Source organism: Ptychodera flava (assembly GCF_041260155.1).
Source record: "Ptychodera flava strain L36383 chromosome 23 unlocalized genomic scaffold, AS_Pfla_20210202 Scaffold_24__1_contigs__length_23054250_pilon, whole genome shotgun sequence".
Classification (NCBI taxonomy): domain Eukaryota; kingdom Metazoa; phylum Hemichordata; class Enteropneusta; family Ptychoderidae; genus Ptychodera; species Ptychodera flava.
Window position 1 is genome coordinate 8,608,109 of NW_027248278.1, and position 72,089 is coordinate 8,680,197.

The 72,089-nt window shown below is 37.9% G+C and overlaps 3 protein-coding genes across 3 annotated transcripts; all 3 read right to left on the minus strand.

Moving 5' to 3' along the window:
* Window positions 1–4,188: 4,188 nt before the first annotated feature.
* Window positions 4,189–13,954, minus strand: LOC139125032 (NLR family CARD domain-containing protein 4-like). The gene is made up of 3 exons (XM_070691145.1): window positions 13,727–13,954; window positions 9,483–9,700; window positions 4,189–8,171 (listed from the first exon to the last, which is right to left on the minus strand). The coding sequence occupies exon 3, from the start codon at window positions 7,811–7,813 to the stop codon at window positions 5,231–5,233; it is 2,583 nt and encodes an 860-aa protein (XP_070547246.1). The 5' UTR covers window positions 7,814–8,171; window positions 9,483–9,700; window positions 13,727–13,954; the 3' UTR covers window positions 4,189–5,230.
* Window positions 13,955–28,470: 14,516 nt separating this feature from the next.
* LOC139124658 (NACHT, LRR and PYD domains-containing protein 6-like) lies at window positions 28,471–45,243 on the minus strand. The gene is made up of 3 exons (XM_070690781.1): window positions 45,122–45,243; window positions 37,375–37,593; window positions 28,471–33,429 (listed from the first exon to the last, which is right to left on the minus strand). Exons 1-3 carry the CDS (start codon window positions 45,189–45,191, stop codon window positions 32,447–32,449), a joined length of 1,272 nt encoding a protein of 423 aa, XP_070546882.1. The 5' UTR covers window positions 45,192–45,243; the 3' UTR covers window positions 28,471–32,446.
* Window positions 45,244–50,684: 5,441 nt separating this feature from the next.
* On the minus strand, window positions 50,685–63,409 carry LOC139124659 (tripartite motif-containing protein 2-like). Its single transcript, XM_070690782.1, has 3 exons — window positions 63,287–63,409; window positions 56,166–56,281; window positions 50,685–55,705 (listed from the first exon to the last, which is right to left on the minus strand). The coding sequence occupies exon 3, from the start codon at window positions 55,631–55,633 to the stop codon at window positions 53,396–53,398; it is 2,238 nt and encodes a 745-aa protein (XP_070546883.1). The 5' UTR covers window positions 55,634–55,705; window positions 56,166–56,281; window positions 63,287–63,409; the 3' UTR covers window positions 50,685–53,395.
* Between the last annotated feature and the right edge of the window lie 8,680 nt (window positions 63,410–72,089).

The window sequence follows — 72,089 nt, forward strand, 5'->3', positions numbered from 1 at the left end:
TGTTTAATCCAGGTATGTATCGTTATCCTCTCAAGTCCCAGTGTTTTTGATACTTTTTCTTGTATAGCTCTGTATAGAAATGTCTTTATCAGGTACAAGTATCTAACATTTTTATATGTTTCATTCATCAATGTTCCTGACTGTTGCAAATCATGGAGCTACCTTTGGTAGCTCCATGTGCAAATGAACACCAAATTCCTAGCTTCCTGTTCCCAAGCCCTTTATGCTAATGTGACCTTTTCATGTCATGCCTTACATCAGACCCAGGGAAGAGAGTAAATGCCTTGCAGGCAAATATACATGCATAGACCCTAAAAGACAAAATAACATGAATGGTTTACGTTCTACCGTTTGTTAAAGCCCGACTTGAAAAGGTCAGGGGATTGTGAAACTGAAGTCTTGAGAAAACTCTGCGTTTCTGTCTTTTGTTTTCCTCTCAAATTGCAGTCATTGTATAAACACAGTCCCTTTGTGAAGGGACCGTGGTATAAATATGTTGCGATCATTTTGATAAGCTGACCAGACTCTTAATTCTTATATCTCAAATTTATGTACTATGTATTATGGTTCCATGATGGGAAGAGCCCCATTCAATTTTGGGGGTCTTTTTGGTAGCATTCTGAGAGGCATATGCATCACCATTATGTTGCCATTCAGCGATGGCCACTACTATAATTGTTAAGCAAATTAGCCACTTTGCTATCAGAAATTCCTGGAGAGAACGCTTTTCACACCTGACCGGACCTTTCAAAAACTTCTAAAAAATTGGGTTCCTTTTATGTAACACCAACATTAATCTGACGCTTTAGCGCTGATACATTAACACAATTCCTTTAGCCAATTTCAATGCAGTATTGTGTTATAGCAAATAATATCATCTTTTTCAGCAATGTTAAGAAGCTGAAAATGAAGAATCAAGAGATAGAAATATCACACAATTTTCATAGATAATTGCAAAGACAAATTTAAATAACACTGTTATTCAGCGACGCGATGACCCTTATCTCTTATTTATTCATTTACTGCCTCTGTGATTAGTTACCCTTTTTACTAATCTGTTTTCAATTTATTTGTCTTGCAGGCCATGAAGACGATTCGTCGTGTGCTTCTGAATGATGACAACATGACTCTTTTGACGGGTTTACTCCTGAACTGATTTAAGATGAAGAAGAGGAGGGTGGATTTGTCATCTTGAGGTCTCCTGCTTGAAGAGCAAACCCGTTGAATGAACTTTTATGTACATTAGATGCCTGTCTAACAGAAAAAGTGTATTTTAAAATTTTAAGAGGAAGGCAGTCATTCTACTCATTGCACCTGAAAACAGTGAGGAAATGCGCAGCAGATCTCATCTCATCAACGCATTATGATTGCCCAGTTTTCACCACCACAGTTGACTCAAAGTTTTCAAATAGCTGATTATCTCTTAGCCGTCCACCTGTCCCTCCACAGTTGACTTCCCTTAAAACCACTTGTCAATTAACTTGTTGTGAACTTTGGTATACAGGAAATTTTCTCTCAGACCACTTGTCAATTTGCTTTGAGATTTATTAGGCAGGTTCCTGAAGCAAAACAACCGAGTAAGATTTTAATCAAATTATGGTGAAGTTTGTATGTAGTTGAAGTATGAAGTTGTTTGTATGAAGTTGGTGAAAGTTTTGCCTTTTGATGGAAAAAATATCTTCTGAGAAACTGCCACTCGACTGATTGCTTTCAAATTTTGCACGCAGGTTGCCACGTGTGATCTGAGTAAGTTGTCTTCTGATATATGTTTATCCCCACAGATGTGTTGTATGCATGCCAATATCACGAAGGGGATCTCTCAGCTGCAACATTGCTTGTTTTCTTTCCAAACAAAAGAACATTTACTTTACCAGATTAGAAAAAAATTCTAAAAGGTCAGTGCAGTAATTTCAAAATCTGTGCAACATACAACTATTTTGAAGTATTGTTTACAGTTTTAGTGGCTCAGACCTTTTTATTCCACTGTGCATTTATTTTAAAACTTTGATTAAAATCAAGTTTGGAAATAATATTTTTAATTTTCTTGGTAAATATTTGTTGTTGTAAAATATATGTTTAATGTGTGTGATAAGTGACACTGCGTCTGGCTATTTAGTGAATAGAAGAGACAATATCATGTCATTATGTTGATTAAAGGTCTATAGAAATATAGGCAACTTGTAACCAAGATGAGTTCGTCTTGCTCTAACATCATTTATATATATCAAATCATAACGGCGATCCTCCAGTTTAAAATCGGATGCTATGTTTTTATTTGTAGCAGTAACTCAGTTACTGTCCTAAGCTGGTGAAATGAAATCATGTGCCTAGTAGATTGGTACTCGCCTCTCAGTGGGCTTTCATTGATTCAGTGGCTAAAATTATTCCGTGAAAATCCAGTATTGTTCACTGCCAGCATTCTAACTTTTGAGAAGCTCAAATATGAATAATTACAGATGCCATATATGGTAACGTTGGTATATAAATACAGAACTGTATTAACCGGAATTTATGTAAATCCTGAAAAATAAGCAGGAAGCGCTGCCAGCACATTGGCTGGAAATACACGTAAATACAGGCAAATGTAGCCCTTTATTTACAGTAAATATAGGCAAATACAGGAGATGTATTTACCATGTATAAATAGTGTATATACAGGTAAATACAGGCTGAATTTCCCTTATTTACCATAAATACATGGCTGTATTTACCTGTATCTGTCTGAATTTGCAGCAAATACAGCCAAAATACAGGGTCAATACACTCTGTATTTTAGCCTTTTCACGCAGTGTTAGCCCACGTGTTCACACACGTGAGCTAAAAAGAACAACACTTCTTTGAATCCTTTTCCCTTAGTGCTAAATCAATTCTATGAAGTCTATCTATCTTAAACTTGGATTTCTTGTCTTTTATTTCATTGCGATAGTCGTTTTTCTTTTGTTTGTACTTCTCCAATCTTTCCTGTACATATTCAAAAACTTGTAAACTGAATTACGAGCGTTCTGGCACTCTTCATCGAACCAAGTGTTTGTATTCCATGCACAACGCTTTGAAACAGTCATTTGAGGCTTGGAAGCCTTGTAAAAAACCCGATTAAACTTAGTTGCAAAGCAATTGACATCTACTTCAGAAGTAAGAAGATCTGTAATGATTCTGCAACAAGAACTTTGTAAGAACTTTCAGAAAAATTATTAACAAAGTCAGCTGTATCAATACGGTACTTTATGAATGGTTTTGAAGGTGGTACTAGTTGGGGGACACTGACTCTTCGTCCATCACTTGTACAATTTTGTATGGGCATTGAAAATGAAAAGAGCAATGGATAATGGTCAGACTCAAATCTATTACCAACTCTAAAATACAAAATGCTGGATAGTAATTTTCTACTGGTAGGGTCAAAACTAACAATATCGAAGCACATGATTTTACTGAACAACACCTCATAGGCATGGCTTCAATTATACAATAAATCTGCATGAAAAGTAAAAGATTCTTCACGTCATCGATATCATAAACAACGACAGAAGTGCAAATAAAGGCTATATACATATCGTAATTAATATTCATTATGGATAAGTAAACCATACAATGTTTGAATATATAATTCAAAGGATAGTCGCTAAACAATGAAAGTGGTATCATGACAAATTCCACACCTCACAAGCTCTCATTAATCCCAACTGTTTGTTTGATGTTGTTTCCTCCAATGGTTTATTGAAAATGTTGTGTGTTGTGTTAATAGACAATGCCACATACGGTGTTTAGCCAATATTGAGTTCGTGTACTAATCGTTATGCCAGGTCATTGAGAAAGCCTTTGAGGAGTCCGCTAATAACTTCGCTACAGGCACATTAATGGTTAGACCCAGACTAATTGTTATCTAAGGTGAATGTGGACGTTTTCACAGGGAATAGGGGTGAACAGTTCAATCTGCAGGGTCAGAATATCTCCTGCACAATCACACTACGTCTTGCCCATTTTTATTAGTACAAATGTTTAAATTATAAATACATGTAAAGTGGCAACCCACATAGCTCTGTTTTGAATTTTCACAGCAAAATGATTAAATATGCTTAAGGTATCCTCTTTTAAAATTACAAAAAACTATTTTAAACAATATTACACTACGGTATAACTTAATCCATAAATGGCACCGATAGCTATGATAATAACGATAAAATGTCTTGATTTTGTCGAACATGAACTTCGTTTATTGCATAAGCGATATAAATAAAGCAAACAATATGAATCAAAGAATAAATGTAGAATTTATCTTAAAAATTGAGGAAATTTACCACAAAATGCACCTAAAAATTGTATTGTTCTAAATATTTACAAAAATAGAGTCATCCCTCATTGAAAGCTAATTTAAGAACCACTTCTGACCAACATACTTTGTGCGTTTCCAGCATTTTACATTAGGCCCTAAGCCAACGTCGCCATCATGTGGACAATTCTAAACACAGTTTTCAAGACGTAACCACGCGACCAAAATCAATGATGGCCTTTAAAATTAATGAAAATGCAAAAACGCAAATTCATCGTCATATGACAAAAATTAAAGAAATTTTCTTTCGGAAAAAATACAGAAGCGATAAATCTCTAAAATATGAACAAGTAAATTTTATATTTCTTATGACAAATTGAAAACTCATTTTGTGAAAGTGCAAGCTCTATTATGCGATATGTGAACACTGGTAAAGCTTCATATACGTATATAAATATATATGTATGTATATGTATTTATATGTACATAACTTTGGCTACAAATAATTGTCAGCGATTGCAATGTCACAAGCCAACGCGAAAACACGTGTGAACAAGAAGACAAAAATAACTTCAGCACCGTGTGCCATAGGTAGTGGGCGCGTCTTACTTTCGAGTTCTTTTCGACCCTCAAGAATCCTCAATTAGAGAGATAATTCACCTTCGGATGCTGTCGCGTGAAATCGGAAAGCGTCTCGTTATAAAATGTCTGATTCCGGAGGCCGCGTTCCGACGCCATTTTGTATTCTTTGTTTCGTACGATCTTATAATGGTTGCAGCGTCAAATGATAGTATAAAACTTTGAAAAAAGATGACATTACTCAAATATTCATCATGCCTGCACATGAAATAGACTTAGTTTGCAGTGAAAATCCTTTATACACAGTATAAAAGTACAAATTAAACAATTACACGAAGTATTAAAATCATTAAAATAGTTTTGGTACCAGTCAAGTAAATCAATTTAAAAATACTTCTTTAGAATGTTTTGCGGAATTTCGACCAATTTCTGGTCGTGATGCCCCTTGATGGCATGGAGGACTGAATTTCTCTCCCTTTCTGACATCGAATCCAAAACATCCTCGTTCGCACGCACATTTCCATCCTCTACAATAAATGCCGGCCCTTTCGATTTGTCGCTTCCAAAAACCTTGATTGTGTGTTTTTCATTGGATGGAAATGACTGTGCTCTTTTCTCAGGTGGGTTGAGAGAGAGTTTCAAATCTGACAGTTGTTGGTTCTTTGATTCTTTAATTTGGAGGACGAGGTTTGACAGCTCTGGATACTCAGTTTCCGTACATGCCATAGGTGGAATATGTAACTCTCGCAAAGTCTCGTTGACCTTGAGTGAATCACGCAATGTCTCGAGAGAACTAGCGTTGACATGTACAGACCTGGGATAGAGAGTGTCCCATCGTACAATCTGGAGGGAGCAATCGAAGTTGCAGCCGACAGCACAGGATAGGCAGTTTAAAACCTCACTGCACATTGACCCACCATATCGTATCCAGAGTTTGTGCAGTGTCTTATGGCCAATCAGCGCCCACAAAACATTCACTGCTAAATCACCGACATCATTCGAAAAGAAGAAAGTCAGATCGGTGAGGGTGCTGTTTCGCCTGAGAATGTCACATATTCCGTAACATGGCTCACTTATTGTAAAACTTAGCTCCCGAATCGTTGTATTTGAGTCAAGAGCTCTGAACAGTGGTGTTACATCCGGGCAACACGCCTTCAGGACTGGCGGTCCGTCAACACTACAAAACCAGAACTTGAAGCATCTTAATGTCGTGTTCTGCTCTAGTGCTTCTCTGACGGTAGTAAAATCGATGTTACGCTTCGGAGCGACGCTGTATATTAAGAAGGTGAACGTTGTTAAATTAGTATTGTTCCTTAAAAGTTCGCCAATACTGTCAATCAACGCCTGTTCCACAAAAACACACATTGACATAATTTGCATTTCTAACTCTGCAAGTTTTGAATCTTTCAGTGAAGCAAGAGGCAAGTTTGGGAAAGGCCATATCACCGATGAATCGTTTATGATTATACGAAACTTCTCACGGCTTTGATTGGACTTCAAACCTTCGAACAGCCTTGCTACTGTAGAGCACAGCAAATCAGCGAGTTGGTCGTCGGTCTCAGAATTCTGTTTACCAACGCTTAGGCTAACATCTTTAATGTTAGTGCATCTTTCGATCACCGTGGACAAGTCAGTAGTTTGGGGGCCAACGGAATAAATATCTACGTCTAACAGTTCAACTGACGTGTTTTCCGACAAGTTTGCCAGGACGTCCCGGATATGGCTTTTCTGCAACTCTCTGCTCAGAATCAGATGCTGAATGCCTGTGGGATTTGCGCTGTTGCAATGGCTGTTTTTCAGCACAGAACAGAGACCACTTACTGACTGATGGTCAAGGTAAACGCTAAATGGCTGGTTTTGATTGTACAAGGCTGGATTTGTTAAGGTGTAGTCTCCACCGATGGATTTTAGACTCAAATCCGTCGGCAACTCGGAGGCGACAATTGATGCCACAGCTTCATGGCCACCACTCTCATGAACATATAACAGACACCTTTGAAGCAGCAATTCAAATTTCTCCTTATCTGATTTGTTCTCGAGCTTTTTGGAAAATTCCTTGACAAGCAACTTAGCCTCTTTTCCCAGTAAACCACACACAAACAAACCGACTGTATACAATTCTTTCTCGACAATATCATGAAAATCAGACCCTACAGCCTCGGTATCATTAAGCTTTGAACTAATATAGAGGCCGGCGAAATATTCTTGGAATGTTTTGTGAAGGAAGTTGCATGTTTTGGAACGCTTGATTCTGGACACCCCAACGTTTTTGGCCAAGAATCCAGTCAGTAGTAATTCTTCGGGAGAAATTTCTGATTGCCGAAATATCAATCTGTTTTCCCTTAGACCCTGCCAGGCATACTCTCCGAGTTTGCAGAGTTTGCTGGAGATATCATCGGGGAGTTCATCGCCGTCGATGTCGACACCTTTGCGGGTAGTGCAGTAGTTTTTTGTGATTGCCAACACTAAGCTAGCGTACAGTTCAGTGATTGTGTCCGGCAATTTCTCAGAGTTTTCCTCCAGAAGAACACATAGCAAAATCGTGTTCAAAGGAGTTTGACAGATTTCTGACAATATGTGCTTCGATTGGATTTCTTTTATCAACTTATTTCCCATATCCACTCTGTCTAAGAAATAATTAACGATAAAATTGTCCCTGTCATTCGATGTGTATCCAGTGATTGCTAAGTTGGGGTGACAAAATTTCAAAATGGCGTCGAACTCATGAGGGCGCGATGTCACAATTACGGTGCTTCCGTACATGGTTTTGCCCTGAATCAGATTATCTAAATCGCTATTTTCAAAAGCCTCACGATCTATTTCATCTAGTCCGTCCAGGACAAATAAAAGGTCACAGGAATCTCGCAAAAGCTGATCCCATAACTCATCTTTACTGAACATAATTTGGTATTCCTCTGGGAGCTGCTCTATAATTGCATCGGCGATGTCTCCACTATAATCTCTCATTTCTATAAGAAAAGCGGCACTAAATTGCGGCAATTTCCCACAAGCCCATTCATATAGAACCTTGTGGCAAAATGTACTCCCCAATACCAGGGGATCCCCTCAACTCTCACCCGCCGGGGCAAACGAGCACTGTCCATTATATTCTCGAAGAGCTGAGAAACCTGTAATCGAAATGAATCTGACGAGCGTCCCCTACGGTCCTTTTCCGAAAACTGCAGGTTGGTATACACGTCGTTGAGTGGGAGGAAGAAGTCATGGCACCATGGTAACGGCTGAATTTCGGAGAGACGCGATCTGTAAAATGTACGCAGAAAGTCTGCCACCTTGCCGACGAAGAAGGATGAGTACTTGGTTTGTCCTGGTGGTGAAATAAAAATATGGTCAACCGAAAACTTTTTACGAAAATGTAGAGCAGGGTCAAGTTATCAAGACGATGCATGGCAAAAGAAATCACCGCGCGAATTAGGGGCTGGGATAATTTTTGATCTTATAATGGTCCCCAAAAAATCAGTTTTGATTCATTACTGTTTCGTGAATAGCAAATAGGTCCACGAATGATTCTTATGTTGATAAACTAACCATAGCGGTGCATTTAAATTTGTCGAAAGCAAAAGGCAAATTTGACAAAGATTCACTTGAAAAACCTCACTGCTTCATGGATTATTCATACTGGCACCATCATCGATGCAATAGCAACTATATTGCCAACCTCCACTTGCAAACTGACAGAAAGCGTTCGGTCTAGAAATGGGCAATTTTTCCATCTAGTTATTGACTCAGGGAGCACGCTTCAACTTTAAATCAAGCATTTTCCGCATGTGTCCTCGGTCACACGCACGTCTCCCTCTCTTTATCTCTTTTTATAGCTTAATGGTTGTGATATTTTGTATCGATTACAATGTAGAGAATGATAATAAGAAGCTATCTTATTGCTACAACATATTTTATTACTGGCTGGGAAATATTCATAATTTGCATGTTTCGTAATTTTTTCTAAACAAGCAGTCAAAAACACGGCAGCGACCATGATTTTATTCGGGTACACTTCCGGTTACTCGCATAGTATACACCGAACCTAGCACATGCATGCGTAGTCAGTCAACCACTGGAGCGACTATTTACTGGTTTGATGTGTAAAGGTTACCGGGAGCTGTCTGAAAAATGGCCGTTAGTGAACATTTATTGTGAGTTTGTCCTACGATCTGCTTAGCTTGACCTCGAACCTGTTTTCTTGCGCTATTTGGTAAGCTTAACCCTTTTCCTGCCAAGTCCATATTTCACCATCAGCTCAAGATGGTTAAAATTAATGAAACACAACACATTCCATATGGTGTATTTTAACATAATACTTACTGTACATTTGTAGGCTGTTGAAACATAAATACTGTAAACTTGATTTTTGGGACTAAAGATGCTATAGTGAACCATGCCAAATCGGTGAAAATATGTCATGTTTTGGCTCAATACCGCTTTTTACTGACTTGGTTGATGGGGATTGATACTGTCTGGCAGGAAAAGGGTTAATAAGTTCGCACCAGCGGTGACTCTCCAGTAGCTAGCAAAATCAGTCGCAATTAAGCGCAAGTTCCAGGCCTCAGCCTAGCGAGCGAGACCCGCCTGTCGCCCACTGTGAAATAAACAATCGCTGTCGTTAAAAACACAAATTTACCTGAACTTTGTCCTTCAAAGAAGCTGCAGTACTTGGTGATCAAATCTTCTCTCGAAATAGCCCTGAGCAACTGATGAAAATGTCATGGCTCCCAGGCGATGTCAATCCTTTCCGATACAATTCCATGAAAAGGTCTCCTGCCGAACCTTTCTCAATTTCACCACCAGGCGGCACCAATCCAGTCGACTGACACTGACGCTTCAAACATTTTAATTCATCTAAACAAAAAGAGAAAGCATTCAACATTTAAAGTGGAACCTTAAATCCCCAAGTTACAGCTTTAGGAATAATCTAAGGGTGCTAGAAGGTTCATCAACGACAACAGCTTTTTATAATTCCCGGAAAAATGTATTCCATACAATTTTATGACTCTTTTCAAGTTGATCACGATTTCCTAAGAAGTCAGCGATAGTAACACATTTAAAATTTCCATTTTATATATCGTTTTAAAATATTATTATTCTGGTCTACTTTACTGGATGAAACCTTATTGGTAGACTTTGTTTTCAACAAAAAGCAGGCAAGGTAGATGTGAAGACCCATTCCGAAGTCAAGAAATGTTACCTTCCTTCCTTTAAAAGATAAAATTAAATAAAGAATAACTCTTTGCTGTCAGAAATGTCCACCATCAACACGTGACGTCATATCTACATGACAGTAAATGAGTAAGGCAAACATACAAGTACAAGAGACTTTGTTCTGAAAAAGCACAACAGTTTCCTGCCTGTGCTCTCATGGCAGGTCAGGAGCACAGGGAGCGCCCTCAGCGACAGATTTATCAGTTTAGCTTGCTGAGATTAGTCCCTGTCCCTTTTTCTGCCATTCATTCAGCCGTCGGCTAAAGAGTCCACTATGCGGTGTTCTATTCATGGATGTCATTTGCCATCCTTATAGAGCAATCTGATAGGTGATAAGTTTCTTGAGCGAGTATTCATTGACAATCTCAAGTTTGTTTTGCGTTGGTAAGGACCAGTGGAGCGTATCATATCCAGAGATGGGGCAGGTAACCAAAAGATTTTTTTGTTCGCCAAATATCTATGTTTATTTAGTTTTCGTTTCTGTTTCAAATGCATTCTGGGAGCAACTGATCCCTGATTTAAATTGTTTATTTAAAGTGGCTTTCAAAGTTCTTTCAAGTTTCGTAAATTTTGATCCAGTTAATTCAGATATATATACCTAATTTGGAAAAATCACGTCACCCTCGATACCTTTCACGGCTGATATATCTTGGTGTGATCCACATGTGTAGCACATCTCAAGAAATTTTGTACAGTTGTTCTCAATGTGTATCCGTTTTATCTAAAATCATTTATTATGCAAATGAGCAAAAAGTAAGCAAGCCACACCTGCAAAAAACTAATAAGATCTTGCAAAATGAATCTATGTACTAGATTTGGACTGATCTGATGAGCTGTTTTTGAGATATCGGACCGTACGGACCCACAGACAGAAAGACAGACAGATAGCGGACAGACAGACATCGCTGCGACATTAGCTCATGTGTGTGAACACGTGAGCTAAAAACAGCTTATCCGATCAGAATCAAATCTGATACATAGATTCTGTTAGGGTATGGCAAGAACTGATTAGTTTTTGGTGGGTGTGGCTTGCATATTTCGTGCTCATTTGCATCATTAATGATTTTAGAAAAATCAGACACACTACATTAAGAACGGCTGCAAAGAATTGGATGAGATTTGCGATAAATGTTGATCACACAGTGACTTATCCGACATGAAAGACATAAAGGGGTAACATGAAAGTTAATTGCTAATTTGCATACTTGATGAACTTTCCTAATTAGGGATATATATCTAAATTGATATGATCAACATAAGTGAAACTAAGCATGTATATTGACGATGTCAGTAAGCATTTTTATTTCAGCCAACTCCTAATAGGCATATTTCATGAACTTTCCTAATTAGCGTTATATATTATGATTGCTATGTCTGCATTGTTTTCCCTGTTTGATGAACGTGAGTGTTGTATTTGTGGGCAACTTTGTGAAACCAACGAATTTGTCTTGCTTTATGCGGAATTCACTGCCCATGTTAGTGGGGTTGTCAACCTGATGTAATAGCCAGTCTTCGGATTTCCCATCAATATAAGTGTTTACGTAAACGAGAAATGTAAACTCAAGAATTTTAATAGACGTGGTTAGTATGGCCGATTTGGGGCAAATCGGCTATACTCACCACATCTAAAACTGCGTGGGTAAAGTTGTCATGTACTAATTTGCATATTCAACTGACTTCCCAATTAGGGATATAGACTGGAAGGACTCTGAAAAGTTTATAACACTTGCTATGTGTATTGATGAGACAATTATGTTGTGTAAGTGTAATATATTTTGCTTTTTTCGGTCAACTAATTTATAATTTGTATATCTAATGAGCTTTCAAAGTTTGGAATATATAGTTTGAAGGACTTGACCAAAGGCTATTATACTTGCTATATAAAGTGGTGATACAATGGCAGCAGTCAAATAATGTTTTATTTTTTTTTTAAGCTAATTATATATTTATATACTGAATGACCTTTGGAGTTAATCTGTGGTGAATATTATTCATGATGTTGATCAAAGCAGTTTCAATGAAGTTACAAACAGACAATGCAATGTATACTGAAACACGTAAGCATTTTGAATCATGTCTGATTATATCTGTCGTTGATTTACTTCTTTTTTTCAACACGAACTTCCTAATTTGTCATATTTACACTGACAGTTGCTAGGTAACCAGTATCGCGAGCACCTAATCTCCAAAGTGGTGCAATCGAGCAAATATACTCATCTCCTATGATGCAATGCCAAGTACACGGATATAAAAGTGCATCGAACCCAAACAGTACATTGTTAAGCAATGTAAGAAAGCGGGCGGTCGAGGTACAATCGGCGTTACTGATTAGGCCCCCAAAAATTGATTTGTTTCTGGTCATCGCGCGCATCATTTCAAAGTGTGCGCGTCAACTCGTTTTTTCCCTGTATTTCATTTTCCCCAATGGTAAAAAGGGAAAATGGATCAAATTCAACCAACAATAAAAAATTAAAAAAAATCGCGTCACCGCATCATTTTTGCCACATGCCAATGACCAGAAACAAACCTATAATTTTTGTTTGGCCTTATGACTTCGAGCTGGCACACAGGCCTCCATGAACTATACCAGTTGTATCATAGACATCAAAAGGTTATCTCTCTATTTAATCACTGTTTTCCTCCTCTCTACACAGAAATTTCCTGCATATCTGTTTCAGTTTGCGGAGCATGTTATCGGTATCAGAATCTATGCGACGACAGTAAAATAGATCAGCGAGTAACGTTCGACTGTGATGTCTTAGCTGGGTGACTGCATGGGTACCGTACGGTACGTTGTGAGTTCGAATTCGATCAAAATCTACTGAATTTCCAACTGCCGGTGCTAGTGAGGTCTGTAGTAGAAATAGTACGACATATTTTTTACCCTGGGTTAAATATTAGCTCTGCTTGTGAAGTGAATTGTCTCCGAGGTTGTCTGTCGCAGAGTTAAAGCGATGTATTCATTGCTTTGATAAAGTTTGTATGTGATGTGTGATGGCGAGTGTATGAGTGTGAGTGCTTCTTGAACTCTACCCTACAGCGTGTCGGGAGGGCTCGCAGTCAGAATAATTATAATATCTTAGCTCGGTTATTGAACCATTCTGCTAAGGGGGGGGGGAATTTTTCTGCTAAGGGGGGGGGGGAATTTGCCGAGCGGTTTTGACTGTTCTGTCTTTGCTTGAATGGGTGTCATACGTTGCGAGTTCGAATCTGATCGAAAATTTACAATTTTTTTACGGGTGCGTGCTGACACACTTTTCTGAAGCGTCGGCTCATTTCATTCCGTCATAAATTAAATATAGACATGCCCCAAGTCTGTGGGTGTATCAATATCAAAGCAGAGTTAATGGAAACAAATCGAAGCAATATAACCTACTGTGGCACCAGGCGGCCTGTGGCGTTGATCATTTATGATCAACAATACGCCAGCCACTAACTGCTGCCGCGAAAGGCCACGACTGGGGCTTGTGTAAAACACGGCGTTTCCGCACCGCTTCGCTTAATACAGATGCCATTGCAAGTTATATGGAATGAAAGCAGTAGCAAGATTAGTGCATCACCAGTCAGACTCTGAACCGCATTGCAATGCTCGCAGTGCGTGTAGATAGGAGTCGTCAGTCTAGAGAATCAAACAGATTTGTCCTGAGTTGCGCAATGGTCACTTACCGTCTGTAATTTCTCTGGACAGACCTTCGAGAAACAAGACGGCCGGGTCGAAGCCTTGCTTGCTTGCCATCGTCGCTGTGTATGTCTAGCCCGTCTCTGGTAAGGACAGGTTTGTGGTTGTGTCTATAAAGTCAGCTACTGTGGGCGTATGGATGACGTCACCGTACCTGGCCGCCGCGATAAGACATTGGACCTCACCCGATAGTGGATAGTGCGCTGTCAAAAGACAACTTCCGATTCTATTCACGGGGTCACCTAGAGGTCACGCGAATCATAGATCCTCGAGCGCGCTCACATGTGCCATATTTGTCTATTCCCATAAGTTTATACTTATATGGACGATGGAAAGTGTTCAAAATAAAGTTTGGTATTCTGCCTGCTAAAGCAAGTGGAATTGTCAAAAACTTGATTTGCTAAAATATTAATTCTGTAAATGAAAAGACGAGTGTTGGCATAAAATTAAGGTGTCGCTGCACTAAATCGACACACTTTCTTTCAAAGCAATATTTCTTATCACAGAGGGCATTGAAACCCTCTAACTCTATGTATTTTCAAAAAGCATTGAATCTACAGTTCAGTCACGGTATGATGGCAATAACCTACTCGAAGGATGAAGAAGTACATATTTGGGGAAGGAAATCTTAATTTGTTATCAATGATAATATAAAAATTAATTTTTTGCCAAAATTTGATACTGCTTATGAAATTTTATATCTTATTTGAAATTAGAGTATATGTATAAAAACGACAATTTTGCGTTCAAAAAAATTATTAAAATAATCATGATAAGCAAAATTGAAATGGCCCCTATACAAAATGTAATACCTTTATTGCTAAACAAAATTGCGGTTTTGCTATAAAGTATTTAAATGACATTAAGTAAAACAATTCTCAAAATTTGACCCATTCGGCGGAACGGAGATGATTTATTTTGGTTGTGTTGAAAACGAGAATACTGTACATTTGCATAAATTGGCATAAATTTATACTTTCTTCTCATCCGGCAACTTACGAATAACGGCTTAGATTAGGAAACTTTGATAAATCCTTCTCATAAACAAATTCCAAAAGGACATACTCATTTCTATAAATATCTTAACCGACGGAGAAGACATTGTGACAATGTTGTGTGTGCTTTCTCTACAATTTTTCATAAATCATAATGTACAGACATGCACAATGGTTAGGAATGATTCTTATCACTGTCTCCTGCATGAATTTCAGGTAGTAATTGCTTTGAAATTGAAAGTCTTAAGCTTTTCTAAAACTTCCCATTAAGAAACCCTTAAATCCGTCTCTTTGGAAACAAATTAACAATCAAATCAGGGGTCACTGAGCGAAATGTTATTATAGAGATACAAATTATGCAATGTTTACCGATACTAGAAATTCAATATGGCCGTCATGTCTTCCTTAACTCTTGGAGAAAATGCAATTTTCGACTTTCACTGAAAATATCCGATGAAAACATTTTATCCATTCTTAGAGCTCCCCTATTATAATGTGTTGACTGAAACAGAATTCAAAAAAGTTTGAGAGTCCGAATATCTTATCTCCAGGTGCATTGTAACCCGCCTCATGCAGTTTTGTCATGATCACATAACACTTCATTCAACGTTCTTTAGAATACATCATTTCCATTCGACTCCGTAAAAAATACTGTGAAGAACCTCTCCGCTGTTTAGGTATGACTTAACACAAACCAAACGTCTAGCATCGCGCATTGCTTTTCTGTAAAAGCTATGAAATTCAACAGGTCATTTGACTGTGTAAGAATTCCAGCCTCCAAAAATCACGCCACCGACGTCCACTTGAAGTTAGTCATAACAAACAGGTCAATGAGAAAACTGTTTTGTGGCCCATTCAAGGTAATATAAAAACGATTAAAATGTGTGTTTCTTTAAAATAAAAGTTTTATTAATCGTCAATACATCATCAACATCTTAAATTTTCAAAGCTCAATCATCTCCATGTTACAATTCTGAGTATATTTAGATTCTGTTGTCAAAAAAAATTATTCTACTTCGTGATTTTTTCTTCTTGGGTTGATTTTAGTCCGTTATGGCCCCGATTTGTCAATGTGCTATGGACTAGCAGAATCATAACATTTACACTCGTGTAACGGATAAGTTGATATGTTCAATTAATGTTCTGAAATTTTACGTTCCTCAGGTTTGTTTCTTTCAGTGACCGATATTTTACTTTATCACAGCCATGTTTGCAAAACCAAGCCAAAAAAGGGAAAAATGACCGTATGATTTTTGTATCCACTGGAGGATAAGAGACATTTTCTTTTCTTTTTTTCTTTTTTCTTTTTTGCCTTATTGAAGTCCGTATCCTCTGATGTGGGTTATTGACAAAATATCGGGATTTAGTTCCGAGTACATCAGACAGCAGAGGTATACGATGTACAAGGACAAGAATCTTGATACTTTATGAAAAAGCTTATCATTTTAATATACCTTGTCGAGTCAAATTTTGCAAGAAAAGTTGCAAAAAGGTGTTTTCAGAATGCCCTGGTCAGACATTGCATCTGCAAATCTCTAGAAGAAAAGACCGTAATACAATAGCGTAAGGCCACCCATCACTACTTCGAATTTTAATCAGTTGCTCGAATGCGCACTGACGGATAAGTAGATTGCTAAGCGTACACTCCGAAAATCCATCTCCTGGAGAAATCGTAATTTGAAAGAGTTATTTTCAATAAATTTCATAGGGTTTTGACTGGTCTCCGTACACCCCTCGTATCTTTTCTGGTCATACTGGTTTAGTTTGGATGAACACGAAACTGGGGAGATAATACTACGTTTTCGAGTGACGAAAAGTACTCAATACATAGCCTTAAGTTTTTACGCACCTCGAAACTGAAATACTTCAACTTTTGCTTAAACCATGGAGGTAGTAGCTACCTCCATGCTTAAACTATCTTAAAGGAAATTTTAACTATTCCCTTACCAAACCGATCCGCGAGATAATCAGGGGTCACCCTGAATATTTTGGTACTAGAGAACAAATTACCACAAATGTTTCCCAAGTTATTGAAAATGTCATGTGTTGTGTTCAAAGACAAGACCACATTACGGTGTTCCGTAAATACTGAGTGTAATCATTACTATGGGGGATTATTTAGAAAGTCTTTGAGGAAGGCTCTAACTCAGCTACAGCTGTATTATTATCTTTCAACCCTTTCCCCAACCATGGTTTGGTCCAAACCAATTGTTATCAATAGACTTCTTCACGGGGAATAGGGGTAAACAGGTTAATTTGTGGACACCAAATATCTTTTGCACAATCACACTCGCCCCTTTCTATTGCAAAAGTGTTTAGATTATCAATACAAGTGAAGTTGTAACCCATGCGGCTCTACTTTGATTGCACAGCAAAATGATTAAATATACTTAATACTGTACGATACGCTAATGTAACTTTATTGCCATTGTGTACATGGTACATTAGGATATTTCTTTGCTGTCGCCACAAAAACAACACAACATCAAATTTAACTCAACACTTCAAAGCGGACAATGAAACCAGAAAAGTAACACCATGAAGACAAGAGTTAAAATTAAGAATATAAAAGCGCATGGATACAGGTAGTCCGATATAAAAAAACAAGTGCAAATTGAAAATTGCGATCTGATAGTATTCGAACAGCACGTGGATAAAAACAACTATTTACTTTAAAATTCGTATTTACTTTAAAACTGGTAGCGCCTTCCAGACGGGATTAATTCAAATAAATCTTGAGCTGGATGAGTGCTGTCTTCGATAATGTGTGAGGCCCTTAGCTGTTAGCCACACGCTGGCGATAGATATTATCAAGTGAGGGTAAATCTGTGTAAATAATCCATACCTGGATATCGATGCGGTAGTTGCAATCTTATAATATTACGCTTTCTCTAGCTAAGACGATAAGCCAAACCAACCCATGTGTGCCGTGTAACAAGCAATGTTCAAAACAATATAACTTGGTCGTAAAACTGAAACTGACTCAATACATGGCACCATAAACATGATAATACGATTATTATATCTTGATTCTGTAGAATATGAGCTTCATTTATCAAGATGAAGATCATAGAATTTATGAAGATCATAGGGTCTGTTTATTTCATTTTACCTAAGTTCAAAGTTCATCATCTCTATGAGGGAATCCTTGACTTCAACAGGTTTTTTTTCTATGTTGGTAAAAATGTACAATGGGTCTGTGGCCAATAGCGCTTTGACATAAATGATTTACAAAGGCATAAAGTGTGAATCAAAGAATAAAATGTACAAAAGATGTTTAAAGATGAGAAAATTCACATAAAATACACCTGCAACAGTAGTTGCTCTGCATAAATATGGTCATAACAAGTTGAAAGCTAATTGAAGAACCAGTTGTGACCAACATAATTTGTGTGTCGCCAACATTTTATATTAAGCCAAGGTCGTCATCATGTGGACGATTCTAAACAGAGTCTTCAAAAAGAATCCTCGTGACCATTATCAACTGAACCTAATCAACCTACGACGACCAGAACATTACTGAACATAAAAGGCTAATTTCATAGCCATTTGGCAAAATTTAAAATTTTTGTGAAAAAATACAGAAACAATAATCTCAAAAATATACATTATGCAAACAAAACACATTTTATGAAAATGAAAGTCCTATAATTGCTTTACGTGAACATTGCAAAAGCTGCCTATTAGTAACTCTCAGCGACTACCATACCAAAGCGTACACGAAAAAACGTTGAGTAGAAGGCGAAAATAGCTAAAGCACATTGTGCCATCGACTCCCTTTCTTGTCGATTCACAAGGATACTGAATAAGAGCGGTACTTCATCTTCGGACGCCATCTCTCGAATGCAGGGACCGTAGGAACAATCTCGTTGTGAATTTTTTCCGGTGATAGCCATTTTGTATTCTTTCTTTCGTACGATCTTTCATTAGTTGTAGCGTCAATAGTGTTTCCGAAAGACAATATTACTCAAATAAGCTTATCCATCATGCCTACACAAAATTTAGACTTAGTCTGCAATTAAAGGTATACAGTCACCTGTAATCTAAATATGCCCATATATGGTCAAAGGGGCGTTCCTTGGTATTCAAAATGCCCATGTGGGGGCGCTGTTTTTAAAAAGTGGCCACCCGCTTAAAATCTGTGATTGGTTAGATTTTATCTTTCCATGGTAACTGTGGCAAAATTGGAAGCGGTGACAGTATACCTTTAAAAGCCTATATATAAAAAATACGCATATTTCAAGTACAAATATTACAGGGTGCGTAGTAATTACATGAAGTATTGAAACTATTAATCATATTTAATACTTTTGATACCTTTCAAGTAAATCTAATTAAAATTAAAAATATTTTTTTACTATGTTTTGTGGAATTTGATCACTTTCTGGACCCCATGCATCTTCATGACATCTAGGACTCCCTTTCTCTCTGTTTCTGACATCGAATCCAAAACATCCTCGTTCGCACGCACAGTTCTATCCTCCACAATAAATGCAGGCCCTTTCGATTTGTCACTTCCATAAATCTTGATCAGAGGTGTTTCGTTAAATGGAAATTGCTCTGTCATTTTTTCAGAGGGGTTGAGCGACAGTTTCAAATCAGACAATTAACGGTTCTTTGATTCTTTAATCTTGAGGACGAGACCGGAAAGTTCTGGATACTCATTTTCCTTAAACGCTATTGGTGGAACAAGTAACTTTCGCAAAGTCTTGTTCACTTCGAGTGAATCACACAAAGTCTCGAGAGATCTAGCGTTGACATGCACAGACGTGGGATTGAGAGTGTTCCATTGTACAATCTGAAGGGAGCCACCGTAGTTGCAGCCGACAGCACAGGATAGACAGTTTAAAACCTCATTGCACATTTACCCACCATATCGTATGCAGAGTTTGTGCAGTGTCTTATGTCCAATCAGGGCCCATAGACCATTCACTGCTAAATCACCGACATCATTCGAAAAGATGAGAGTCAGATCGGTGAGGGTGCTGTTTCGCCTGAGAATGTCACATATTCGTAACCTGGCTCACTTATTGTAAAACTTAGCTCCTGAATTGTTGTATTCGAGTCAAGAGCTCTGAACAGCGGTGTTACATCCGGGCAACACGCCCTAAAGACTGGCGACCGTTTATACTACCGATCCAGAACTTGAAACATTTTAAAGTCATGTTATGCCTAAGTGCATCTCTGATAGGAGTAAAATCGACGTCTTCTAATGGGAAGGCAACGTGCGCCACGAAGTAAAACATTGTTAAACCGGTATTGTTCTTTAAAAGTCCGCCAATACTGTCAATCAACGGCTGTTGTATAAAAACACACATTGGCGCAAATTGTATTTCTAACTCTGCAAGTTTTGAATCTTTCAGTGAAGCAATAGACAAGTTTTGGCAGGGGTTTCGCATACAAGATTCGATTATTATGAGGCGAAACTTCTCACGGTTTTGATTGAACTTCAAACCTTCGAATAGCGCTGCTACTGTTGAGCATAACAAATCAGAGTTTTGGTCGTCGCTCTCAGAATAAAGGAGGGAAAGTTTAACATAACATCTTTAATGTTAGTCGCATCGTAAAATCGCCGAGAACAAGTCAGCAGTTTGGAGGTCGCGATAAATATGTACGTCTAACTGTTCAATTGACGTGTTTTCGGACAAGTTTGCCAAAACGTCCGGACATAGTTGCTTTGCAACTCTCCGCCAAGAATCAGATGTTGAACGCCTGTGGGACTTTCGCTGTCACAATGACCGTTTTTCAACACAGAGCAGAAACTACTTATTAACTGATGGTCAAGGTAAACACAAATGGTTGGTTTTTATTGACAAGGGCAGGATTTGTAAAGCAGCAGCCATATGTTCAATGGATTTTAGACTCAAATTCGTCGGCAACTCGGAGGCGACAATTGATGCCACAGCTTCATGGCCACCACTCTCATGAACATATAACAGACACCTTTGAAGCAGCAATTCAAATTTCTCCTTATCTGATTTGTTCTCGAGCTTTTTGGAAAATTCCTTGACAAGCAACTTAGCCTCTTTTCCCAGTAAACCACACACAAACAAACCGACTGTATACAATTCTTTCTCGACAATATCATGAAAATCAGACCCTACAGCCTCGGTATCATTAAGCTTTGAACTAATATAGAGGCCGGCGAAATATTCTTGGAATGTTTTGTGAAGGAAGTTGCATGTTTTGGAACGCTTGATTCTGGACACCCCAACGTTTTGGTCAAGAATCAAGTGAGTAGTAATTCCTCGGGAGAAATTTCTGATTGCCGAAATATCAGTCTGTTTTCCCGTTGACCCTGCCAGGCATACTCTCCGAGTTTGCAGAGTTTGCTGGACATATCACCCGGAGTTTATCGCCGTCGATTTCGACACCTTTGCGAGTAGTGCAGTAGTTTTTTGTGATTGCCAACACCAAGCTAGCGTACAGTTCAGTAATTGTGTCCGGCAATTTTTCGGCGTTTTCCTCCAGAAGAATACATAGCAAAATCATGTTCAAAGGAATTTGATAGATCTCTGTCAATATGCGCTTCGATTGGATTTCTTTGATCAATTTATCCCCTATCTCCACTCTGTCTACGAAATAATTAACGATAAAATTGTCCCTGTCCTTCGATGAGTACCCCGTGATAAAATCATTGTAGATGCAGGCAAGGCAGATGTGAGTAACCGTTTGAGGAAGTGTTCCCTATCTTCCTTGAAAAGATAAACTGTAATCACGAATGACACTTTGATGTCAGATATGTCCACCATCAACATGTGACGTCATATCTAGATGACAATAAATGAATTCGGCAAACATCAAAGTACAAAACAGACTGACCTGAAAAAGTACGATATTTCCTGTATTCCCATGCATAGAGGGGCATTGAGCGACCTCCGCGACAGATTTTTCTGCTAGCTTGCCTAGCCTAGCCTGCCCCTTTTCGTCTATTTTGCTGTCGGTTGAAGGGTCCGGTATGCGACGTTCTATATTCATGAATGTCATTTGTCATCCTTATCGAGTAATCTGATTACTGAGTAGTTTTTATGAGCGAGCGTTAATTTATGATCTCAACTTTGTTCCGCTTTGAAAAGTGCCGTTCTAAAAAGGCCAAAGAATAACGAGTTTGCTTCTATTGCGAGGACTTTTTCAAACATGATGCAGTAATGTATGCATGTATGTATGTATGCATGTATGTATGTATGTATGTATGTATGTATGTATGTATGTATGTATGTATGTATGTATTCTGTGTGTGTCTGTTTGTGTGTCAATGGATGGATGGATTGACGGATGGATGGATGGATATATTTATCCATTGACATAAAATCAAGCTACCAACAGAAAACAGCAAACGAACAACAAATTGGGAGATTGTACATTGCGAATGAAATCCTGCATAAATTACATTTTTTATCTTTGTATGCCTTTAACATTAGGCTACATTTCTTTTTTCACTGCTTCTGAGATCTGCATGCGGCATTTTATCAAAAGCGGAAATTTGTTTGAACTACGTTTACAGGCAACTTTATGGCTCCACTGCTGTTCCTCACAGCAGCCAGACCACCAGGATTGCGCTGAACCCGAGTGGCCTCGAATTGGACCACAAGCTCCCATGAGCTGTACATATACTAGTACCTGAAGCAGGAATATTCTAACATAGACATCAAAGAGGTCTGTCCCTGTTCTATCACTCTGTCCCTTCTCTCTACACACAAAGTTCATGCACATCTGTGTCAGTTTGTGGAGCATCTAGAAGAGCGGTATCAGGACGTAAGCGACGACAGTAGTGTAGATCAATGAGTAGCATATAAGTTTGTAGGAATCGTGAGACACTTGACACTTTCTTTGGCAAACTACTGTGCATCTGGCGTTATCAGAGTGCTTGTTAGTGAACGGACGCATGCTGACACACTTCCCAGAAGCGTGGGCTCGTTTCATTCCATCACAAATTGAATATAGACATGGGCTTTGTATCTATGGACATATAAATATCAAAACAGGGCAGATGGACAGCAATCAATTGAAGCAATATACTCCGGCAGGCTTATGCGTAGATCGGTGGGTGAACGCGATGATCCAGGCTTGGCCAGCCAGTGTCTGCTGCCGAGAATAGCCAAGTGACCCAAGGCCAATCTGTAAAAACACTGCGTTTCCGCACCGCTTCGCTTAATACAGATGTCATTGCAAGTCAAATAGAATGAAACAGGAGCAAAACTGTATATGATGTCGGACTCTGAACCACATTGCCATGCTCGCAGTGCGTGTAGATAGGAGGAGTCAGTCTAGAAAATCAACAGATTTGTCCTGAGTTGCGCAATGGTCACTTACCGTCTGTAATTTCTCTGGACAGACATTCGAGAAACTAGACGACTGGATCGAAGCCTTGCTTGCTTGCCATCGTTGCAACTTATGTGTAGCCCATCTCTGGTAACGAGTAGGTTTGTGCTTATGTACATGACGTCACCGTAGCTGTCTGCTGCGATAAAATATGCAGACCACACCCGACCGAGACTGTCACCCGTGCGCTCTCAAACGAACACTTCTGGTTCTATTCACAAACGTCACTTAGGGGTCAAGCGAACTTGTGACATATTTTTTTATTATTCCCATAAATTATAATTTTGTCGACAGTTAGATGATATGAAAACCCCTAATATATATATTATCAAAAGGCAAAAAATCCAATGTTTAGTATGTTAGCGATAGTTCACTTAAAGGGTGAAGGGCCACAGATTTGGCCAGGCTGGAAATCTCATGTTATTAGGGATAAAAATAGATTTAAGTAAAAAAACTTAATACTGCTTATGAAATTTATCTCTCATTTAAAAATACAGTATATGTAGAAAAATTGACAATATTTTTTTGCTTCATATATACTCATCCTCATACTTTAGATTCTTAAGAAAAGCTCTGACGAACCTCCTGCACTCTACTAGGGTTTTACTCAAAACGTACGTCTGGCGTCAAGTATTGCTTTTCTGTCAAAGCTAGGCAATTTTACAGCTCATTTGACTGTGGAAGAACTCTAGCGTAGAAAAATTATATCACTGGCGTCCTCTTGCAGTCAATCATAAGACACAGGTCAGTGAGAAAATTGTTCTGTGTCCCGTTCGGTGTAATATCAGAAAGATTAGGATGGCCTTTCTCTGTAAAATAACAGTTTTATTCGTCGTCAATACATCATCAATAGAGTAAACCTTTCAAAACTCAGTGATCACCAATGGTGCATAGATTTTTTGTCATATACAACGTGAGATTTTACACAAAATATTATTATCAATCATTGATTTTCATAGTAATAATGTCATAAATTACTGAAGTTCCTTATTGTCTCTTATCAAATGATATTAGTTCGTTATGGGTCAGGAGTGGTACGTCATTGTGTAAATATTTGCAATAAGTGGAAACGTTGAAAAGATAAGATGAGTCCGCATTTTTTTCATCATAATCGTCACAGTTCTGTTCAGATTATTTTAGCACTTGTCAATTCAATTTAACCAAATATGGCGGTTTCTTCAAAATGCGGCGCTGGTAAAGAACAATGTAACCCCATATTATCGTTCCTTGTATGAGGACATAATTTGTAATCATACACTATTTTATTACACAATTTAAATTACAAGGAAACCAAAATACGTGAAATGTTTCAGATATCCAGAATTGCGCAATCGCGTGCTGTCAGCGGCACTATAGTTAACCAAGTCGGACAAAGGCATTCGCTCAAAGAGAACATTCTGCTGGCTAATGAAGAAATTGTAATTCTACAGAATTAGTTCCAGATACCGCCAACTGATAAATCCGGTCACCATTTTACAAAATCGTCACTTGTTTCGAAGGCCCTTACATATTTTTTGACCTTGACCTAAAATTTTGGAATCTTGCACACGCGGAAAATAGGCCCACTTCCTTCAGCAGTTCAAGCTCCCCACTGCCCTCTCCCCCATCGCTGAAATTACCCATGAGGCCATCGCTGAAATTACCCATGAGGCCATCGCTGAAATTACCCATTAGGCCATCGCTGAAATTACCCATGAGGCATAAAACGCAGCGCTATCTTTTGATCAGATATGCGTGTGTGGCAACGAAGCTCAACTCAAAACTGTCGTGCAAGCAAATTACATCATTTATATCTTTGGACATTGTAACCCTCTAAGTTGGGCGCTTCATTTTCCCTGAGGTTCTATCAACCACGACTTTCCCCAGACTCTCTCACAGCCCCTCGCCTGCTACGCCTCAGTTCATACTAGCGCCCGTTCGCTAGGCTCAGCGAGTCACCAGAGGGGCTGTTAACACTTGTTCGACGGCGCGTACTAAAGTCATGACAATATACAGATCCTCACTCAATATACTCAGTGTATTTTAGTGTGTTAGACGGATAACTTTAGGAGATCGATTTGGAGATGTTTTCGGGAGAACCTGGGAGACCCCCAAAACGACAGACGAACGTGACCTGACGACTATTGTTAGACTGACAAAGTCATAGAAATGTACCGTGTAACTTGTGTTACTCAGCCAATAAAGTTCGACGACTTTGAGTATTTCTGTGTATCTGTGGTCGTCTCTTCTACTCAAACGTTCTACCCCAGAGCGCACGTATCAAATATTAGCCATATAGGACTAATAGCAGCTACCCCTCCACTCAACAACGCTACGTGACATAATTGGTAACCATTGTCCTCTATGGGTTAACGTAGGCATTCGCATGCGCAGGCCGATCCTTCACATTGTTCGACTTTGCTATGTCTTTCGCACATCATTGACTCGTTTTTCACCTTCCTCGACACAATATTCTGTGACAAGAAATTATTTACGTAAGTCTTCACAACGTACGTCCATGTCTACCTACAACACCGAGTCCCAGGACTGAAGCCGATGACCTTGACTTCACAGCGAAACTGTTAAAGGACAGGTACTGGTAACGTTTGGTGAATTATTACGATGTTGTGTTGTAGGTCAATCTTAAGTTCTTGTCACCAAGTTCTACTTCATCACATGAAACCCAAATTCATAATATGTCAACACAGTGTTTACATGTATGTGTAAATTTAAAATGCAGTTCTTGTTTACATTTGAATTCTAGTCCGGACCGGTATTCACTTGTCAACTACTACAATTCCATCCTTACATGTAAAGGGTGAGTTGACAAGCTTAAAACTGTATATCTTAACAATCATTTTGGAAATGAACAAAAGACTGTAGGCGACAATAGTTACCGCTACTGACCCTATACTCATAGGGTTTTCAAAGAGTATGATGTAATACTTGTTCATGTGACGACACCGACAGTACCAAAAGGATCAATAAATTGAACGTTTATGATAAACGTTAGCCGATTCATTTGACGAAGTTTGAGGCGAATTCAGAAACTTACGGACTTAGAAATTCTTCCCAAAGGAAGAACAGTAAATTACATATTCTTTCAAGTGGCTTATTTATCATTTTGCTGATGTAAACTACCCCAGGGATAGACAAACACTAACTTAAAACTTCATTAAAATATAGGGCTTTTCAATCTATAAGACAAAATTGATTCACAGCAAATATATTTTCACATTGTAATTAAATTTTACTTTTATTCCTATACGACCAGAGAATGTTTTGATTGAAGCGATATCGCAACAAAAATATTGCATTGCCGACACTGAAGTTACTATCCAAACTCTCTTTCTCTTGAACAAAGACAAACCCTGTCCTATCATAACTCATTTCTTTTTTTGTTCACAATATTCTCTCAAGAGAGCTATTGTCGTGTTTAACTCTGTGTTTGTTTGAGTTTGTTTATCTGCCTGTCAGTTTGTAAATGTGCGTCTGTCTTTTGATGCGACATTGCGCAATCGAAATCAAATCCATAATACATGGATCCCGTTGGGTAATGTCAGGATATGGTTAGTGTAAGAGACATGCACTATGAATGCTCGTTTGTGAAATCAATTACTAAAAACTCATATATTCTCAGGATGAATGCATCAAATCTTTGAATCTTCTTATTGACATTGATTATACACACACGAAACAAATGGTCGTTTAGCAGTTTCATGCCAATGAAATTGCTTATTTCCATATTCAATGAACTTTCATGATTAAGTACATTTATATGCAATCATGCAAATATCCTCTTTTGTCAAACCAGTTGTATTGCTACATTGCCATTACTTTTAACATCCAGACCCAATTAAATCTGCAAGGATTTGAACAAATTTGATGAAAGTTGCCAAATATATGAATGATACCAAGATATTGACAGTCTCGAAAGATATTTAGCAGTAGCATGTCAGCCAATTGCTGATTTGCACACAAATATGATATAATTTTATTGAAGACAAAAATTTGATAAACCTTTTACAGGTCTTGCTCATAACAATATGCGAGTGTACTAGATATATTTCAGATTTCTGTCAAAATCGAGCAGTGTGATTTTGCCACGAGGGCATCTGTATACGTTGGGGAATATATGACAATATATAATATATATATATATATATATATATATATATATATATATATATATATATATATATATATATATATATTTTCATATATACGGTAAATATTGATTAGGCGTTACTCAGAGTTTCACGCTACATGTGCTCTCTGTAGCGATCATCAGACGAATGGTTCATATTGGATGGTAAACTTATGTCAGTTTAATCTGAAAATGTACGTTAATGTGCTTTGCTCTTTAAGCAATGCACTTGTTTTTATGAGTAATTTGTAATAGGCCGATTGTAACATTAAGCCAGAGGGCACCCAACGCTTTTGAGAAATTTGAAAACTACAGAAACCATTCTCCCTGATTTGTTCCAGTCGTGTTGTGTGTTCATATATGTATGGATGTATGTCTGGTTTTTATGTATGTATCTGCGGGGATGTATATTTAACATCACCATTCCAATAACAGCAACTAAACAGTTATATACATTTGCAATTAAATAAAAGTACATGTTACAAAACTGTACAGATATCATGGGCGAGCCTCTGAACCACTTGAAGATTGATAGGGACACTAATCACTTAAAAAAATAAAAAGAACATTGCAAAATTCACTGGCATAAAAAACAACTCGACACATTTAAATAACAGTTACTACCTTCAAGATATAGAAACATATAGTTGCATGTACATACATAACCATTCATAGGTAAATACATACAGTATGATTACATATTTATATACGTTTTGTGAGTGTAAAACCGCTCGAACTTTGGAAAAAGACATATTATATGAAATTGATGATATCTAGGAAGATATCAACTAACCTGTTAAACAAAGACATTTCAAAAACGTAAAACCTACCTTTTCTCATTACCGGCTTAAACTGTTTCTTTATTCATGATTTCACAGAAATAAGAGAGCTTGAAGATATTTTAAATTGACAAATGTGCTCAATTAATGGGGGTTCTGAAAACGGTGACAGGTATTTCCCCATTTTGCGAGAGTATCATAGAGACCTTGACAAATTATGTGCATCAATTAATTGTAATAATATTCGTTAAATATTCATAACAAAATTAAAAGACATGAAAATATGGCTTATTTTAAGTTGTAAAGATAATACAATCGATTGGGCTGAGGTGGAACTATAGAGTATATATATATATATATATATATATATATATATATATATATATATATATATATATATATATATATGCGTGTATGTGTATAAATAAAATGCCAAAATGCCAAGACATTTTGTTATATATACTTTGTCGCAAACAATGTATGCATTTTTACAGAGGAAATAATGACTAAGATGTTACAAATGCCAGTTGAGTTAAATTTTGCAGATGTGATCAGAGGATATCATTTAAATCAAAGAAATTTGAAAACGTTGTAAATCTTGTTATTATCATAGCGAATTAGAAATATCTGTGATAAAAGCTACCGATCACGCTATGCATCTATGTGATTCAACAAACTTTAATCTTACAAGAGATATATTTCCTTAAGTAGAAAGTGTATATCTAAAGAAACCATCGAGGAATGTTACAAATTTGCTTTAATTAAATACGAACCAATCATTTCCCTTTTAAAAGGGAGACCTTTACGAGAAAGAGTAGAATACGATCTTGCTGGGCAAGTTACTGGATGGTAATATCAAGCCAATAAACCCTTCGCATACTAGCCTAACTTCTTATGGGTTTCTCCGCTTTGTTGATCACAATACCTCATCGCATCAATTCCAAAAGTAGGCGACACGGCAGTATCAAAGATGCGATACGATTTGATTACTTTATTGCTATTATGTACGTTGTACATTATTAGGAAATTGTCTTGCTGTCGTCACAAAAAACAACACAACAATACTTAAAAAAACGGACAATAAAAGCAACAAAATAACACCAAGAGACACGAGGAAAAATAAAGAATATAAAATCGCATGGATACAGGTGGTCCGAAATAAAATACAAGTGCAAAGTAAAGGTTGCGATGTGATAGACTTTACAGCACGTGGATAAATACTATCGCAAAAACGTGCGGTATTTACTTTAAAAGACCGGTAGCGCCTGCCAGATGGGAATAATTCCAAGAAGTCTTGAGCTGGATGAGTGTCGTCATCGATAATGTATGAGGCCCTGTTAGCTACACGCTGGCGATAGATATTGTCAAGTGAGGGTAAATCTGTACAAGAATCCTAAGATATCGAGCTGTAGTTGCAATTTTACATCATGGTGCTTTATCTTGCTAAGATGATGAGCCAAACCAACCCATGCTTGCCGTGTAAAATTACAAGTAATATTTAAAACAAATACCCTGGTCGTAAAACTGAAGCATGGCACCATAAACATGATAATAACGATTATTATGTCCTATTTCTGAGAATATGAACTTCGTTATCACTTTTGTGTAGATCATAGAATCTGTTTATTTCATTTTACCTTGAGTTCAAAGTTCATAATCTCTATGAGAGAATCCTCGACTTCAACAGTTTTTTTTCTTTGTTGGTAAAAATTTACAAAGGATCTGTGGCCATAGCGCTTTGACATAAATGATTTAAAAGGGCATAAACTGTGAATCAAAGAATAAAATGTACAAAATATGTCTAAAAATGAGAAAATTTATAAAAAATACATCTGCAACAGCAGTTGCTCTGCATAAATAAAAGTTGTAAGCTAAATGAAGAACTGACCAACATACTTTGTGTGTCTCCAGCATTTTACATTAAGCCAGCGTCGTTATCATGTGGATAATTCTGAACAGAGTCGTCAAAAAGTCCAGACGACCAATATCTCAAATGCTAATCAACCTACGACGACGGGAAAATTATTGAAAATCAAAAAAAAACTAATTTAATGGCTATTTGACAAAAATTTAAAATTCTTGTGAAAAAATACAGAAACAATAATCTCAAAACCACACATATGTAAGTTTTATCTTAATTACAAAAAAAAGTAATTTCGTGAAAATGCAAGCTATTATTGTAATAGGTGAACACTGTAAAAGTTGCATATTCTGTCAAATAGTAATTGTCAGTGACTGCCGTATCAACGCGTACACGAAAACGCGCGCGGACACGAAGACGAAAATAACTAAAGCACAGTGTGCCACCGACTCACTTTGTTGTCGACTCCAAGAATACTGAATAAGAGCGATACTTCACCTTCGGACGCCATCTCTCGAAAGCAGAGACTAGGAACAATCTCGTTACGAAATATTTCTGATTATAGCCATTTTGTATTCGGTGATGCATACTAATTACATGAAATATTAAAACTATTAAAGTCATAGTTTGATACCAGCCAAGCAAATCAAATTAAAAATATTTCTTTAGGATGTTTTGTGGAATGGTAAAAAATTTGTATGGACCGTCGAGGAATTTCTTTATGCCATTGAGGACTTCATTTCTTTCTGTTTCTGACATAGAATCTAAAACAGCCTCGTTCTCAAGCATATGTCCATCCTCTATGATGAAAGCCGGCCCTTTCGATGGGTTGCCTCCATATATTTTCATCGTGCATCTTGGGGATGGGAATGACTGTGTTCGTTTTTCAGGGGGGTTTTGGGGCTTAGCGAGAGCTCAAAATCTGTCAGATGTCGGTTCTTTGATTCTTTAATTTTGAGGATGAGGCCGGAAAGGTCTGGATACTCATTTTCCTTACACGCTATTGGTGGAACAAGTAACTCTCGCAAAGTCTTGTTCACTTTGAGTGAATCACACAAAGTCTCGAGAGATCTAGCGTTGACATGCACAGTCGTGGGATTGAGAGTTTTCCATCGTACAATCTGAAGGGAGCCACCGTAGTTGCAACCGACAGCACAGGATAGACAGTTTAAAACCTCATTGCTCATAGACCCACCATATAGTATGTACAGTGTTTGTAGTGTCTTATGTCCAATCAGGGCCCATAAAACATTCACTGCTAAATCACCTACATCATTCGAAAAGAAGAGAGTCAGATCGGTGAGGGTGCTGTTTCGCCTAAGAATGTCACAGATTCCGTAACATGGCTCACTTATTGTAAAACTTAGCTCCCGAATGGTTGTATTCGAGTCTAGAGCTTGGAACAGCGGTGTTACATCCGGGCAACACGCGTACGCCCTACAGCCTGGCGACCCGTTCGTACTAACGATCCAGAACGTGAAACATTTTAAAGTCATGTTATGCTGAAGTGCATCTCTGATAGGAGTAAAATCGACGTCTTCTAATGGGAAGGCAACGTGCGCCACGAAGGAAAACTTTGTTAAACTGGTATTGTTCTTTAAAAGTCCGCCAATACTGTCAAAAACGCCTGATCCAAAAAGCACAGTGGCACAATTTCTATTTCTAACTCTGAAAGTTTCGAATCTTTCAGTGAAGCAAGGGACAAGTTTGGGATGGGGGCCGGGATATCATAACTGATATGTTTATTATGAGGCGAAACTTCTCACGGCTTTGATTAGAGTTCAGACCTTCGAATAGCCCTGCTACCGTAGAGCATAATATATCCCAGTGTTGGTCGTCGGTCTCAGAACGAGAACAAGCTGAATTTAGCATAACAGTTTTAATGTTGGCGCATCGTTCGATCGCCGAGGACAAGTCAGCAGTTTGGAGGCCGCGATGAATATCGACGTTTAAAATTTCAATGGACGAGTTTTCCGACAAGTTTCTGAGAACATCCGAGAAGTGGTTATTCTGCAACTTATCGCTCAGAATCAGATATTGAGCGCCTTTTTTATTTTCGCTGTCAAAATGACTGTTTTTTAACACAGAGCAGAAACCACTTATTGTTTGATTGTCAAGGTAAACGCTAAATGGCTGTTTTCTATCGTAGGGGCCCTGACTTACTAAGGTGCAGCCTTCGCGAATGGATTTTAGACTCAATTCCGTTGGCAACTCGGAGGCGACAATCGATGCCACAGCTTCGTGGCCACCACTCTCACGTACATATAACAGACACTGTTGAAGCAGCAATTCGAAGTTCTCCTCATCTGATTTGTTCTCGAGCTTTTTGGAAAATTCCTTGACAAGCAACTTAGCCTCTTTTCCCAGTAAACCACACACAAACAAACCGACTGTATACAATTCTTTCTCGACAATATCATGAAAATCAGACCCTACAGCCTCGGTATCATTAAGCTTTGAACTAATATAGAGGCCGGCGAAATATTCTTGGAATGTTTTGTGAAGGAAGTTGCATGTTTTGGAACGCTTGATTCTGGACACCCCAACGTTTTTGGCCAAGAATCCAGTCAGTAGTAATTCTTCGGGAGAAATTTCTGATTGCCGAAATATCAATCTGTTTTCCCTTAGACCCTGCCAGGCATACTCTCCGAGTTTGCAGAGTTTGCTGGAGATATCACCCGGAGTTGATCGCCGTCGATTTCGACACCTTTGCGAGTAGTGCTGTAGTTTTTTGTGATTGACAATACCAAGCTAGCGTACAGTTCAGTGACTGTGTCCGGCAATTTTTCAGCGTTTTCCTCCAAAAGAACACATAGCAAAATCGTGTTCAAAGGAGTTTGACAGATTTCTGACAATACGCGCTTCGATTGGATTTCTTTGACCAATTTATCCCCTATGTCCACTCTGTTTACGAAATAATTAACGATAAAATTGTTCCTGTCCTTCGATGAGTATCCTGTAATTTTTAAGTTCGGGTGACAAAATTTCAAGATCGCGTCGAACTCATGAGGGCGCGATGTCACAATTACGGTGCTTCCGTACATGGTTTTGCCCTGAATCAGATTATCTAAATCGCTATTTTCAAAAGCCTCACGATCTATTTCATCTAGTCCGTCCAGGACAAATAAAAGGTCACAGGAATCTCGCAAAAGCTGATCCCATAACTCATCTTTACTGAACATAATTTGGTATTCCTCTGGGAGCTGCTCTATAATTGCATCGGCGATGTCTCCACTATAATCTCTCATTTCTATAAGAAAAGCGGCACTAAATTGCGGCAATTTCCCACAAGCCCATTCATATAGAACCTTGTGGCAAAATGTACTCTTCCCAATACCAGGGGGGCCCTCAACTCTCACCCGCCGGGGCAAACGAGCACTGTCCATTATATTCTCGAAGAGCTGAGAAACCTGTAATCGAAATGAATCTGACGAGCGTCCCCTACGGTCCTTTTCCGAAAACTGCAGGTTGGTATACACGTCGTTGAGTGGGAGGAAGAAGTCATGGCACCATGGTAACGGTTGTATTTCAGACAGATGGGATCTGTAAAATGTACGCAGAAAGTCTGCCACTTTGCCGACGATGAAGGATGGGTGCTTCGTTTGTCCTGGTGACGAAATCAAGAAAAAAAGAAGATTGACCGATAATAATTTAAGAAGATAGCGCGCACGGTCAAGTTGTAAAGAAGCAATGCATCGCATATTACAAAGTTTCATTTAAAAGACATGGTCGGTTCATGGATCATTTGTGAATGTCGCTGAAAACTAGGATTAATATATTTTCAATGAAGATCACAAAATAATGCAAAAATCTATGGAGAAAAGATACAACACAGGTTGTACAATAGGACTCACAAACCAAAAGCAGTGATGTTACCAAATTTGATACATCTCTACGGTTAGTGTTACACGCAAAGAATGAGTGGCCAATCGATTTGCTTATGACAAATCTAACAAAAGCCTTCAGGAAATAATATGTAAATGTTTTGATGAAGTTATTTCTGGCACGGACCAGAAACCTTGTAAAATATATATCACTAAAACCCGTAGGTTGACATCAGATATAGATACAGGGTTCATAGGTTGATTGAATAACTTCTTAATGCTTACAATGTTCGTTTAAATTGTACTTGTGGCATTAAGTATACATATCAATCGACTTTTTTTCTGGTTCATAGTGTGGAGGTCAATAGGAGCTGTCTGGAAATGGCCGTTAGTATACATTTATTGTAAGCTTGTCACGCGATCCAGTTTGCAATACCTCGAATTGTACCTGCGCTAGAATTTGCTTTGCCCAATAAGAGCGCCACCAGCGGCGACGCCTCAAACAGCTAGCAAAAGATGTCTTGTCCCCTGCTCCCATTTCTACCGCTGGCTGGGCTGCTTACGAAAATAGGGTCAGGTATGGGCTATTGTAAGCATGGCTATCATTGGTCAATAGTACGAGCGCAGGGATTGCATCGAATTTATTTCAAACTTAGGCTACCTTCAAACATAGTCCCTTACTGTGCTTCGGATTTAGATTTCATTTACCAAATGATGCAGTAATTTAATCTCAATGGTTTCCCGAACCAAGCAACCAATGTCGACATTGAATGAAAACGGAAAACCACTCGTGTTTGAGTCACTGATGTACAGGCGAAAGTAGCGATAGTCGAGTATTTAATGTTTGAAAAACATAGGGCCAATATCCCTGCAGCTAGTGCAGGCATGAGTGGTACAGAGGACGTACATAGCATAATAGTCGCGCCAGATATAGAGTGTGAAGAGGTCCTTTAGAAATATTCTTATGGAAGAAGAATTGTTTCAGTATGGCTCATACTCACAGCCACCCTATATACACAAACATCCGACAATGACCTGCAAAGAAAACTGCCAACTATGCCTATAGTGTCTTTGCCATCTATCTCTCACACTAGGTAGACAATTGTACAGGTAGTGTGATAAAACATCTTCAAACATTAAAGATCTATTAAAAAAAGCGGTTTCTGTGTCGATGATTCATTAAACATACAAAATAACAATAATTTGATAATGTAAATGCTTTTCGGTGATGGTACATCTCTGTATGAACAACATGGTAAATGTCATCAATATGACGCAGGTTTACTGGATGCACCACATTTTGCGGAGTTTGAACTCGCAATATCTACGATACTAATTCACCTGGCATAGCAGTCAGTTAGCTAAAACCCTTAAAATATATGTTTCAACAAGGGACGTGAAGAAAAGTGTTGTGTGTTTGCAAAGAGTTTGAACTTTCAATTTTTAGACATTAATCCATTTTAACGACCAGTTTTCAATTTAGTGATCGACAGTAAAAATGTGGTTGTCTAAACTTGAAATATTTGGGTAATTTAATCAGTTTCGTACTACACCGACAAACCAGGCAAAAATTTGCAATATTAACTATAAATATAAACAGAATAAACTCATTAGAATGAAACTAACTACAGCTTCATTAATTTCCAAATTTAGACATCAGTGTAAAACAGAAAGCTTTCAATTATTTCCCAGTTGTGTAAGAAGTATGTGTAACATTAAATGTGAATACATGTTGGGATTAAATAAAAATGTACAATTATTTTTGACAAATACTGCAGGCAAAATATAAAGGACGTCAATATTGTCCGAGTAAGTTGAAAGTTGTGATTGAGAGCAAAAAACTACGATTCATGTGTCCAATGATCAATGATACATGTAAATTTGAACCTTGGAAGGAGAAAATCTATACAGTGTCAGAGGGATAGGTAGTCGAAATTGTATTTTATTCAGTTTGTGTATTTGAATGATGTGATATCATCCTTTCATCTTATTCATCCCGTGTATGAGTTGCACTTGGCCTGCCCCCATGCTGTGATGATTACCTGAATCAATTAATGACGAAACAGCTGTTTGTACGTTGATTTAACACTATGATTGGAACTTAGACAATAATACCGGAGTCTGTATTCCCGGTAGGGTGCATCTTGCCATATGGAATTCATGCGGATCGAAATTAATCATCAGAATTTGGGTTTCCTCCATTAAATATTTAAGTCGGTCCACTATATAAAGTATAGCCTGAGATTTGTTTCCTTGATCAATTTTTACTACTAATTGATACAAAATATGATGTAGTATACATTACTTTAACAGTTTCTAAAATGTCTTGCAAGGTGTGAACAAAGTATCGGCTTAGGTCCTCCATACTGACTTGTATACTAAACTGCAAAGCAATCCGACAAGCGGTATTTGAGAAGAAGTCTTTTTATCAAAATTGGCAAAAATTACCAAAAAAGCACCGAATTGTATATTTCCTAATTATATGGAATTATCTCACCACGGCAATCCTACAGGACTTGTATACCAAATATCAAAGCCGTCTGCATAGCGGTTTGAAGAAAAAACTGACCAAGTTGACAAAAATGGCCAAAAAATACAGATATGGGCATAATTTGTGGGAAGCACATGTACATCATATGTTAAACCTGTCTGACCATAACTTTTGAAGGAGAATTTTTGACTAAAAATGGCAAAAATTGCCTCAAATTTTCAATGAGGTAATGCCTGCGCGCCGGAGTACGCCAAATATTAAAACTGTCTGACAAACGGCTTTGAACAATAAGATTTTTCGACCAATAATGACAATAATTGCCTTAAAAATACATACTTGCATATTTTCATCACAGTTTGAACAAATCTGTCATTGAGCAAAGTTATCCCAAGGGACTGTATACCAAATATCAAAGCTGTCTGACCAGCGGTTTTGAGGAAGACTTGTTTACCAAAACTGGCTTCTTCGAGCTATTTTGCATATTTACAAAATCAAAAGAAAATAAAAGATAGTTTACCATATTCATATGTTGCATCTACACAAATATCAACTCTGTAGGCTCTTGAATGGACGGGCATCCTCACATACATACATACATACATACATACATACATACATACATACATACATACATACATACATACATACATACATACAGACAGACAGACAGACAGACAGACAGACAGACAGACAGGCAGGCAGGCAGGCAGGCAGGCAGACTGACGCAGGATGCCAGACGGATACCCATCCTAATAGCTGCTATAGATTAGTCTATAGCTTATAGTCTATTTTATAGATTATAGTCTATAGTTGCTTAAAACCCATAGACGACATTCGTCAGTTCACCACTAAATGGCATCATAGAAGTAGAGTCAGAGACTTAAAAGTGAATTCATGCAAATAATTTCAATGTTGGACTTTTCGTCGTCTACTATTTCCAAGCTTGCCACTATTCAAATGTGTTGATTACATGTTATCGTTAGGTGATTGTGCTCATTAATATGCAGTCAAAATCCTGACTAAAATGGTGGTCCACATCCAGCCCATACCTGACCCTATTTTTGTAAGCAGCGCAGCCATCGGTATAAATGGGAAAGGGGACCAGACTACGAGCAATAGCAGTCGTAATTTAGATGCCTCAGCCAGGCGAGCAAAATCAGGTTGTTACCCACTATAAAACACGGTCACTCCACAATCATGTGTAAAATAAACAATAGCTATCACTGAAAAAAATTACCTAAACTTTGTCCTTCAGAGAAGCGGCAGTATCTCGTGATCAAATCTTCTCTCGGAATAGCCCTGAGCAAACTGATGAAAATGTCATGGTTGCCAGGCGACGTCAACCCTTTCCGATACAATTCCATGAAAAGGTCACCCGCCGAACCTTTCTCAGTTTCGCCACCAGGTGGTACCAATCCAGTTGACTGGCACTGACGCTTCAAACATTTTAATTCATCTACAAAAAAGAAGAAAGATTTCATTATTTAAAGCGAAAACATGAATAACCAAGTCACAGCCTTACAGAAGGGTGTTAAATGGTTCATCAATGACAATTAGTTCTTCATCATTAGCCAGAAAAATTGTATTCCACACCTTTTTCATAAATTCTTACAAAATGGCCACGATTTCCAAAGAAGTGAGTGATTAAAAGTTAAAAGTAACATAACTAAAACTTTCAATTAGTTTTACTGGATAAAAAAGACCTTGTTTGCAATAAAAGGCAGATAATGAGGCCGATGCGACTATCCATTCGAGGAACATGAAATGGAATGGAACTGAAGTTCTGGAACCATTCCAAAAAGGAATGGTTCAAAAATTGGAATGAAACGGTTTCATTTAGGAATGGGATGGTTCCAAATTGGAATTTACAAAATGCAAATTCCAAACTGGAATTTCCAGTACAGGTCTCCTTTTTGAACTTGGGGGCTTCTCCAAGATTTGGGGCATTTTGAAAAGTAGATGATGTTGTTGCAAAGTTATTCATTGTGGTTGGCATGTACATTAAATTCATGTGGACAGGCTTTCTATGGGGCACAGGGTGAATTTGCTCGGGGAAGGTACATGAGGATTTCAGAAATAAAAATTTGCAAATCACCAAAGGAACAAAAAACATTAATTTTGCTTTAAAACAGAAAGTTGCAGTCGATTAACTATACATTAAGAAGAAACACTGAAGTACACTTTGGAAAGAAATTCCTACCATGATGGACAGAAAAATTGTTGACACCATATTTCCTCCCACCCCTTCCCACAGATCACATGGTTCTCCTCTTGGTAAAGTTCTGAGCGTGTGGTGTTTCTCAGTAAATTATCTTATGACTAATAACTCTTGAAAGAGTTTCATGTGACCGATAATTCTCAAAACGTAGGCCTGTAAGTGATGCAAATCTTCAGTAGAAACTTTGTGTTAATCACGAAAATAGTGTTTAATTTCCACTTGCCTATATCTGTTAATATGCAGCTGTATATACTACAATAATTAATTAATTAATTGATAGCATCTCTAATCTCAATTGGTTCTAAATTTTACAAAGTTTAGAAAAGATATATGACAAAGTAAAGCTAACTTTATGTGTTTTCTTGACTGTCTAAGAGGAAATGTTCATGCCATTTCCTGCACAACGTGTGTTATCACCAGTTGCAGCGTGACATCTGAATCATAACATTTGGCTCAGTACCTTTTTCACAATTCATGCAGACTTTCATATCGATTTCATTGGGATAAGCTGGAGTCCTACATTTCAAAAAGTGATTTTGCATGATATTGTGATCTTCAGTGAAGGATTTCCACTTCACAAGCTTGAGCCTTTTTAGCCATTTTTTTATCCATTAGAATTTGACATTGTGGTGAAAAGACTGCCGTTCAGTCTATATTTAATAATTCTTTTATGTAACATAACTGGCATATTGAATAATGCATTTATGTAACATAACTGGCAAAACTGCCAATAGATATCCAAGAAAATGCCATATGTCGCCATCATATGCCGTTCCTGGAAGTGCTCCTTACTTTCCTTTAAAAGCTAAAAAAATCATTAGGAATTACTCTTTGATATCAGATACGTCATCAACATGTGACGTCATATCTACATGACAGTTAATGCGTTCGGCAAACATCAAAGTGCAAAAGAGACTGACCCAGCAAAGGTACGGTAGTTTCCTGCATTCGCTGGAATTATGTTTCGAGACAAAGGTCACGGAAGTGTATCTCCAAGGTTATATGTAGCAGTGGCTTTCAATGTCCTCTCTGATTTAAGTTTCAGATCAGTTTACCTGCAGGTAATATGCAAAAATTGAACCATCTCCTTTTAGATGTGGTTAACTGATTCTTATATCTGTAGTTGACTTACTTCTTATATTTTTAAAACATAAACTTCCTGCTTTGTCAGATTTACATAGACGGTTGCTAGGTAACCAGTATTGCGAGCACATAATCTCCGACGTGGTGTAATTGAGCATATATACTCGTCTAGCATGATGCAATGCCCATTACACGGATATAAAAGTGCGTCGAACCCTGCATTGTACATGTTAAGCAAAGTTCTCACCGTCCGGTGGATGGATGGATGGATGGGTGGATGGGTGGGTAGATAGATGGATGAATAGATGGATGGATGAATGGATGGATAGATGGATGGATGGATAGATGGATGAATGGATGGATGGGTGGCTAGATAGACGGATGAACGTATGAATGTATGGATGTATGGATGGATGGATGGATGGATGGATGGATGGATGGATGGCTTGGTGGCTGGAGTGATGTATGGATGTATGGAAGGGTGTATTTGATGATGGAGCTAAAATCAAGCTATCAACAGAAATAACTACAAATGAACAACAAATTAGGACCAGGAGAATAATGGCAACACTCCACACGATGACGATAAGTTGACTGTTCCGTTCAGAACTGTACTTTGCACACTGAAATCCTGCATAAATTACATTTTTTATCTTATTATGCCGTTATATTACATTTTACCAGAAAGCGGACAGTCGGTTTGAACTCAGTTTACAAGCAACGATATCATAAATATAACTCCACTTCTGCTGTGACCTTGAGTTGGGACACAAGCTCCCATGAACTATACCTGACTGAACCCGGAACGTTCTACATAAAAAGAGATGTGTCTTTGTTCTATCACGCTGTGCCTTCTCTCTTTACACAAAGTTCATGCATATCTGTGTCAGTGTGCGGAACATCTGGACATCAAGCGGTATCAGGATGTAACAGGTGCCGCCTACTAAGGGACCGTCCCAGATTGTCGCATAAGTTCAAGAAACGGAATTCCTTCATTTACATCAAACCTCCCCTAAACGGAAGTTTTAAAAGTGCAAAATGTTGATGTTTGCCTAAGATTTCAAAGTAGCATTTTGCTATAGCCACTGGAGAATATGTACGTTTGGGTGTGGCCAAACGCAATTAGTTGCATTTACCGTGTGCATGATTTATCGACGGCCCTAATTACTACCGAAAAGAGCCAAGCGACTAAGGCCAGTCTAAAACGCTACATTTCCACATTGCGATGCGATTGCAAGTTATGTAGAACTGATGGCCGATATAGGACTACTGTGTTATGCAGAGGACTCCTTATCTGTGACACATGTGTTGATGAAGAAGTTGGAAATCTTTGATAGCTCATTTCAGTGGCCTGACAAAATGGCAATAATGGCTGCAGAAATACACAATTAAAGATTTCATCATAATTTGATTATACCAGATTAAGATCATCCCCAAAGACAAGGCTATCAGACGAGTAGTTTTTTGAGACCAAAAATGGCAAAATTTACCCCAAAACGTTGCAGATGTCATCATATTTCCAATATATTATATTAAAATAACCCATCGGAACCTGTATACCAAATATCAAAGCTTTCAGACCAGCAGTTTTTGAGAAACAATTTTTTTTGACCAAAAATGACAAAACTGCCCCAAAATACAAATTTGCAGATTTCATAATCATTTTAATATATCACATTAAGTTCATCTGTTGGAACCTGTATACCCAATATCAAAGCTATCGGACTAATACTTTTGAGAAAAAAAAACATTTCGACCAAAAATTGCAAAAAATGCCCAAAAATTACAAAAGTGTAGATTTTAATATAATTTGAATATGTCACATTTCGCTCATCCCTATTAGCCTGTATACCAAATAATAAAGCTGTCAGACAAGCGGTTTTGGTGAAACAAAGTCTTTGACCAAAAATGACAAAAATTGCCTTTAAAATACAAATATAAATTTTCTGTACAACCAAATATCAAAGCTATCTAACCTGTAGTACCTTTTTAAGAAGAAATTTTTTGACCAAAACGGCAAAATTGCCTTATAGATACAGATATGCAAATTTAACCACGATTTGAACAAATCTATCTCAGGTCACCCCGAGTAAATTGCATATCAAATTTCAAAGCAATCGGATATCAGAGAAGAAGATGTTTTTTACCAAAAACAACAAAAGATACCCCAATAACACAAATATGCAAATTTCACCGTGATTTGAAGAAACCTAACTGAGGTCACCCAAATGAACGGCATATCAAATTTCAAAGCAATGGGACATGTCGCTTTATAGTCCGGGGTCACTTGTCATGATTTTGGCTTCCGTGTGCATTTCGTGAAGACTCTTGTCAACATATATCATTTTGTTCCTTAATATCTTGAGAGTCCAAAAAACATTGTTGGCATTTTTTCTTTCCACTTTGTCAAGGTCAAATTCAAGGTCATTCGTTACTCCACAAATTCCATTGATTAAACATTGTAGTGCGTACAAAATGGCTATACTCATCGACCAAATTACTTTATAATACCTTCAGTGATGGAAGGGAACTTCACAGCTCATAATAGATTTTAAAAACCTTATTGTTTTTGTTTTTTTACCATTTTATATGGATTTATATGCAATTACAAGGATTTGCTTGTATTGCAGTTGTACATCTTTTTCCATGTACTGTGTTAATACGGATAGTTTCCAATCGGATTCGAACCCACAACATACGGCATCAGTCGTTAAATAATGACACAGATCGGTTTTTGATATGCACTGTGCTTGACAACTACATCATAAATTTCCGTGCATCTCAGCGTAAGCCATCCGCAGTATAACCAACTCTGGTAGGTTGTAAATTCCAGACCTCTGTGCAGAATGTCACTAGTGTAGATAGGATTGCTATGCAGCTAGCAGTGTGGACTCTCTGCTTGTAGTGAGAGGAAGTCATCCCCTTTCCTCGCATCTCTCTCCATAGTAATATAAAACGATTTGTATTTTTTCCTAACAATAGCAGGGATGAGAGACTTGTTGCTAATCATAGGCTACATGCAGAAGCAATTTATCAAAACTAAGCCTCTGCGCTGAGAAATATAGGCTATTACCTGTGGCTTTTGAAAATCAACTCCAGTACGCACAATGCTGTACTAACCAAGACACCCATTGTTAAAATATTGATACTGAGTACGAAAAATGATTCATGAACAATGGCTTGAACCTTTATTGTGAGACACTGGAAGTCTGTAGATTATTTAGGGTTAAAAACGACGAGATTAGTCATATACGGTGTTAGTAGTTTCTCAGAAACGTTATCCAAAGGCTATTTACTCGATATTTTATTGTCACCGAATCTTGACATTTAGTGGTTGCATTTCACATATACATATTTCACATAACTGACATTGCATGCAAATAACTTCGTCAAAACTTTCAGTAAAAAGCATTTCATTCCTCCCAAAAGAGGACGTTATGCCTGATATGTCAGGAAGCAAGTGGTGAGCTTGTGTCACATATCCCACTGAATATGACACAGTGCTGGAGTTTGTTCACCAGAGAGGTGAATTTTTTGATGATGTCTTTCCAAGAATATGTTCAAGACTCAGGGATGATGATTCCTCTTTCCTTCGAGATTGTGGTGCTAGCTGGCATAGGGAATGCTATGCAAATACTTGCCATAAAGGTCTACTCCAGTGAGCAAAATTGCGCCATGAAAAAGCTTAAGAGCAAGGTGATAGCTATGTATTAATAGGTTTAGCTCGTGGACGACCCTGTACACCAACTTTACTCTCATCTACCATGTAAAGTGCTGGTTCATCTGAACCTAAAGTTGTTTTCACTAGATCATCAGCTAGTACATACGACAAAAACATGTGTTTTTTCTGTCAACACTATATATTTCCTTCGGGTCCTCTCCATAAGGTTTCTTCATTCAATGCTGGGAAAAAACTACAAAAAGCAGTAAACCACGGAAAATCAGACTTGTTGAAAGTCAGACTCAGTGGTGCAAAATATCCAAAGGATGCTAAAGCCATGACATTAAATATCAATCACAAAAGATGTTGGATTGCAAAATTTAAACACAAATGCAGACACATTGTGTGAGACTGGATCTGCAAATGTCGGCAATGATAAATACCACCATGCTTGCTGCAGATATCAATTGTTTCCTTGTTGGAAAATTCTTTAGCTGAAGGTTCAGTTTTAAACCTGGGCGAAGTACATGACTCATATTTGGCAATACGTAAGGAACATGGAATTGTGAACCCATCAATTGGAAATAGGAAATTAAAGAAAATTATAACTGATCACATGAAAGTGTGGAATTTGGAAAATCTGCACGACACAGTGAACCAGAATTGGCTTTGCTAAATGCTACTAAAGATGCAGCAATACAGGGAGTTGCTGAGGAAAGTATAGAGGAAAATGTAAGAGTACTGTTCAAAGCTGCCAAAATTTTGAGAAAAGCAATATCATTTTCAAGAAGTACACCAACCAAAGGCAGTCTTATCCAAGCAATTCTCAGAGCCCATTATCAAACAATGATATGGAAAATGATATCATCGCCTAGCCCGACTTTCCACCTCCAGCAAACTAACAATGGAAGCTGGAGGAAAACACATTCATACCCATAGTAAGCATGCTTCCTCCTTTCCCTGAAGCTGTTGTGCATTTGATCAGATATTCTTGTAAACAAAATATATACAAAACAAATATCTGCTCTTGCAAGACGAATGCAATGACATCACATGTACGGAAATGTGTCACTGTGAGGCTGATGAAAATTATTGTCCGAACCGTTCACCTCCTATAAGTGACACTTTTGTTGATGATTTTGATAATGATTAACAACTTAAGCATGAAAATCTTCTGGTTTTTTTAAAGTCACTCATGCAGAGTTATCAAAGTTTTGAAGTTGCTGTGTGATCGTATTACTTTTATAACAAAACTTTCTTCAGATTAGTGATTATGGCATTAAAAGTCATTGACCTTTGACAGGAAATGTTAGACATCTGACTTCCTGAGAATGTTGTATAAGTTTTATGAATCTGAAATAGTATGCAAGATAATCATTGTGATGTTTTAAGATATGGAAGGCATTTCTACGAAAATTAAAAAGAAATTTCATACTGACCTTCAATTGACCTTTGGTAAAGTAGTTCTATAGGTATTTTTAATACAATAACCTTTTTTTCAAAAAACCTCAATTTTAATGATTGTAAGGAATAATTCACATCAAAATGCATGTTTCCAAAGGTAATATGGTTGCAAACTGGCCATAAAGTCTGTTCATGGCTAAGAAAAACAAAATTTTCTCGACTTTAAGGAAATGACCTTGAAATGACCTTCAGAGTTGTCAAAAAAATGCCAACAATTTTTTTTGAAAAACTTGGCCATTAAGTAAATCGATGAGCTAGGTTGGCAAAAATCTTCACTAAAAACACACGGAATGACAATTGACCCCGGACTATTAGAGGAGAATACAATTGTTGACGGACGACGGATGGACGACGACGACGACGACGACAGAAAATCAGCCTATTTGATAAGCTCCGCGCGGCTGAAAGCGGAGTTAATGGACGTAGTAGCAAACAACATCTGCAGTCAGAATCTGAAAAACAATTAAAACATTGCAATACTCGCAGATACGTGTAGATAGTAGGAGACAGTCTCAAGTATCAAACAGAATTGTCCTTAGTTGCGCAATAGTCACTTACCGTCTGTAATTTCTCTGGACAAACCTTCGAGAAACGAGATGGCTGGGTCGAAGCCTTGCTTGCTTGCCATCGCTGTTGTGTATGCCTTGCCCTTGTCTGGTACGGGCAGGTATTTGGTTGTGTCTATAAAGGTGGGCTGGTTAAAACTCTGCTGCTGTGGGCGTACGGATGACGTCACTGTAGCTGTCCGCCGACACACTTGACGGTACTCGTGCGCTCTAAAAAGAGCACTTCCGGTTCTATTTACAGAGGTCACCTAGAGGCCACGCGAACTTGTGACATATTTTTCTATTCCCATAAGTTCAGAATTTTGTCGCCCGTCCATTGTGTATAAAAAGAGGTTGGTTTTCTGCTTTTAAAAGCATGTTGAGTCATCCAACAATTGATTTGCCGACATATTCTGTTAATGAACAGTGTCGTTGCATTTAATTGTCACGCATTCTTTGAAAGCTATATTCCTTATCATAGATTACATGAAAACCCAATAATACTAATTATATTACCATGCCAGCTTTTAATTGGTCGAGCTGAACCACGTGACTGCCCACAAATACATAGTAATGGTTTGTTTTCATGCCCATGAATATGAATAATATCGTAAACACAGTAACTTTTCGACTAAAACGAAAATTGTGATTTGTACAAAGATCATAATCAACCACAAAATAAAATGGAGCATTTTTGGGCCAAGTTTAGACACTTGTTTTCAAAAAAATCTCCGGATTTGCAAAATTTTTGCAGCGGGCGCACTACTCACTGACAGGTTCTGGTGCCCCGTTGTTGTTCGCACGGGAAATTTTCGTGAATCTTGACGGTTTTTCGGGGTTCGTTGATAATATAATTGAAATAACAGACTCCGCGCTGACCATTAAACCTCGGCAAGCCTCGCCCGATAATTTTTGGCTTTCCTCTCGCCCTTGCCCATAAATAAACGTTCATGGTCAGCGCGTCGTCCGTTATTTCTATAATATTATATTTGTAAAGGGTAGAGAATCTTAAGTTTAGTACAGTAGCAATAGTTAACTTGAAGGATGAAGTGGTACACAGTAGAAAATGCCCCTTTCAATGAACATGCAGAGAAAACTCTGTGAGTCATTGGGGAGAGCGGCTAGGTTTTGGGAGTTACGGGATAGTTTTAACAATCGTTACTGCCGTTTAAGTTATCATCGCAACAAAGGCTGTTAACTAGCAGAATGGTCACCGAGGCTCTTTTTGTTGGACACTTGCTGTTTTCCAATAATATTTCGACTCATTGTGGATTCAGTTGTCCATGAACAGGTGTGAGAAAGGTTTAAACGTGAAAACTCCGAGACGGTACAAACGACATTCTGGTTATTATCGGACAGTCTATTTTACTGTATTTCTTTGACATTAACGATATTCTATATCATAAAGACACGTCACTGCTAAATGACATTCGCCAGCCTCGTTCTCTATGTAATTAACTATGATGTGGCGTGGACAACAAAATGCCCGCGCTAAATCATCAGGTAACCAAAAAATATCTGAAAAGCACATTTCCAGGCTAAGTTTTCAATAAAATATTTCTGCTCTTTTGATGAAACGACAGGTTTGGGTGAACGCGTCCCCATCAATGTAAGGTTAATTGCGCATCCTCGTTCACGAATCGCTTATGTATGTAGTTGTCGACCTTTCCATAGTACTTTACTTGCTTTACGCATTCTTTTATTTACTAACATTTAAAAACAGGAAACTTCGAAAACAAAATTAAGTGGAGTTCTGCATGTTTTATCAAAGTTGGCACAATTCTGTCCAGGCCTATTGCCTTACTAGTACCATTTGTCAATTCAATTAAACCAAATGTCACGGTTTTTTCAAAATCAAAATACGGGTAAACTACAATACAACGTCATATTATCATTCCTTGCACAAGGACATAAATCCCGGTATTTTTTGAGCAATCATACACTTTTTTACACAATTGAAATTCGAACTTTAAAAGAAAAGCCAAAAATACCTAGTGTCACGAATATCCGGGATTGCGCAATCGCGTACTGATACTAGCACGCACTGTAAACTGTGTCGATCAAAAAGAATTCAAAAAGAAAATTCAGTGAGCCCTAATGTTGTTAAACGGGAAATTACAGGACCGTGGGCGTACAATAGGGGAATTACTGATGACGCACCTATTTGCATACATTGGGTGGGAGTTTTTCAATTCTAATAGCATCGCTTTGATCGTAAGATTAATATGAATTATCATGATGGGCACTTTCTAGGCATATGCAAAGAGGGGTCAAAAATCGTACAGGGAACACATTTTGAAACATATGCGTTCTCCGACAAAAAAACGGAACATTTTTTCAGTTCATTTTCGACTCAAGTTCAGTCGCTACATATTCACAGACATCGTATATCATATGCAAGATTCAATGACAATGAACGTTAACGCCTGAAACATTGCAAAATTACTAGATTCCGGGACCAAACCCGGCACGTCCGATCAGTAGCGTTGCTTTTTTACATTTCCATAGATTTGCGATAATCCGGCTTTTATAAGGGAAAATGCCCAATTCAGCCGTTGTTTATATTGCGATACTACATAATGCTTGTGAAGCGACCTTATGATCGTGACACTGAGATTTTTCCGATGTAGAGTGAAGGTCCAAAGGTCATATAGCGTGCATTAAATACTGAAGTTATTGGGCTCCGTGTCCACTGACACTGAAAAATATCAGGATTTGTATCCGAGTACATCAGACAGCAGCGGTATACGATGTACGATAGGGTCCCGATTTGTTATGAATAACCTTATTACTTTATATCCCTTGTCGAGTCACGACCACGCTCATTATCACCAGGGAGTTCCGGATCCGTTGTAGCACACTTTGTCGGACTCCCTAAATCTTGTTCTGAATGCTCATGTGATCGGCAGGTATCTATAGCGCACATTGGTACCGATTGCGTTATTTGATCTGCTATTTTGTTTGTAATCTGACAATGTCCAGTTGACGATGAAATTGAGGCGACCCCAAGCCTTGTGGAGACTAGAAGATAGCGATGTGCACTTCATACTCTGGCTGTTATGGACTGCGCCACGTACGGTTGTACAATGTGCGCCCTCAACTTGACGCCAGAGACAAAAATTATCCGTTGAATGTCATCAGCGAGTCGAACAATCCGTGACATTATTCGGGCAACCATTTTCAACCCTGAAATCGAGGAATGACAATCGAAATATGAGCATATTTCACGATTTCATCGATTCACATCACCATTTACATTGAAATTGGACAAAATTACCATCTTAATCTGCTTTCTAATAATGTCACGGATTTGGAACGATCCCTGGTAATCCGTGACATTAGTCGGCCAACTACTTTTCAAACTAAAATCGAAGGAGGACAGTCAAAATATGGCAAAATATCACTATTTCGTCGGCTCAAATGACCATTGACATTGCATTAGACTGGCAATCATGTTGAAATCGTTCTGTTTCATCTGGCATGTACATTTTTAGCATATTCGCATAACAAACTTTCACATACGTAACTTTCGTACAGTTACTTATTACAATAAATCTGTTGTCATTCCAAAAACTTCCTCTTCTTGGTGACGGACTGGTTTTCATTATTCCATATTCTATTTTTCGTATTCTTTTGGCGCTTCATCGTTCATAAGCTCACGTTGCAAATACAATGGGTCACATATTATTAAGCACTTTATTCACTCACATTGTAAAATATTGCTGTCAAAAAACCGCGCTGACAGCTTATTTGCATATAATTAGTGGTACAGAACGAGATGCAATAGTCAACTTAGGCTGATCTCTCACATTTTTTTGGTTTTGCTATGCATGTCTTTCGCATATCGACTCGTTTTCGCTTTCCTCAACACAGTATTCTGTGATAAGAAATTATTTACGCAAGTCTCTACAACGTAGGTCCATGTCTACCTACAACCCCGAGTCCAGGAATGATGCCGATGACCTTGACTTTCACACCGAAACTGTTAAAGGACAGGTACTGGTAACGTTTGCTTAATTATGTTATTGTTTTGTAGGTCAATCGTTAGTTCCGTTTTATCGCGCGATGAAACCGAAGTGTATAATGTGTCAACTCTGTGTTTATACTTGTAAAATGCAGTAAGTAATTATTGTTTACATTTGAATTATAGTCCGGACCAAGATTCACTTGTCAACAGTGAACAATTTTAACATATCCTTTTTCTTATACAAATTTGTTGACGTAAAATACCCCGGCGGTTGACAAACACTACCTTCAAACTTCATTAAATGTGTAGACCTTTTCAGTTTGGAGTGTGCCATTGATTTACAGCAAAGACATTTTCATGTTGCAGTTTAAAATCTTCTTTAAATTTCATTTCTATACGACCAGAGAATGTTTTGATTTCGAAGAGATTTCGCTACAACAATATTGCCGACACCGAAGTTACTATCCCAATTCTTTCTCTTGGACAAAGACAAAACCTATCCTGTCATAACCTATTTCCTTTTTTGTTCAAATGTTCACTCAAGTAAGGTTACTATCGTTTCACCTGGCGTGTATTTGTGTGTGTCAGTTTATTTATTTGTCTGTAAGTCTATACATGTGTCTGTGACATTTTGCTATGGGAATCAAATCCGTAGTACATGGATCCCGTTTGGTAATGTCAAGAAATGGTCAGTTTCTGGTTTATGCGGCATGCACTATGAATGCTAGGCTGTGAAATCAATGACCAAGAAGTCATATATTCTCGGGATGAATGCATCAAATCTTTTGAATCTTCTTAGACACTGACAAAAGTTCATTCTGATTTAGCAGTGTCACTAATGTCAATAAAATTGCTCATTTTCCATATTGAGTGACCTTTCATGAGTAGGTCTCTTCATATGCAATTTTGCGAATATTATAAAAATATTAACTCCTTTTTGTTTTAGACCAGTTCTCTTGCCCCAGGATGTTATTATTTTTTACATCCAGTATAGGCCCAATTAAATCTGCAAAGGATTTGAACAAATTTTATGAAAGTTGCCAAATATGTTAATGATCCCAGGATAGTGACTGTAACAAAATACATTCAGCAGTGTCATGTCAGCCAATTGCCCATTTGCAGACATAATATGGTGTAAGATTATCGAAGACAAAATTTGCTCAACCTTGTAACAGAACTTGCTCATAACAATATGCGAGTGAGCTAAATATATCGCACATATGCATTTTTTGTCAAAGTCGAGCATTGTGATTTTGCAACGAGGGCATCTGTATACCTCTCTTCTCTCTCTCTCCTCTCTCTCTCTCTCTCTCTCTCTCTCTCTCTCTCTCTCTCTCTCTCATATATATATGAGCATGTCTATCATATATATGTATGTGTACATGTATGTATGAATGTATGTCTGTATTTATGTATATGTGCCCGCGAGGATGTATGGTGACAATCCACATAAGAATGATCTAATTACTATTTATATCCGTTTCTATGTTTCTGTAATTAACACTACCATCACATCTTCGAATGCCATTCTTGCCCAACTGCCTTTCACAGTCAATGCTACTTCATACTTGCAACACATCTCATTTTTGAGTCACAATGGATACAAAAAACTATTTAAGTACTTAAGTTTTATAATGTAATTCACAATGTAATTCTTTATAAAAACTCCTTTTACAGCGATAAAATAATTCTATACATTTGCCATGAAATAAAATTACTTGCTATGAAAATTTACTGAAATCATAGGCGAACCTCTAAATCTATTGAAGATTAATAGGGACACCAATAACTTAAAAAAATAAAAATACAATACTGCAAGATTTACTGACATTAAAACCACTCAAAACATTTAAATAACAGTAACTAACTACAATAATATAGAAAATGTAGTTGTATGTAAATACATGACCAGACATACATACATAAATACATACATTATGAATATATGTGTGTAAACACCACTTGAACTTTTGGGGAAAAACATTATATTATATGGAATTGATGACATATCTAGGAAGACATCAACTAACGTGTTACACAAAGACATTTCAAAAAGGTAAAACCTACGTCCCTTCTCATTACTTACTTAAAAGGTTTCTTATTCATGATTTCACTGAAATTGAGAGAGCTGTCTTGTAAGATATTTGACAAATGTGTTCAATTAATGAGGGTTCTGAAAATGGTGACAGATTAAAAACAATATGTTTCCCTATTTTGCAAGAGTATCATGGATACCTAGACATATATTATGTGCATCAAATTTATTACAATTGTGGTTTATAAAATATCTCATCATGCTCATGGCTTATCAAAACAATCTCTATTATTCTTTACACGATAACTGTGGCTTAGTTTAACTTAGCAACACAATACAAATGATTGGACTAAGATGAAGGTATCTCTCTCTCTCTCTCTCTCTCTCTCTCTCTCTCTCTCTCTCTCTCTCTCTCTCTCTCTATATATATATAATATTTGAATAACTCAGTTCTATAAGTCATCAGATTGTTTATATATATATATATATATATATATATATATATATATATATATATATATATATATATATATATATATATATATATATATATATATATATATATATATATATACAAGAATGAATGCCACGACATTTCGGTAAAAACAGTAGATTTCAATAAAGGTCTGCATCCATTGTGATGTGCAGCTAGAAGATAGGAGCTCGCGCAAAAATTGAAGTACAACTGCTTTAAAACAATTTGCATACAGCAAAACTTCACGTTCACAAAAATGCCATAGTTAAAATCTGCATGTAACCATTTAGTAAGATTCAAACGTCCTTGTGCCACGCATCGGCACCAACAACCATTTCGTTTACTCAAATGTTATACAAAAACAGGCAATCTATGTCTTATACTGACAGATAAACTTGACAAAGCACAAAGTCATCACAGGACACCATCAGATCTATTGAAGGTAACAAAGACACCTAACAGCCCTATATTATATAAGCAAAATGTCACCTGAAGTATTTTTAAGTCTAAATTAACCAGATGTGGTAATCATAACAAGGCATTACATCATGAGGTATGACTCATACCTAGCCTAACTACGTTCTCATTAAAAGTTTGTAAACACACAATGGACAAAAACTAATATATCTAAACAACCATTTCAAAGAACCGAAAACTCAACCTGTGTGCCCCCCTTTTAATGTTACCCATCACACTAACGATATTGAAAAATGTACTTGTAACCCTTGTTAAGCCAATTTCAAATTTCACCATCGGGTCAAGTTGGTTAAATCTTGTAAAGCGGAGCAATAGAAGATAACCCATATGGTGGCACATTTCACATTTAAATATTTGAAATTGTACATTCCAAGGCCCTAACAGCGAAGATAATATAAACACGATTTTCATGGACTAAAGGTGCTACATTATACCAGGCCAAGCAGGTGTAAATATAGCTCAATACCAATTTTACTGACTTAGCAGATGGGGAAGTGATAGTGTCCGGCAAGAAAAGTTAAAAAGAGCCCTCTGCAATCCCTGGTTTTCAAATTGGCGAATGCCTGAAGTGCTCATCTACACTTTGATCGATCTTTTACCGTCCATTAAAACTCTTATCTACTGAATAATCTGATAGGGTTTAAGCAAGACAATGGCCGCATACATGCAAGTTTTTCCACTCCTTTTCACAATCAACTAAACACCACCAGCAGTGGCAGCTGGTGGTCTGGATGCCACATGTTTCACAGACTTATTCTGTCATGACTGATGTTTGATGGCCATCTAGATGAATGACTTAGCACCATATTTCACCCTGTTTTTCTAAAGGTCTTACATGTTTACACTACAAAAAATTTGAAAAGCTTCAAAATGAGGTGGATGCCCACTGGTATTAGACGTGCCAAGTGACCTTTGAACATGGGAAATTAGACTTTTGTGTTGTTTCAAACTTCATTTCTGAGTACATTGTTAGGCCCTGTGTACAGCTGCACCCCGTTGAGCATTAGTATACAATACAGTCTGTAGACTGTGACCATGTACCTCCTATTTTGACTTACAAATTGGTGTGTGGCAGGTGCCACATGTGGGGGTAGGATGCGCTTACCCTTTAAAACACCTGACATGACATACCATTGTTGTCTTACAGGGGTTCCATATATCTTTCTTTCATACCCTTGACTGTGTTTTATGTACCAATACTTTGTTCATAGGCTTGCTGTGCTTTATTTGTATACAATACTCCTTGTTATACTGGTACACCTTTTGACCTAACCTTTTCACCTTGATGATCCTTGGGCTTCTGGCATCATAGCCCTGCACAGATACTCTGTCATTATGCAAATACATGTACTTTATCTGCATCTGTAACGATGACATTGTTAGCATCATCCACTGTGATGCCTCTGGGATCACGTAGCTGGGAGGGACCACTGACACAACACACAAACCTTCCCCTTTCATCAAACTTCTGAACCCTGTTGTTGTAACAATCACAAACATAAACATTGTCTTCCCTATCAACGCTAACTCCTTCTGGACATACGAAGGAGCCCTCCTCATCCCCTTTCTGTCCAAATGCAAACAGAGCATTGCCTTCCGATTCAAACACTTGTATTCGATGATTATCCCTGTCTGATACAATAACTTGATCTTTGCTGTTGATTGCCACACAAAGAGGGCTATTTAACTGGCCTAAACCAGACCCCTCAGTACAGAAGGACTTTCTGAAACTGTAACGCCCACCTTCTTTAGCAAATATTGCTATCGAATGCTTGCCATTGTTAACAACATACACATACCCACACACCTCATTGATGGCTATGCCCCATGGAAACCTGAGTTTTGATTCACCAAACCAGCCAATTACTTTGCCTTTCCTATCAGACACAACAACCTTATTATTCTTGGCATCTGTTATGAAGTACTCATTCCCGGAAGACACTGCTATGCCATGGGGGAGAATAGGTTGACTTAAACCAACTAAATTAATGACCTTCTTCTGACCCTTTCGCAAATTTATCTTTTGGACTCTCTTGTTACCAGTATCAACCACCAGGAGTTTCCCTCGTTTATCTTGAGCGACATCACGAGGAATAATGAACTCTCCGGCTTCCTCCCCTTCCCCTCCAACTGCCTCAATCCTCTGCCATGGTGGTAATGCATGGATAATCCATGGCGATCCCTCAATATTACGTCTACTAAACTTTACAAACAGCTTGTATCTACCTATGCTTGGACATTCAAATTTCATCACATGGGTTTCGTTACCAATATTTCCCTGGCTTTCACTTAATTCCAAGTCTTTAGAACCTCCCTCAGGATCCTGTAATGTTCCTGCTATCTCTCTACTGATCATTGGCTTCTTCTCACGGACTTTCAAGTTATTTGATTGGATGCTGAAATGTATCTCTTCACCTGCTTTTATTCGTCGTTGCGGTTTGATTCCCAGAGAGAGACAATCAGGTGATATGGTGTCATATTTTATACATCCGATACTGGTTTGCAAGGAATTATCATTTGGATAGAATTTTGGCAAGCTGCTGACATCAGAAAAGAAAGGAATTTCTGCAGAGAAGAGCTGAGCTGTGTACTGTTGCACCATGGGATATGATGACACGACTTGAGCAGCATTACCGTATGATTTCAAGTTGTTCACCACAGTTATTACCTCGTCGACAACCTTCTCACTTTCCTCAAATAGGTTGATCTCCTGTTTAAGCATTTCTTTGTTGTCTTCAAACTTTCCCCGAAGATTTTCCAATAATCTTGCTTTTGCGGCATTAACCTGATCGATAGTCTTCTCTGCATGTCTCTCGATCGACAAACACTCTTCTTGATATTCCCGCTCTATTAACTCCATCATTTGTTCAGAGTTACTTTTCCGCAAACAATTTGTTTTCTTCTTTTCATGAACACGGTCAAGTACTCTTGAGAGTGCCTGTTCGAATTTTTCTGTCACACTGAGAAGGCTTACACATTTATGCTCTTGAGAACTGTGATCTCCTTTCGAGCATCGAATACAGACTGGGACATGACATCTTTCACAATAGAGTTCAAGGACATCCTGTTTGTGCATAGAACAGTACACCATAGGCTGGATCAAAGCCTTGTCCTTCCCCTTTGCACTGTTGTACTCCTCTACAGTGAAGATTCTGTGCTTCCTTGTGGTCGGAATAATCTTGTGATGGTTGGAGCAGTCAGCACAGATATTAAGCATGCAGTCAACACACACAGCCTGCATCAGGTGCAGCTGGCAAATCTCACACTTGGTATCACTGACTGGATCATGACGGATAACAATATCCTTCAGCTGCTTTATCAGATAACTCGGCTGCAGTTTCTCCACCCCACCTGCCGGAACCTTACAATCTTGATTGCACAGGGGACACTTGAATCTTGCGCCAGCCTTCACATGTTTATCCAAACACTTCTGGCAGAAAGAATGCTGGCAAGGTAGGCATTTGGGGTTCTCATAAACTTCAAAGCAAATGCCACAGTGGAGGAAGTCTTCCTGTATTCTCCTCCTCATCGTGGATACCCCAGGTTTTGTGTTACTTCCTCCGGTGGCCATGCTTCTTCATTTGACAATTTCTAGATACTGTAATCATACTTAGGTACTGCTATGAAGGATTCATTCTGACATCTGGAAAATATTAAAGATACTAAATTAAAGATTTATATCCATCCCTGTAGAAATAAATTGATTTCCTTTTTTTCGTTTTATTTGTATACAAGTGAAGAAGATCACTTGTTCTCTATTTGAACATTCTACCATAATCTACATGAAAGTTTATTTAAGAAATGGTCAATTGCTTTGACAATGATTTGGTATGTTGACTTTTCATGGCTTGCAATACTTGCATTAAGATATTGTTTATGCTTAGCATACTGACAATGATAAAGATAATAATGACATTTTTGCTAATGTACATGTATTTTAGTTGTTTGTGTTTACCACGTTCATGTTTGACCACTTTTTATAAGCCAATTCTCAAGAGGCATATATACAGGTATGCCTAAAGAATTACCTTACATGTAACTGTGTTTTACACCTTTACCCATTAACATTGGGGTTTACTCCATAAACATGTTTGTATACTCACTATAAAGGCTTCTTGACATTGAGATTCAATTATCACACAGGTATCTTGAGAAAAAATATGCACTTGGGCCAGTATGTTCAACATTCATGCCATTCTTGCTAGCTGACCATACAAAGCTGCAATCATAGAGGAAGCAGAACATAGATTCTTTTGTTTTGTTTGATAATAAATTATGATATGATTTACATGAAAAAATAACCTCTATTTCACTAGGAAGAAACACAAAACTAAGACTACAGGCAAAGAAGTGTAATCATACGCGTTAAGTGAAATTTGGAAAGATAAATGGCACAAGGAAAATCCTGTGCAAAATGTGAGTGCATAAATTTTGTATCTGCACAACACATTCATTGATTGCAGTTGTTTGTAACACCTCCATATACTTTCTTTGAATCAACACAACACCGCAGATATCATATGCATTGGTATGGTTCAACGATGTCTATTTGATATATATGGTACCTGAAGGCTGTAACATGGTTATGCAATTATGTTATACGGGTTCCCCTACATACTTTATATGATTGCAATCATGTTTGAAATAGTCTGGGGGCTTACAAACTATTTATCTATGCATCCTGCTCTTAGCAACAACACTTATGTACAAAGTGTTATTCCAGAACTAACTGCGACAGATTATGATAAGCACGTTTGGTGAAGTCTTTTGAAGACTATTCCATCAACCATTTTTGAAAATAGGCGTAATAACTCTGGTTTTGCCAATACTCACTTTCATAAAGTGGCATTCATTCAGGGAGAGAAATAGATGCGCAAGTTGCAAGTTTGTATTGCTCGATGTTTCTTGAAATCCAAAAGCTGCAGCTTTGGCATTAATTTTCCATTGTAAAATATCCTAATGTCCTCTGTCATATTTGCAATCAACCCTATTAAGCCATTTTACCTGCATTTACATCTATTTGTCTCCTTTTCACGACAGATGAGTTGAATACAGTTTTGAGATGCAACTGAATTCTAAAACAGGCAGAGAAAGTCTAGTGTGAATTGATAATGCAAAACTTAAACAGTCAAAATTGAACAAAAGGTAACTAGTTCAGTGTAGCCTGCCTTCTTGCAAGCATGCAACTGCAGCAGACATCGTATATAACATCTCTTAATTAATAAACATAACAATATGATAACTAATAATTAATAAATGTATTATTCCTCCATGAAATCACCAAATATATGATTATATTTACAATCATGCTTATAAAGCAAACAAGACATATTTATAACATCAGTACAGCAGCGCAGTTCTGAATGCTTGCACCAAGACAGAGTTTTGTAACGTGAATGGAGCACTCAGCAAAAAGCTACCTAATCTGTTAATTTGCGACCACAAATGACTCTCCGTCTTTGTTAGTTGTATGATTATCAATAATAAGTTTTGTTGGGGGGGGATTTTTTGGCATGTCCTCTATACTGAAAATAGTGTACGTGTGTGCCCACGTTTTTGATGTATCGTGACTAAATATACAGCATGGCCTACGAAGCTAAATGTTTTTAAGAAACATAGTTTTCCCATCTGAATAATGTAACTTATCATGAATTAACTGGTGCACTACGACTAAGCATTAGTTATTGGCGGGTGTAGATTTTAAAGTTTTTCACAATGACAACAAAGGCACAAGGTAACTTTGTCTGATAATGGTTTTGATGTCTGTGACATTTTCAGATGTTCTAAGATGTTGCTACAGTCGACTACAGGAGATTCACGAGCGCCATAATCGAAGGCACTTCCGCTGCTGTAGACAGATTCAGGCAAATCTGTTGCGAGGATGACAATTAAACTTTTGATGGCAAAACAAACAGGCAAGTACACACTACGCTTATGTTCCGATCATCTTAGTCAACTCACTGCATGCTGTAGGTGACCTTAATCAGTACAATACATGCCTACATGTAAGTGGTGACTGAAGCTAACCATGCCATTGGGATTACTATACTTGTTACATTTTAGTCAATTCTGTGTTATTGTGGCATCGCATTTTGCATTCCTGCTGTTGTGGTGTCATGTTATGCATTAAGTTGGCCACCCCTTCAAATTCCCTTATGCAGAAGCCTGCCACTCACATTCATTCTATGCAGTTATTGGCAAGTAAAGGTAATAATATGCTATATGTTTGACCAAGTGTGTAAATATACTAAGGACAAAATTGTTTGCAAGAACATATCAGGTATCTATTTTATTTCATGCAAAAATGTTTAGTTCAAAATACCATTTGGCTTTATCTTATGAGAAACACTCCCAATAGAATCTGACCTGTCCACGTTGAAGGTATAAAAGAAATTAACATTATAATGACAGGTATTTGTTGTGTAGTGATTGTCTGAGGGAGGCAAGACAGCTGGTCGGAGAAGACCCTACTGAAGACAGCTGGTTGAGAAGTGTTTATACCTCTGCATAAGAGCATGCTAATGAATCTTTGACAAAATGTTTTATGAATCAGGCTGATCCAAATTTACAAGCCACGATTGACATGATTCTTGTACATGGGCTCATGTTAATTTTAATAGTTTCACTCCAGTTTTGTGGTCTCATATTGACCCAGACATTAAAATGTTATAAAAAGCAAGAAATGACAGGGCATTATTTGTGACAATCACTGTCATTTTTGATGTTTTGTCATTTTGTTTTTCTTGTAAACAAGTACATGTAGATTGTCAAACTCCTCTTCTCCCTAATTGAATGAGCTCTCGTCCAATCAGAATGGTGCAATAATATGCAATTTACCAAGTGAATTCTAGTCCGGAGTAACTTTCAGTTGTAAACAAATTAATAAGCCTTATATACGATGCAAGCTGCATTGACAGTTTAAATACCAAGTATTTCGACAGAATTTCAGAATTAGAACAAGCAATTGTATTTTACAGATAGAACAAAAATACTCAAAAATGGATCAATGTTTAATAGCCAATAGAGCATTACAGTACTGGGTTCCTTCGGATACACCAGAGTCGTCATCTTGACCATCCAAAATAAAATGTGACCAGGAGTTTTACACTTGCCTGATATATGATTTGTTTTTGTAATCGGAAGGTGAATTAGCACGTCATTCAAGTTGCACAGACCTAATAACACCTTAAGCACCTCAAAAGTGAAAGACAAACATTTGCTTAAACTTTCCTCAAGGAATCTTTGAACCATTCTCTTTCAAAAGCAAGAATAACCAGATATGAACTGAAAATGCTTACGTGTTTCATTATATATTGCAGTTATGTGTAAATTTGAACCTTTGTCACATGTTTGCAACTTAATTGAAAGTGTTATGATCAACATAATGAATAATATTCACCACAGATTAATTCTAAATCCAAGTATATATCCCCAATCAGGAAAGTTCATTAATATATGCAAATTACGAATTGACTGAAGTAAAAAAGTTAAATGGCTTTCAATAACGTTGTTTTGTAGTATCTTCAATATATGTAGCAAGATTCATTAACTTTAGTCGAGTCTATTCAGATATATATATCTAATAAGAAAAGTTTATTAAATATGCAAATAAGTATTTGGCTGAAGTAAAAATGCTTTGTGACTTTCAACAATTTTATGTCATAGTATCTTTAATGTGTATAGCAAGTGTGGTCCAGTCAATTCAAATAATTTCAAAAGTTCATTAAATATGCAAATTAAGAGTTTGATGAAGTAAAAATGCCTAATGACTTTGAAAAATGTTAAATCATAGTATCTGCAATATACATACCAAGTTTTGTCCATTTTGATCAAGTCAAATCAGATATATATCCCTAATTAGGAAAGTTCATTAAATATGCAAATTATCCATTATCTTTTATGTCACCCCTTAATATCTTTCACAGCTGATATATCTTGGTGTGATCAACATTTGTAGCAAATCTCATCACATTATGTGCAGTCGTTTTTAATATATATCCATTTTTTCTAAAATCATTAATTATGCAAATGAGCACAAAGTTAGCAAGCCACAACCACCGAGAATTAATCAGTTCTTGCCATTTGCAACTTGAATCCATGTACCAGATTTGATTCTGATCTGATAAGCCGTTGTTTAGATATCGAGCAGACAGACAGACATACAGACAGACAGACAGACATGGCTGAGACATATGCTGCAAAAAAATCGGGGTCACCGAGAATTTTTTTTACTAGAAAAACAAATTACTCAAGATTTGGCAAATTGCAGATATTTGAAATTCAAAATGGCCAACATCCCTGTGTTAACTCTATGGAGAAAATAAAAATTTCGATTTTTAAAACAAATAAGACGGTGAAAGTCTTTCTTACTCCATGGGCTTCCAAATGAGCAATAACAAGTGGTAGTTGAGAAAGGAACTGAAAAATTTTGAGAGTCAAGTCCCCGAGGTGCATTGTACTTTAATCAGGGTCTTTTTTCTATCAGCTGTCTTGCCTCCTGTGATAATCCCTACACATTGGACAATTGTCAAGTTAATTTCTGTTACCTCCCAATATGGACTGGTCAAATTCTACGCTACGATTAGCGTTTTCTCATGCTGGCATGAATCTACATTTGACACTTTACAAATCATCAAAAAACTAACCAATTACAGTTACTTGAGCTAGAAGCAATAGTTTATGGAAGACAGGTAGGTATTTGAAATTCAATTTCCTTTGGAATTGTTTACATGTTAATGGATTAGGCATGGTCACTGGTTCACTTGTGACCGTGGTTTAGGTGTCTTAATTGTGCCAGTTTCACTGTTATCCGAACGCATAATTGTAATGTTTTACTCTAGAGATGCAGTTACTAGGAAAATCCAATGAGACAACAATAAATGCTCAATATTTACGAAGGAATATTTATAGGGCTAGTAGCATTAACTTGGTGAATTTTTCACTATTCTTATTTTTAAAATCGACCACTATTTCATGATTTACTCCAAAATCATGTACAGATACACAGTATTCAGCTTGTCAACTCAGCCTGTGCATGTGTAGACTGCATTGTTATTGTTGACAAGTGAATTCTGATCCAGATTAGAATTCAAATGTATTTGGTAACCACGGTTACTGTACCCAACGTAGAGTAACCACGCATTGACAGATAATTTTTTGTATTATTTATCTACTATTTTTTTATGTCCACTACATTTTCTTGTTCTACTATAGAAGTTGTACTCAACTTGTCAACTCAGCCTGTACATGTGTAGACAGCCTTGTTACTGTTGACAAGTTAGTGAATTCTCTGGACTAGAACTCAAATGTAAACAAAAAGTTGATGTTCCAACATGCTTTGGGGAGTAGGGCGAAAAAGTTGTGATCGACATACAAATAAAAAAGAGTGAGAAAAAGTTCATCTACAGTCCCTTTTTAAAGTGCTTGTCATCAGTTTCAGTTAGTTGGCTCTGTTGATATGCAGTACGCGACATGTCCACGCATAATGTAATTAGCGGTTTTGACACGGGTGAACTGACAACACTGAATTAAAATAACTGTACAAGTTCATTTGTTTTCAACTGTCCACTTTGGCAAGATTTTATACCTCTGTGGTTCAGGGGCAGAAGAGCGGCGCCCGCCAATTAGGTTGCTGAATGTGACCATTATTGCTGAAAAATACAAATGGACTCCCTAAATTGCTGTGAATAGTGACAATCGACCAATCAGATAATAGCAGTGGTTCAGCAGAGCCAACGCTGCCTGGCCCTGCAAGATAGTTCCCCCATTACTAAGAGGTTGCAAATCATTAACCTACAATCTGGAATGAACCTCAATAAAAACAGCTGATGACATTAGTCGACAATACGGAATAGGAATTGACCTTGGCACAAATAACTCTGTCTGCTTTTCCAAAACAGTTCCATTCACATCTGACAGGTGGAATTTCGATGGAATCGGCAAAGAACTGTAACCTCTCAGGTAACTTTTGATGTGGAACGAAAAAAAACGCTGCTATTATAAGCTTACAGTACTTTATTCGTATCAGAGTTCAGTTTTGAACTATTTGAGTGGAATGTCTTGGGTATTGTGACAAGACAATGAAAAATACGGCTACAAGCTGTAGGAAGTTCAATTTCAAACGTGAATGAAATACAATGGCAGGTGTAGTGCGATGGGAGAGGTTTATTTTTACAAATGTCACGTTGAATTTTATTCAGATCAGGTCGACAAAAAACGCTGGTCGGTCGGTTCAGGTCAACCGCTGCTCACACACAAAACTGTAGTAATTTCTGTAGTTAATATTACAATAGGTCAAACCTTGGTATACAGCCATTTACTCACACATATATGATCACACAACACGACCGAATAACCAAATATCATCTATAATGTTACAAAACATTTAGTAGGCCTATAATATGCTATATAGCGTCAGTGGATAACAGCCTGCATATTAAATTTGAGGCTTCTTGTGTGTGAATACGATACGATAGGTCGTGTACGCTAGTACAATGTGAAAGGTTTATTTTTAGAAATATCACGTTGTTATTCAGATAACGCCGGTAGGTCGGGCCAGGTCAACCGCTGTTTACACACAAAAACGGCAGCACTGTCTTCAGATTATAATATGTCGGACCACAGTGGAGGGACTGTGTTCGAACCTTTGTATAGCCTAGTATAGGCCTAGGCTATAGCCATTGTTTACATGTACACATATGATCAGACAACACGACCTGGTACCCCTTGTCTATAATGTTACAAAACACAGAGTATAGGGTAAGTGGATAACAGCCTGCATGTGCAATAATGTCAATTTGTGTCTAAATATGTGTGAATACGGCGCCAAACAAACGGTCAACAGCACAAACGCCATTCTCGCGACTGCTGGCCAGGTGAACATAGCATACAACACGGCGCAGCGCAACTGACCTTGAACAATATCTCACAGACATTACGTCGGCGTTTGAAATCGCACAGAATGACCACGCCGTTGTGACCGAAACGTTCCTTTATAGTAACACTATGAACTGGGCTGGAATGTTAGCAATCGAAATAAAAGACAGACTGTACGTGCTGATGCCTGGTGAGGTTGTATGTGTAATGTGGTTTTGTTGACACCTCACATACATGTAGTACACACGCGGCGTACTTGAACATCTGTACATTTTAAAGCCAATCTCACAAATGTGTTCACCTTCGAGAGCTCTAATCTGTAGAAATATTGCCTTCGAACTCTACCTACCTGGTAATTTCGGCCAATTAAGTGGGGACTGGTCTCTTCAACACGCACTCCGATCCCAGGGTGTGTCGTAGCCGTGTGTTGTTGTCGGGAAAAAGGTCAACCTCAGCTGAGTGCGTGTGTCTTTTGTCATGTAAATAGGCCTATACCACGCACGGTGATGTCATCCTGCAAATGTGAACACAAAGGACATTCACAGGTGGTCCTTAAAAACGAAAGAACTTCCGTTTTATGGACTGCTGGTTGAGGGAGTGCAATACATTCATGAAACTGCTCGTAACTGTTTGTTGGCTGTGATATCGCAGCGGTACTTTTACTTGTGGCGTCTTTCAAGCGCTCCTCCACAGTGGCGGTGACCCTTGACCCGAGCGCGTTCGATAGACGCCACAAGTAAGTACCGCTGCGATATCACAGCTAAACGTAAGGCAACCCCAATTTATCACATCGCAAATCAAACGTGTTTAATTCACAGGCAAGTGAAAGGTCAATATACTTTGCAATAAAATTATCAAACAATTTACACAGAGAATTGATAAATAAAATATCAATGAAAAAGTAAAGTGAAATTAAGGCAAACTATAAAGAGTTTTGAACGGACACATAAGTTTATGTTCCCCATAATTTACAGAAAGTAAATTACCAAACTGACAAGTTGAGGTAAACATAATCGTTTCTAGAGTGTTTTTGTGTTTATCCTATTCTACGTATGGTTTATGTATTTATTTATTTATTTATTTATTTATTCATTCATTTATTTATTTAGCCTATTTATCTATTTATTTTCTGACGAGATCGATATTTTTGTACCAATCATAGGGTCGTTAAAGCTCACGATAGCCAAGAATTCCGATTTTTGTTTTATCTTTCTTCAAGTCCAGTTTGAACGGTGTTTTTTTGTGTTATATTTTTCGTTTTGAAAATGACACTTTTTGTCAGCTTATGTAGTCGGAAATAGGCCAAACCCGGAATTCGAATCGACCACGGTACAAACAAAGCCATGTGCGCAAACGCGCACAGACGTACGTGTATTTCCATACGCGTTCAGTACACATGTGGGTTTGTTTGTACCGGCATCACGTGATTATTTGGGCGTTCTGAGTACGTAGAACGGCGTACGCATCGCGTCCTTTTTATTCCGGAGTAGAACCATTCAAAAGGGTACATGGCACGGTTATACACGAGCGTCAATATCGGCTTACATCACCGTAGCAAGAATAAAACATCCATGTCTTTTTTTCCAGTACTCTTATTTGCAAAATATAATTCCTTTTCTTCTTTCAAAATAATGACGTAATACGGGCAAAATCATTCAAACCGCTTATGATACTAATCTTTACGGCCCTGATACGGCTTTTGCGGCCCGAGGTCGTACGGCGGAAGGGCCCGAGCGTAAGGGCCAATACGCCGTACGATCAAGGTTCGCAAAACCCGTATCAGGGCCGCAAAAGTTTTATCACATACCTCGTTGAATGATAAATATGTAGTTTACATGATATTCAGATAAAAATGCGTGCGATAACAATGAATTCACTGCCACTTGTGTCTTTTTTTCCAGAAAAGGGATGGCCACTTCCCGTCATGGATTGACATACATAATGACGTCATTTGTTTACCTGCAGAATTCTAGAACGCGCAAAGCAACATCCGTACTGTACGTGACCAACAGAGATCAAGGCTGAAATCGGGTGTATGGAGGACAAAAGCGTGTTGTCAGTTTCTGGTAATTTTTACTGAACAGCACGCACTTAGTATACACAGGATTTCACTAGAATTTAGAAATAAAAGCCGATGTCACCTGCACGGGCCCCACTGTCGCCACGCGCAACTACGATCTGAGTGAGCAGACGTTTTCCTAATCTCGCGCTGGCTTTGTGTACGAATGGAACGTTTGCAGATAGCAACGCGCGTAGTAACCAGAATCGAAATAGTTCAGAAATGCACGCGATTGCCCATATTTGGGCACCGGGCCGGGGCGTGATACGTAAAAAAATGCACGGATCTGAGGGCGCTTTCTCCCATAGCTTTACACAGGCACGTGAATGTAGGTATATGATAAATTCGTTTTTTATCATGGTAAGTCAACTCTAGGTAAACGACAACATTTGGGAAAGCCAAATGTTTAGTTTGAAAATTTGCATAAACAATAAGATTAGCTGTATTTTATTCTGCCATATAATGGTTGCAATAATAATAGCAGTCAGTTTAGCGTGAGTTTTCGTAATGGGTAACGTGGAAAATCTTCACTGTCAAATAGCTACGAGAACCTTTGGGTGGAACTAAAACTTTCACTTTTTGAATGAAACTATTATGACGAAATAAGAAAACGACGTTGTCACACTGAGGGGTTAAGTTAGAGGCGTTGGTTAAAGGTATACTGTCAACTGTAATCTAAATATGCTCATATACGTAAAATGACCTTCCAAGGACATCAAGCCACTCCAACATGCCCAAAATACTGCAGCAAGGATTGTGTCAAGGATAAGGAAATCTGACAACATCACCTCTACACTTAAGGAACTTCATTGGTTACCAGTACAATACAGGATTACAAAATTCTTCTGATTACATACAAGGCATTAAATGGCACTGCTCCTGTGTATTTATCAGATCTTCTTCACATCAAACCTTCACCTCGCTTACTTCGATCAAATGAAGAAATCTTCATGTGCCACGATGTAACCTGCAAACGTATGGAAAACGCTCCTTCTCAAGATGTGCTCCCGATTTGTGGAACAGTCTTCCGTTGGAACTTCGCCAGTCGCCTACTTTGATCACCTTTGAAAAGGGCTTGAAATCGCATTTCTCTAAGAGAGCTTTTTGATTTTTGTGTTCTTGTTCAGCGCCTTAGAACATTACCCCTTGATAAATTTTGGAGCTACGGTATATAAATGCTTTTTGATTGATTGATTGATAAAAGGGGCGTTCCTTGGTATTTGAAATGCCCATGTGAGGGCGCTATTTTTAAAAAGCGGCCACTGCAACCCACTTAAAATCTGTGATTGGTTAGATTTTCTCTTTCCATGGTAACTGTGGCAAACTGGAACAGGTGACAGTATACCTTTAACATCGGATTATACCAAGATTTGCCAATGAATGTGCTACGCCGCCTAACTGTTCAAATGAAAAATGGAAACAAAGCTTTCCAAGCTGCAGAAAATGAAAATATCAAAGACTAGTCAACGATTAGATAAGACATACTTTATTGTCCATATAACATGGAAATTTGTCTTTAAAATCAGGACCGGCCATTAAAACACCAAAATACGGACAACGCATGATACAATACAACACAAGATAGATGAAAATACCTTGCAGAGCTTAGTAAGGTAGATCGTGCCTCCGGAGGAGATATTCGGACTCTCAAACTTTTACAATTTTTTTCTTTTATACCACTTGTGGGAGTTCATTTTAAAGCTCTTGGTGCATGAAAGCTTTCTACCGTCTTCGTTTTTCGAAAGTCGAAAATTTTATTTTCTCCATAGAGTTAATACAGGATGGCGGCCATTTTGAATTTCAAATGTCAGGAAATCTTGCATAATTTGTTTCTCTAGTGCCAAAATTTGCACGGTGATCCCCGATTTTTATTCTTGATTTGGAAAGAGAATGATTGAAAGATTCCTTGAGGAAAGCTTGAGCAAAAGTTTCAGTCTTTCAATTTCGAGCCGCATACTAACTTAAGAGAAAACCTCACTCGAAAGCGATATGTTATTCAATTGGTAATCACCTTAAATTTGCAGAAATGAAGTAAAATATTTGCCGCAGCCTGTAAAGCCTGTAAATATTTACCGTAGCCTGTCTAGTCAAACATATCTAAACTATTGGATCGACGACTGAACTTCCGGTTGTCCGCCACAGGAGTATTGTCACATCTTCGAGAAAATTGCCATAAACTACAGTATACACATATTGACTGGTCATGAGGGCAACAGCATACGTCTGTACCCCGAGGGACTGTGAGTCACCCCAAAAACAGACTGTTTCCCGAGGCCGTAGGCCGAGGGAAACAGTCTGTTTTGGGGGGTGACTCCACAGGCCCGAGGGGTTAAAGACGTATGCTGTTGCCCCCATGGCCAGTCATATGTGTTTTGTAACACACCTCATCCGTAGCCATGCATAAGAACGTACTATACACAAAACGTGTTGCATGTAGGCCTACGATATAATATGTTGTAGTGGTTCAGTAGAAAGAGTTTTTCCCAAAAGAATCTGCAAAACGTTCAATGCACCGTTGATTATTTATACCACTCCAGGTCATGTGACCTATTGTTCTTGCCATCCATTTATCCCTGAAAACACGACTGACACCTATTGTTCTTATGCAAAATAAGTAATCAGTCATACTTTTATTCATATGTAAATAAGTAATCACCACACTTTAATGAAAGAAAATCATTATCATATCAATAAAGTGTAGTGATTACTTATTTAAATATGAAAAAAAGTATGACTGATTACTAATTTGCAAGAGAACAATAGGTCAAGTCGAGATTTCTAAAGCATTCACACACATTCAATAACAAATGAAGACAATTTGTTCAACTGATATGTTACAGCATCACATTTTATAATTCAATTTTAACTTTCTTTGGACCATGCTCAATGTAAGAAATAAGCAACATGATTTGTTGATGAAGACTGTCCATCTTTAGATTCGGCGTCTTCTTTGGTTGGACCAATCTTGTCTTGCTTTGTTACATTGTTTTGTCGTAACTTGAGAAACTGGTTTACTTACAGATTCCTCTGATTTAACACTAGATGGAGGTGGTAGTAATATATTCGACACATGCTTTTGTTGTGCAGTAGACATACATTTGAGGCGCGTAAACCGTCATCTGATCTATGACCTGTTTGTTCTTTGATAAGCTGCTCATCGAATCCCTGGTAGTACAGAGATGTTGCCGCATTCACCTGAAATTATCAAACACAAGACACATGTGACAAATATCATGGAAATAAGTACAGCCTTTTTGTAACGTTTGTGGAATAGTTTAAAGAAATTCTGTGATACTGCACACACAACTGTGATACTGCCGCACACACAACAAATTGTTTTGGTCAATGAATTTAATTTTATAACTTTACAGAATTCGTTTTGTGTATAAATATTTTAGTAAAAGAATAAATTACCTTGCCAGAATATCCAGTGTGCTGGCAGTCTGGCCAAGCCATCTTGCACATTTGCTTTGTGTAAAGACGTATATTTTCTGGCAGGAGAACTTGATTATCCCTTGGCAAGGGTCATCGATAGTACAATCCCGTCCGGTGTTATCATCGCCAAGTACTTTTTTTATAAGTTGAAGTACACATCGTGGATTTTATGCGCTCCGTAGTAGCGGCTGCTCTTATAGGGCAGTTTGCCCGTGTAAAATCCACTTTGGTTGTTTTTACATGGCCGTCCATGGAACTCTAGGAAGTCTCTTGGGTCATCAGATCAGACAAGTTGACAAGGTCCATCTTGACCAGTCGAAAACACGAAAATGGTATTGAAAGCCTGATGCATCCACGAGGCAATCACATGCATCTACAGATTGAATTCCTTCTCGCTAGCCAATAGCCAACAAGATAGAGTAAGGCAAGCCATTTTATTTAACCAATCAGACTAAAATAGCTTCTTCTACACAGGTGCATTATACCACTCTGTAGCCCCTATTCAAATGCAGATTTGCAGTTGACCAGACTACTTGTCTGGGATAGGTCATTTTCCCAAACTCGCATGCCAGGTGCATAATGACCTCTGTGAACCTTTCGACGTACAATGGGTCACTCCATTCCATTGTGGGTATTCAAATCAAAAGTAGACGATTTATTGACAGTAATTTTCAAATTTTAGAGAAGATTGGCCTGTGTTTCGTGGTATGTATATAAGTCGTTAATCGCTCCTCGTAGGTGAGCTGTTTCAGTTCTAAACATCACACTTATGGTCAAGAACTTGTAAACATCACTCGGCCTTCGGCCTCGTGATGTTTAAAAGTTCCTGACCATAAGTGTGGTGATTACAACTGTAACAGCACACCTACTCCTTGCAATTAACTATACATAGTTTTTGTCCGTATCGATCCTTGTTGGAAACCAAAGCATTCAATTCTTCTTCAGAAAGTAGGATAAACCAAGAAATTTCTCGACTATCGCTTCGATTGGCCGCAGACGACATCTTAGTTTACATTCCGGTCCGCGTTCGCGTCAATGTCGTTTTTGACGTCAGCGGGCATCATTTTTCGGAACTGATGCCTGGCAGGCAACAGTTCCAACAAATGATGCCTGATGACGTCGTTTACGTGGATCAGCACAAAAAAGAATGCATCCCACGTGACTATTAATTGGCGAATTAGAATACAGACTGCGGATGAGGTGTGTTACAATTGAGGTTGTCATCGCTATAGTTTTCACATCTGAGTACAGTTTCCTAGCTACCTCTAGATATAAGCGTACATTTGACACCAATGCGAATGCTTTGTTGATAATAAGAGTCCAGACAAGAAATAAGTGAACTGTATATCAAATATAGAGTAGCCAATGACAAACATGTAAAAAACCATTTCAATTAGCAATGTTTACCGTTTGATTTTTTTAGTTCCAGGTCAGGGCTCGAAATTAGCGGTAGTCCCGCGTCCACAGACTACCATCTTTTCCCTGGGGCTACCAAAGTCCATGAAATGGTAGCCCACACGGACTACCAAAGACCGGGACATAAAATTCAGTCAGTACTTGGCGTGCAATGTCCAATATCTGAACTGACGTACTTGAATGACAGGCATTGGAAGTGATGGTTAATGAAAACGCATTTTCATTGCATTTTGATCATAATGTATCAATCACGGGCAATATGCCTCCTCCCTACAGAGAGTCCATGGCCTATTTTTAGCACTGCTACAGTATGTCAAGTCACGAGTGCTTCGAAGGTCGTGGTCGTTGTCTGAGGATGAAACAAGTTGCCAATAGATCACTAAATTTTTTAGTATCACTGTTGTCCATTACGCTAAAAAAGACCGTTTCTGGTCACAGCGTGCGTCATTTCAGAACCTGCGCGTCATGGCATTTTTATTGGGTTACATACTAATCAATACAGCTATCCTTGATATCCCTGTTTGCATGTCCAAAAATGCTAAACAGAAAACGATGTATTATGCAGCCAGTGATAAAAGACAATAACTGTTGCATCAATAGTGCTAGACCAGCATTGTTAAGGAAAAAAAGGAAAAAAGAAAACCGCGTCACTTTGCATCACTGTTAAGTGCCAGAAACATTTTTTTTTGGGGGGGGGGGGCTTATACCTGTTTCCATTTGGTACTAGGTGTGTAAGTATCCACATCAAATGACTAGAAAATTCACTTCATGGGCAGAATCTTGAAAAATTGCTTTTTCTTGTCTGGTTAATGAAAAACAATATCCCTAAACTAAAATATGCATGGACTACCAGCCATTGTCACTGGACTACCGACTTCAGAAAATGGTAGCCCAAGTGGACTACCAGGACAAAAAGTTAATTTCGAGCCCTGCAGGTTGATTTTAACTTTTAACTTTGTTAATTAATATTATCCTATTCATAAACACACATTTATGGATGCATTTATTTAGAGAAATACTATGAAGTGCAACAGAACGTTACGACAGCAGCTACGTAACTACAGAAACAGCAAGAAGGAATGTGACAAGAAAACAACACTTGTCCAAAAGACTCGTCATCATCACCCTTATCATCATCATCATCATCGTCGTCGTCTTCGTCATCGTCGTCGTCGTCGTCGTCGTCGTCGCCACAATTCGTTACAGATGCAAAGGGGAACGTAATAGTAATAATAACAACATTTATTTCCGAGTTTTAATAATTGACAAAATTCAAATTCAACAATTTATTACACTTTGCCATTTAAATACAACAAATAATCTTTAAGGATTGCAAAATTACCTGTCATATGAGACTTTCTTCACATAAAATCATTCTTTTTTATTTGATTTTCTAATGTATCCGATAATAAATACATCCGCTTAATAATTATCATTTTTCATTATAAAAACTTTTATAAAATTCCATATGCGATATACAAAATCCCAGTTGAGGTAAACATATCTGAGTCCATTATTTGCATCAATAAACTTTAATCGTCTCAATTTCTTTGCGTAGGTTATATAATTTATCTGTTCGAGCCACAGAGACTTTTTAAGATAGTAGACGCCTCGAATTGGAAAGATATTCTTATTTGTTAACACTTTGCTCCACTTTAAACCTTTCCATTTCAAAATCAATGGTAGAAATCAAGGGTAACATCGCAATAGTTTAATACTTTAGAAGCAACTTGTCCTATATTTACCGACATATGAAATTCAAAATGGCCACCATCCCATATTGACTTCATATGGGAAAAAACTGAGCTTTCGATTTTAACAAACCCTTAAACGAGAACACATACACGGTAGACCAGAAAAGTATAATATCTGTTTCCGAGCCGCATTCCACCTAATCGGCTACTCTCACGTTGCGGACTGCAAAGGACACAAATTATACCCATGACAAAATTCAAATTTTCTTAACTCTTTCATATCTCACAATATCCATACACTAATTTTTATTACATGCCTCGTCACACGATATATGACATTTAGTTACATGCAGGGCATTCTCAAACAATTTTATCATTATCGACAAGCATCAAACAGATTTTAACGAAAGTCAAAAAATTAGTGCGCGTATGGATATTTTACATCTAGCGTTAAGCGTCGAAGGGCTTCACTGGACCGGGTAACTATGGTAACCGGTCCGTACATCGTTCACACGCCCGGTTGTTTCTATCCCGGCCAAATCAATGCA

What these genes read in the sequence shown, in the direction of transcription:
- LOC139125032 (XM_070691145.1), bottom strand. Translation starts at nt 7,813, where the DNA reads ATGAGAGATTATAGTGGAGACATCGCCGATGCAATTATAGAGCAGCTC.
- LOC139124658 (XM_070690781.1), bottom strand. Translation starts at nt 45,191, where the DNA reads ATGGCAAGCAAGCAAGGCTTCGACCCAGCCATCTCGTTTCTCGAAGGT. An exon ending in GTCCAGAGAAATTACAGACG is followed by an intron (nt 37,594 to 45,121) that starts GTAAGTGACTAT and finishes TCTTTTTTGTAG; the next exon opens with ATGAATTAAAATGTTTGAAG. An exon ending in CTCTGAAGGACAAAGTTTAG is followed by an intron (nt 33,430 to 37,374) that starts GTAATTTTTTTC and finishes TTTCGTCACCAG; the next exon opens with GACAAACGAAGCACCCATCC.
- LOC139124659 (XM_070690782.1), bottom strand. Translation starts at nt 55,633, where the DNA reads ATGGCCACCGGAGGAAGTAACACAAAACCTGGGGTATCCACGATGAGG.